This window comes from Bos indicus x Bos taurus, chromosome 27, assembly GCF_003369695.1.
Source record: "Bos indicus x Bos taurus breed Angus x Brahman F1 hybrid chromosome 27, Bos_hybrid_MaternalHap_v2.0, whole genome shotgun sequence".
Classification (NCBI taxonomy): Eukaryota; Metazoa; Chordata; class Mammalia; order Artiodactyla; family Bovidae; genus Bos; species Bos indicus x Bos taurus.
Window position 1 is genome coordinate 32,836,600 of NC_040102.1, and position 54,471 is coordinate 32,891,070.

The 54,471-nt window shown below is 42.7% G+C and overlaps 2 protein-coding genes and 1 non-coding gene across 3 annotated transcripts; 1 reads left to right on the forward strand and 2 right to left on the reverse strand.

Annotated features, from left to right (window-relative positions):
- Positions 1-12,983: 12,983 nt before the first annotated feature.
- On the reverse strand, positions 12,984-23,328 carry LSM1 (LSM1 homolog, mRNA degradation associated). The gene is made up of 4 exons (XM_027530162.1): positions 22,890-23,328; positions 18,083-18,151; positions 16,571-16,686; positions 12,984-13,513 (listed from the first exon to the last, which is right to left on the reverse strand). The coding sequence occupies exons 1-4, from the start codon at positions 22,933-22,935 to the stop codon at positions 13,343-13,345; spliced, it is 402 nt and encodes a 133-aa protein (XP_027385963.1). The 5' UTR covers positions 22,936-23,328; the 3' UTR covers positions 12,984-13,342.
- A 51-nt stretch (positions 23,329-23,379) lies between these two features.
- BAG4 (BCL2 associated athanogene 4) lies at positions 23,380-54,257 on the forward strand. The gene is made up of 5 exons (XM_027530161.1): positions 23,380-23,769; positions 39,961-40,068; positions 45,600-45,854; positions 46,265-46,519; positions 47,260-54,257. The coding sequence occupies exons 1-5, from the start codon at positions 23,500-23,502 to the stop codon at positions 47,743-47,745; spliced, it is 1,374 nt and encodes a 457-aa protein (XP_027385962.1). The 5' UTR covers positions 23,380-23,499; the 3' UTR covers positions 47,746-54,257.
- On the reverse strand, positions 33,984-34,088 carry LOC113885105. Its single transcript, XR_003509146.1, has one exon. It is a non-coding gene; the product is annotated as a U6 spliceosomal RNA (small nuclear RNA).
- Positions 54,258-54,471: the final 214 nt, after the last annotated feature.

Here is a 54,471-nt window from a genome sequence, read left to right on the forward strand (position 1 = left end):
ATATCATTTTAAATATGATATGTCTCTACCTTTGGGTGGTATCACAGAAATTAATTTGGAAATGAGCTCTATTTAATTGGCTTACACAGGAAATTAATGCTTATATAAATTCTTAGAAACTAACCCAAATTAATTTCAGGTTCACATATTCTGGGAATTATTCAGTATTAAATTAATATTTGTTATTAAAGTTAGCTTGAGTTTGTTGGCTTAATGAATACAGATATGTCTTTAGAGTCAGCAACATTAAATATAATGCTTTTATTGTACTTAGGTTTACCAGAAGTCAAATAAGATCTTATTATTTCTGTTACAAAAATTTATCAGAAAGAAAAATAACTTGGTATGATAAATTTTTATAAGTGAGTTAAATGTAAATAAGAGTTTTTAGTTTAAAATCTTTAGAAATAATTATACTTTAGGAATGGCCACTTAAAAATAGTTTCCCCAGATATTTGGTAACTTCACATTGTCCAGTTTTGCTAAATTAAATTAAATGATGGAGGTTTATTGAAGATCTGTGTTTAAGTTACTAAAACGTTAATTACTGAACATAGGCTTCCTTTTACAGATGAACTAAAGATATTTAGGACTATTAGTAACTATGCTTGGTGTCAAATTGAGACATTTTCTATAAGAAAGCACATGTTTTTAGATATTATAAATAGTATATATTAGTTTGCCAATCTACAGAATACTAATATAAAAGACAATTTATAATTGCTTACTTCTTATTTTCACTAGAAAGTAAGGATTTTTTAAGAGTTGAAAATGCTAATTAAAATATATAATTAAAACCACTAGAAGTTAAATAGGAAAACATTTTTGTATGCAAGGGAAAAAAAGCCTAAGGACTGGAAATGCGTGTAGTTAAGGAGTTCCTTGGACTGCAAGGAGATCCAACCAGTCCATTCTGAAGGAGATCAGCCCTGGGATTTCTTTGGAAGGAATGATGCTAAAGCTGAAACTCCAGTACTTTGGCCACCTCATGTGAGGAGTTGACTCATTGGAAAAGACTCTGATGCTGGGAGGGATTGGGGGCAGGAGGAGAAGGGGATGACAGAGGATGAGATGGCTGGATGGCATCACTGACTCGATGGACGTGAGTCTGAGTGAACTCCGGGAGTTGGTGATGGACAGGGAGGCCTGGTGTGCTGTGATTCATGGGGTCGCAAAGAGTCAGACACGACAGAGCGACTGAACTGAACTGAACTATATAGCACAGGGAACTAAGTATCTTTTAATAACCTATAATGGAAAAGAATCTGAAGAAGAGCATATATAGAGAGTTGAAAAAATATATGTGTTCAATTAAAAAGAAAGAATTTATATTTAAAAATCCAAGATTCAAAACAAAGATTTAAAAAATCATACATCCTGTCATTTACTAGTTAGAGGAGTAACTAACATTGGCATTAAATTTTATACCTCATTAAGTGATTCTGTTGCATTATCTGGCTTGCTGCTGCTGCTCAGTCACTTCAGTCGTGTCCAACTCTGTGCGACCCCATAGAGGGCAGCCTACCAGGCTCCCTGGTCCCTGGGATTCTCCAAGCAAGAACACTGGAGTGGGTTGCCATTTCCTTCTCCAATGCATGAAAGTGAAAAGTGAAAGTAAGTTGCTCAGTTGTGTCCGACTCTCTGCGACCCCATGGACTGCAGCCCACCAGGCTCCTCCGTCCATGGGATTTTCCAGACACGAATAGTGGAGTGGGGTGCCATTGCCTTGGCTTACTCCTAACCAAACCACAAGGGAATCAGTATGACTCAGTTGTATAGAAAAGAAGACTGAGGCTCAAAGAGGTTGATTTTCTCCATGTGACCGTGATCATACTTAATTCGGGCAGGTTCAAACACAAGTTTCATCCTGGCATGTGGGCTGCTCAAGCAGCAGGGACTCCGTTTACTACTCTGTGCCTAGACCCAGAAGAGCACCTACATAGAGTAGGCTCTCAATGAACATTAATGCAATGAAAAAAAAGCAAAGGTAAGGTGATGTATAGAGAAGGAAATGGCAACCCATTCCAGTGTTCTTGCGTGGAGAATCCCAGGGACGGGGGAGTCTGGTGGGTTGCCGTCTATGGGGTCGCATAGAGTTGGACACGACTGAAGCGACTTAGCAGCAGCAAGGTGATGTAAAGCCAGAATTTGGTTTTCTATCCCTTTAAGAGGACAAAGTTTTCTTAGAATATTGATCTGCTTTCCATAATAGACTGTAATGTTTCTTTACCTTTTAAGCAATCTGTTGTAAAGATCTGTATTTGCCTTTGAAATTTTTTATTGTCACTTTGGTTAAATAAGTGCAGTTTTACAGTGACCTGTGATCCTATTTGACCAAGTGCTTTTAAACCTTTTTTGATATTTTTGATGGACTTCCCCAAATTCTAAGTGAAATTCTTTGACCTCTGTCCAACTTTGAGGTTTCCCGGTTCTACTGATACAAGGATGAAGTCATAACTCCTACAGTCACTGTCCTACAGTAACCCCTAAGAGGGCTCCAGGGTGGAGTTGACAGTGAGGCAGCACAGGCCCTCAGATACTGAGATATTTTCAGGAGAAATTTCTGATGAGCCTGGACTCTTGCATCTTTCCTTATTTGGAAAGCACTATAATTGTTAAAGGAGATATGGGCTCCTTGTGACCGGCAGCAACCTTCTATCAAGATGTGTGGTTGTTTGCATGTACCCATTCACCTCATTCACCTACAGACCCACTGATGAGTCTTCAGAGCAGCTCCTCAGGGTGGAGGGGCCAGGTTCCTGGTGTATAGTCCTTGGAAAATCTCCAGATAAAGCTGAAAGTCACAGCTATCATGTTGCCTGTTCTAACTGGCAGTGGAAATGACCCACTCAAGGTCCCACAGCTGGTTGGCAGCAGGTCTGGGACAACTCTAGCCCGCTGACGTTTAGTCCATCCTTACAGGGTTCCTCATGCAGCCCCCTGACACTCTGTGTGTTCAGCTGTTCAATTTTTTTTTTTTTTTTTTAATGGTCTTTGTTCGTTTCTGTCATTCATTCTTGAAAGTTAAAGTGAAGTCGCTCAGTCGTGTCTGACTCTTTGGGACCCGATGGGCTGTAGCCGTCCATCCATGGGATTTTCCAGGCAAGAATACTGGAGTGGGTTGCCATTTCCTTCTCCAGAGGATCTTCCCGACCCAGGAATCGAACCCGGGTCTCTCACACTGCAGGCAGACTCTGTACCATCTGAGCCACCAGGGAAGCTATTCTTACACCTCTCATTAGCTGTTGTTCAGTCGCTAAGTCGTGTCTGACTCTTTTCGACCTCTTGGACTATAGCCCACCAGGCTCCTCTGTCCATGAGATTTCCTAGGCAAGAATACTGGAGTGGGTTGCCATTTCCTTCTCCAGGGTATTTTTTTTTTAATTTATTTAATTTTTGGCTGTTCTGGGTCTTCAGTCTTTATCTAGTTTCGGTGAGTGAGGGCTGCTCTCTAGCTGCAGTGTGCAGGCTTCTCATTCCGGTGGTTTCCCTTGTTGCAGAACACAGGCTCTAGGTACGTGGGCTTCAGTAGTTGGGCTCAAGGGCTTAGTTGCTCCATGGCATGTGGAACTTTCCTGGACCAGGGATCAAACCTGTGTCCTCTATATTGGCAGGCCAATTCTTAACCCCTGGACCACCAGGGAAGCCCTTAGCTGTTCAATTATTGATTCATCCATTTACACCAACAACCTTTACCAAAGCCCTGTGCAGAGTCAGTTCCCTTCTCAGGGGTTAGTTCTGAAGCAGGACTGAGTCCTGAAGCTCACAGTGGGGAGAGCCGGCCAGAGACACTAAGAGAGGGGGCCTGGGCTGGGCCCCCTTCCTTTCTCACACTTTCCTGAATAACCTAGGCTAACCAGGTTTTTCCATAGGGCCTGACATGAGCTGAAAGTTTAAAAAGACAGAGTGACAGGGTATTGGGGTGCTCAGCCCCAGTCTTTGCAGTTTGGGGGCCCTGAGCTCTGAACCAGGGACTCATGAGACAGCCCAGCTTCTCCTCTGTAGTCCCTATGACCCAGGCCCAGTGAGGGAGATCTCATCTCAGCCTGCTTGCTGGCCTCTCAGGATATCTTTTCCCTTTAAGGTTGACCTTGAGGTTGCTTTTCAGCCAAATTCATTTGGCAAGAATGTTGGGGGTTGAGAGAATCACATTAGCATTGGCCTTCAAAATTACTGTGGATGATAACTACAGCCATGAAATTAAAAGATGCTTACTCCTTGGAAAGAAATCTATGAGAAACCTAGACAGCTTATTAAAAAGCAGAGATATCACTTTGCAGACAAAGATCCATATAGTCAAAGCTATGGTTTTTCCAGTAGTCATGTATGGTGGTGGGAGTTGGACCATAAAAAAAGTTAAGCACCGAAGAATTGATGCTTTTGAACTGTGGTGTTGGAGAAGACTCTTGAGAGTCCCTTGGACTGCAAGGAGATCAAACCAGTCAGTGCTAACGGAAATCAGTCCTGAATATATATTCATTGGAAGGACTGATGCTGAAGCTGAAACTCCAGTATTTTGGCCACCTGATGCGAAGAGCGGACTCATTAGAAAAGACCCTGATGCTGGGAAAGATTGAAGGAGGGAGGAGAAGGAGATGACAGAGGATGAGATGGTTGGATGGCATCGCTGACTCAATGGACTTGAGTTTGAGCAAACTGGGAGGTAGTGGAGGACAGGGGAGCCAGGCATGCTGCAGTCCATGGGGTTACAAAGAGTCAGACAGGACTGAGCGACGGAACAACACGGAACAACATGGGCCTGCCCTCTTGGTGAGAGGGTTCTGTGTCACCACTGCCTGGAGGTGGAGGGAAGGCTTGAAAAACAGGGAAGCAGTGGGAGGCTGCTAACAGCTCTTGTGTCCGCTCGCTCCAGAAAGGATGAAAGCAACAGGGCCTGCCCAGAGCCCGGCCAGGTGCCTGCTGCCCATGCAGCGCAGGCAAGTCTCACACCCTCCTTCAAGTCCTGCTGATGCAGTGGGGCATCCCTGAGAAGCCCCTTTTGTGGGCTCCGCTCTGAGCAGTGGCTGCCGGCTGCCCAGAGCCCCTGGGCCCACCCTCCAGGGGCCCCCGGAGCCAGTCTGTGAGACCACCCAACCTCCTGGAACTGGCTTGTTCCCTACTGTCCGTCCCACTTAGAGGGGCCGTGTGGGTCCTGATGTGTGTGACTGCAAGTACATGTCTGCTCTCTCTCTGGTGGGCCTGGCCCCCCGCCCTCCCAGCGCAGAGGCTGCTTCCCCTTGTCTGTGGACGAGAAGCTGCTGGCCCCAGGGACGCCTTGACTTAGGAAACCCACCTGAGGGCCTTGTTTCCCGCCCACACGGAGTCACAGGCACCTGAGGGAGCCTCTTGTTTGTCTCCAGCCTGAGCTGGGTCTGAGAGAGGTCACGGGGAAAGGGAGCGGGCCAGCCGCTCCAGGCGGCCTCTGTTTCCTCGCTCACGTGCACCCTCGAGCACATGTGCCTCTGGGAGGGGGGTGGGGAGGGGTTATTATAGGACAGATGGGGCAGTTAATGCCCAAGGTCTCCTCGTGGCTGTCTCGGGGAGAATTATGGCCGCTGTGACGGGGAAGCAGTGGTGGGGGGAGACTGTAGGGTGGGGGCCCTAGCTGCTGCTGATGTCAGAGGCTGCCGTTGACTCTGGGGTGCGGTGGGGGGTGGGGGCGGTGTGCTGGTGACCTCCCCCAGGGCCAAGGCTCTCTTCCTCAGCCTTGCCTGGTTAACTCTCACGGTCCCTCCAAGTGGTAGAATGGGGAGAGAGGTCTGGGAATTCTCTGTGGTTCTGGAAGCCATTTCTGGCTTTGCTTGCGGATGAGGGCAGAGCCCCCCACCCCGCCACCCCACTGGAGGAGACCGGTGGGGGTCGGGGGGTGCCACAGGCCAGGAAGGAAGAGACAAGGCCCAGGCTGGATGGGGAGGCCCCGAGTGGGGAGGGTGGGCCCCGTGGGCTCGCTCACTCCCTCAAGAGTCCTCTACTGAGTGTCCAGTGGACTTCCCTGGTGGCTCAGATGATAAAGCATCTGCCTACAATGTGGGAGACCAGGTTTAATTCCCGGGTCGGGAAGATCTCCTGGAGAATGAAATGGCAGCCCACTCCAGTACTCTTGCCTGGGAAACCCCATGGATGGAGGAACCCGGTGGTAGGCCACAGTCCATGGGATCGCAAAGAGTCGGAGACGACTAAGTGACGTCACTTTATTTCTTTCTTTCACTGAGTGTCCACCATGAAGTTCTACAGTTTTAGGGGAAAGTGAACGGTGTGGCCCCATATGGGGAGCGGTAGGGCAGAGGAGGAGGGGTGCTCCTGGGGGGAGTCCCATTTGAACTGAGTGTGGAGAGTCAGGTCAGGAAGGAGTCAGCCAGGTGTGAGAGGGGCTGGGGTGGGGGGCAGGTATTCCAGGTAGAGCATCAGGGTCAGGGGGCAGGAAATCTGAGGGTGCTCAGCTGGGCCGTGTTTGTAGAGCACGGCGGGAAATGAAAGCTGAGACACAGGCGGGGTTCAGAGCAAGCTGGTGGGCCTGGGATGATTCCTCTGCAGGTTCCCAGGAGACAGAAGCCAAGCATTGAAGAGGGGGACCTTGGGCTAGTCTGGGCCCAGCCCTGAGGAGGTGAGTGCTGAGCATCACCTTGGGTATGTGGGAAAGCTATGTGCTGGAGGACAGACAGACAGACTTCCCAACCCCCTCCCACTACTTATTTTATGCCTGGGAGCCCTTGCTTCTTCAATCTGAATTTCCTTATCTGTATAATCAGGGTATATTTTCTTTTTCTTTGTATAATCCTCTCGTGGCAGTAATGAGGCTTAAATCAGGTAACGATACATCTTAGCCAGTGTCTAGGCACTCTGGACTCCCACCCCCGCCCCCAGCTTCTCTTCCAGCCCCGGGCCAGCGCCCTCCTGAGGTGCCCCCACGTTCGGGCCAGCTCCCAGCTCTGGACATCCCCTCACTCTACTCTTTAATTAGAATCCAATACCTTTGGGCCCCCTTGACAAACATTTATCACAGTGTCAATAAGGCTATTACCCATTCTCCCCACCCATGTTTTTTTAAAGACTTTCTTAAGCGAAAGAAAAACAGAGAAACTGAGAGGGAGAGACAGACTTCCCAGTGTTCCTCTACCCCACACCTGTGGGTCCTCCCTTCTATCCATGTCTGTAAACTCCATTAGGACCTGGAAATTTCATAAGGGCTTGGATCCTTTTCAAGTTTTGGACTCCCCAGCACTTAGCACAGTGCTAGGTAATTGTGTTGTGGCTTCGACTCAGTGGACTGTAGCCTGTCAGGCTCTCTGTCCATGGAATTCTCCAGGCAAGAATACAGGAGTGGGTTGCCATTCCCTTCACCAGGGGATCTTCCTGATCCAGGGATCGAACCCGTGTCTCCTGCATTGCAGACAGATTCTCTACTGTCTGATCCACTAGGAAAGTGATAGATAATTAAAAGTTCGGAGCCTGCCACTCTGGAGATTCTCAATAAGCACTGACTTTCTTCCAGCTCTTCCATACTGTTTATAGGATACAAGCTTATTTACAGTTGAAAGAAGGGCATGTTTTCCTCCAATGGGGCCAATTGTGAGAGGGCAGCAGAAAGTTAAGGCAAGTTTAACTCGTGGGGTTGAGGTCATTTTGGTTCACCTCCCTACAGAGAACACTTGATGTAATTCAGCACTTCCTTCCTCAGTCTGAGTTGCTTGCCATTGTGTAATTCTTACTTGTACAAAGGAGACTAAGCCTAAATTCGCCAAGGATGTGGAGTCCCTCCCATGAGTCTGGCTCAGTGCTGGGGACTCAGTAGATTATAATGGTTGATGTGGAAGTCCTGGGCCAGGGTTTGTTCTAAGCCAGTGGTCCCCAGCATTTCTGACACCAGGGACCCATTTCATGGAAGACAGTTTTCCCACAAACCAGGCCTGGGGGTGTGGTTTCGGGATGATCCAAGCATATTACATTTATCATGCTGCTGCTGATCTGATAGGCGGCTGAGCTCAGGTGGTAATGCAAGCGATGGGGAATGGCAGTGGCCTTAAATACAGATGAAGTTTCGCTGGCTTGGCCACCACTCCCCTCCTGCTGTGTGGTCTGGTTCCTCACAGGCCGAGGATGGGTCCTTGACCATGACCCCGGGGTTGGGGACCTCTGTCCTAAGCTCTTCACATATAGTCACTCAGTCCTTACGACCAGCCAAACTAGTTGGCACTATTGAGATCCTTGTTTGATTTATTTATTTACCATGTGCGTGCACGGCTTACGGGATGTTAGTTCCCTGACCAGGGGTCAAACCCTTGGCAGTGAAAGCACCAAGTTCTCACTGCTGGACTACCAGGGATGCCTGGGATCCCTGTTTAATAGACAGGAAACGGGAGGTCCTGAGAGGTGCCGCTGGAAAGTTCAAGAGTGTTCCGAAGTAAAGATACCGGGACGCACAATCTGCTCTCCACCTTTTTTTCAGAAGTGAAGATTTACAATGTTAGTTTCTGCTGTCCAGCAAAGTGAATCACTTATACATATGTTGCTGTTGCTCAGTTGCCCAGTCGTGCCAGACTCTGCGACCACATTCTTTTCCATTATGGTTTATTGCAGGGTAGTGGACATGGTTCCCTGGACTGTACAGCAGGACCTTGCTGTCTATCCATTCTTTATCTAATAGTTTGCGTCTGTCCATCTCCATCATCCCTCCCCTCCCTCCCCCTCTGGCTCGGGATCCGCTGTTCTGTGAGTCTGTTGTTTCTTTTGTAGATAAGTTCATTTGTGCCGTATTTTAGATTCCACGAATGAGTGACATTATGTGATATTTGTCTTTGTGACTCATTTCACTCTGATGATCGCTGGGTCCATCTGTGTAGTCATGAACTGCACTAATTCTTACGGCTGTGTGCTCTTTACAAAACTTGCAAATTCGTCTCTGAAAAGCGGGGCCCATATTTGCCGCTTACACCTGACAGATCTCAGGGTGATCAGCGGTGCACTCGGTTATCCCCTCACACTGGTTCTCTTGTTTTCGTCTTTCTGTCCCCCAGCAAGCCGGGGATGCTTGGCAGGGGCCGCAGTTAAAGCTGTCTTTGGCAATAGCCTAAACCAGAAGCGCCAACTGAAGGCAGGTGGGCTGAGTTTAACCTTCCAGATATTTGACCTACGCACCATTTTTAGAAAATTTTGAATTAGTTGCCAACACAAACTACAGGGACAGAAAAGAGACCAGTGGTTTGCCAGGGTCTGGGGAAGGCCGGGAAAAGGTAAATTCAAAGGGATAGGGGTGGTGGTTGCGTAACTACATGCAGTAGTTGAAACTCACGGAACTGTACGCTAAAGAGTGAAGTTTACTGTATGCAAACTTATTCGTCGGTAAAACTGGGTCTTCGAGATGAATTCCCAGGCAGTTGGGGTTTCTGACCTGGGATATGGGGAGCACTGGGCCCTCTCTTTTTGCTGTCCTAACTGCTGGTGGGCTGGTGCCCCGACATTACTCAATTCCTCGTATTTCCAGAGCACTTGAGGGCTTTTTGTAGCCCAGGGTCTAGCTAAGTGGCTAGAGTGGAGTTACAGAAATCTTTTTCTACTCTTTTTTTTTTTTTTTTTTAAACAAGGAGAATAGATAAAATCTAGGAAGCTGAGAAGTGGGGAAAAGAGAGGCAAAGCAGTGAAGTGAGAAGAAAAGGGCTTGATTTTATTCTCTGCTCCCACATAGGCCTGGCAGAGCCAGAGTTGACAGGGAGAGGAGCGCTAAGCAGGGTGGACTGATCCAGGCCTTTGGTACAGACAGAAATGTGCCACTTTCTTTGGTTGGTTTCCTAATTCTTTCAGGTTAGAAGATCTTGGGTCACTCAGATACAAAACTTGCTTGGTTGGGAACAGCAAGCACACTTAAAGTTGTCTCCTGCTTTCCTTATTTGGGGGACCCCAAAGGGGTAATATGGGCTTCCCTTGTGGCTCAGCTGCATAAGAATCCGCCTGCAATGTGGGAGACCTGGGTTGTATCCCTGGGTTGGGAAGATCCCCTAGAGAAGGGAAAGGCTACCCACTCCAGTATTCTGGCCTGAAGAATTCCACGGACTGTATAGTCCATGGGGTCACAGTCAGACACGACTGAGCGACTTTCACTTCATAAAGGGGTAGTATGTGAGGTGGGGGTGCAGCACTGCAGGTGGGAGGGAAACAGAAGAAAGAGCATCTGTTACTTCCAGCAACCCTGACAAGTCCTCCTCCACCCCGGCCCCATTTCCCTGGGATGCTCTACCAGGCATTTTCACATCAGTCATCTCCCAACTCTTCACTCCTGGAGGGCTGCAGTCTCCAGTGGAGGCAGTAAGAAATCATCTCCATATTCAGAGTAAGGATCTCTGCTAATTAATCCACTCCTGGTTGCTGGGTGAGTCCTGCTGTCTTCGTCCTTTGAGTTCTCTGACTGGTCTCTAAAGTATCTTAGTAACTAGCCTGAATCCACCGCATCCCCCATCCATCCATCATTTATCCATCCTTCCTTCAACTCCACAGATACGTACTGAGACTTGATATGTGCCTGACACCATTCTCCATGTGCGATCACAGGAGTGAATTTGACAAAAATCCTGCTTTAAGGATTTACACTGTTGGGGGAGTGAAATTTATGTTGGATTGCAGTAATTGCTCTGGTGAAAGACGAAGCTGCAAAGGATATAGTTGGGGATGGTGTTGCTATTTAAAATGGGTCTTCTGGGAAGGATTTTCTTGTAGCTGTCTGAGGCAAGTATGTCATAAACAAGACAACAGGAGATTCTGGCCCCACCCAGGCTTGCTCCACCTGCTCTACTGTCTCTCACTCAGCCTGTCACTCGCACTCCTGTGAGCAGAACTGAGGCCACTCTGCAGCCATCACACCCGGGTACCTCTGTGGTTCATGCTGACGTGGCGTCCATGCCGGATGGTATGAGGGTATCTGGCTCTGCTGAGTACCCAGGGCCTTCTGGGACTTTAGCTGAGTAGGCGAGAACAGATAATTGAGGTTTAAATTTAGCTGACAATGCAATGAAAGGTCAAGAGCCAAGGAAAGGGGAAAAGAACAGCGGGGAGAGTGAGAGAGGCTGCTGCACCCAGTTACGTCAGAATGAAGATGGATAATTTCAGTATCTGCGAAAAGCCTGGACTGGGCAGAACTGAGGGCGATCCCTGCACTGAGGGGCAGGGAGATGAAGGGGAGGGAGCAGGGAGCCTCATCTTGTTCCATCCTTCAGCTCTAGCCTGTGCGACAATGGTCTGAAGGGCAGTACCTTATCGTACCTGATGACTGAAACCCAGCCATGGCTTGAAAATTCCTGACCTACTATGGGAATTGTCTTCTTCTGAACAGAAGAATAAATCATAAATCTTATGATTGCATGTGGAATTGTCCGAGTGAGGTCAAAAAGATTACAATATTATAATCTTTTGTATAATTATACAATTATAATCAAAAGATTACAGTGAACTTGAATCTCTTGAAGGTGTTGGATATTCTGAAACAGTGGTGCTCAAAAACAACACATTCTGCTCTCAAAATTTTCTTGTAGTGAAAGTTAACCACATCTTCCACAGTTGGTGATGGGCTTTTCCCCTTCATGTGGGAACAAGAAATTAAGGCTATTCAGCGGTAAGGTTAGAGGTGAAACACACAAGATAAATCATAAAGTGCAACTTTTCTCATATTACCTCCTTTGAAACCAAGCCAGTGATGAATAGCTGAGGTCAAATGGTTTATCTGCAAAACACTGAATTCAAACCATTGCAAACCCCTGAGCTCATAAAATGTGAAGTATATTGAATACTATGCTGCTGCTAAGTCACTTCAGTCGTGTCCGACTGTGCGATCCCATAGACGGCAGCCCACCAGGCTCCCCTGTCCCTGGGATTCTCCACGCAAGAACACTGGAATGGGTTGCCATTTCCTTCTCCAATGCATGAAAGTGAAAAGTGAAAGTGAAGTCGCTCAGCCGTGTCTGACTCTTAGCGACCCCATGGACTGCAGCCTACTAGGCTCCTCCATCCACGGGATTTTCCAGGCAAGAGTACTGGAGTGGGGTGCCATTGCCTTCTCCAATTGAATACTATAAAGTAACTCAAAGATAGGAATTGGATTTAAGTATCTTCTCTGCAAAAGATGTCTGTGCTCAACAGACTCTAAGTATCTGGAATAATTTTACAGTTAAAACAGAGTCAAGGAGGAAGACTGACTTGCTTGAACCCAAGTGCCAGAGAGAACAGTCTGGGTTTTAACCCGTTTTGTCTCCCAATTCCAAGTTCACATTGTCCAATACCCAACACTGAACTCCTGGGAAGTACAGCCTCTTACGAGATCACATCACACCAGAAAGGTGGCATCACCGGGGGCTGGCAGCCAAGACATGTGGGCAGAGAAGAACCTAGATCTATGTCACTGAAACACCATTTTATCTGTGCTTCTTTTTGATGACAGCGTAAGACGCTCAAGACTCAGCCAAATGACCAGAAAAACCTCATGAAATTAACAGAGCATTTAGAGAAGTTGTCATGTGGATATCATGGGAACACAGCTGGTGATGCAGCTGCCACCACTCCTGCTTCTCAAACACCAGCTTCTGTTGTAACCAAGAGCTGCAAAACCTCACTGAAAGAGCCCTCCTCAAGCCTGAACATTTTTTATTAGGGGAAAAAAAAAAAGATGAGGGGACAAGGGAGGACCTGTAGGATATTCAGTATGAAAATACTCCTTCGTAAGTGACTTCCCTCATGGTCCAGTGGCTGAGACTCCACTCACAATGCAGGGGCCCCAGTTCCACACGTGCCACAACTAAGAGTTCACATGCCACAGCTAGAGGTCCCACGTGCAGCAACGAAGACCTGGCACAGCCAAATAAACGAACTAAAACTATAGTAGGTTGGAATTGTGACAGAAGGGAAATTCCACGTGTGTGTGTGTGTGGACTGCTTATACCTCTGAGAGGAGAAATTAAATGATGCCCAGTCACTGAAGGCAACACAAACTTGGGAAATAACACTGCAATTTTGAGATTCGAGTTTTATTTACAAGTAAATGAAGACTGTCCCCTGTAGCCGCTCATTTGGGGTGAGAAGAGCAATGTAAAGAAGTAGCTGTTGGCTCCACAGTGATGAGTGAGAGGAGTCCATGCCACTATTTCTTTAGACGATGATTTTGTAATTAAAATGAAAAACAAAAACAAAAACAAAAATAGAACACATGATTTCTTCATGTTGCATCTGTGAAAGAATTAAAAATAAAAATGACTTTTCAAAACTCTATTATAGAGTCTCTCATCACATGTGTGAGGTGACCAGGCTGTCACTTCGTTTAGTGACAGCCCTGCTCCCCAAGAGCGACAGTCTCTGTGCAGAAGACTTAATACTCCTCAAGAGTATCTGCCCGAGGGATGGACAGGCCTCGATCCTTCAGGGCCTGGACTTTCAGCTTCTCGGCTTCCAGCTTGGTCTGCTGTTCCACCCTCTGTTCTTCTAAGATTTCTTCAATAGACACTTGCTGGAGAGGTGTGTCACTCTCCTTTTCTAAGTCCTACAAAACAAGCAGGTTTGGAAAACTTTACCTTGTGACCAAGAATAGAAAACATTACAGATACAAAGGCAAATGGATTCCTATATCAGGCTTGAGTTATTTTACTTGTGCCAGGGCACAAACACCCTATGGACAGATAACACTTTACAAAGGAATGGCTGGCAACACTCCTATAGAACACACGGGTGTGGTTTAACAGGAATCAGTATCAGTGTGCATAACAAAGCTTTAGTCTGTGCAAAGTCCTACATGAGTTAAGAACTACTTTTCTTACAGCTATTTGCCCAACCCCAGGAAATCCAAGAGAGAAGTCACTGAGGTCAAGGTAGCTTAAAATAAATTTTGTATTTATACATAGTCAAAGTCAGCGTAATTTCTGGAGCTTTTTTTTTTTTTTTGCTAAAAAGTATAAAACACTGATTCAAAGTAGAACCCCTGACCCCCAGCCCCCAAGCCAAAGGCAATCAACTGGCCCTCTGTTAACACAGGACTACTTTCTCCCCCATGGCAACTAGTCTTCTGGAGAAAACCTCAGCAAACCAGCTGGGTTAGTAAACCATTTTGGCCCCAACATTCTTCACAAATATTGGCTACATTTCCCATTTAATATGGTAAAATATGCTAATATTTTCATTTTTGAACATCCTAAACATCTGATGACCAACTTGATAATGCAGAACTTTGCTATAAAATTATCTATCTACTGACTGTTTCTTCTCCTTAAGAAGTTTATCTAGGTATCACTTGGTGTTTCTGTAACATGGAAAGCCTCCACGGACAGGGTACTCACATTTCTCATCCTCCGACTTTTACTTAAAAATCTGGGAAGGCATCAACGCAAACGCCACCTCTCCAAACGTTCCAGCCTACTGCTAGATGCTAATTTGCAGAGGCGGCCAAGGCCTCGGAAGCCACAGCGGTGACACCACGGATGGAGGACTCTCCCAGAGAGGTTAGAGCGAAAGCCACATAAATTCCATAAGCAAGCCCTGCCCTCAAAAGTTAGCTGCATCCAGCAAAATATACATTATCAAGTGTGATCTTCCCTCACAGCCCATGGGCGGCAGAAGGGAAGACAATGTTCTTGGCTCAGTGTCCTACCTCCTGGACTTCCCAATGTTATGCGCTGAGCTATTTGTGTGGTTATGACAATGCTGTTTCCCAACAATCAGCTTATTACTTAAGGCCGTGTGTCTCATTATCCTTGAGGTAGAAGCCAGGGACTTCACAAACAACTGCGTGTCTACAGAATGCAAGTGGCTTCTAGTTTCGCGTTTTCCTAGAATTGGTACACGTCTTCAAACAGACCATCGATTCATAGAACTGTGGAAGCAGGCCCGAACCGTATTTCTTTAGTAATACCACTATAAAAAATTCTGCAGAATCTGAACCGTTAACATACCAAAAAAAGAGTACTCTTCTCCACGAAAGGGCTCCCAGGAAACAATGACACTTCAAGAATAAACACAAATTTTTCTCTTCACATACATCTACACAGGGCCGTGTCTGTGCCAATGTAACTGGCACAGAAAGTATATCTGTGCTGTTTTCTATTCTTCAATTAAAGCAGTGTGTGTGTGTGGTCTTGTGACTTAAATCTTTCCCCTGATAGCAAAGTAATACATTTCCTCTCTAAAAGTTAAATTCAGAAAAGTAAAAAAAGGAGGAAAAAATAATCACCCACCATCCTACCATCCAGAGATTGGCCAGTTCCTCTGAATATTCAGTCAGACGACAATCCCGACCCCTACATCCCAGGATACCATGGTGCTTTACATCAACCACAAAAATATTTTTAAAACTTGAAAGTTACTTCATATATTTCATAGCAATTCTTGGACAGCATTGATTAGTTCTTTCTGTTTCCAACATGAACAAACACGACCCTGGCAGAATTACCTCCTTACTTTCGCGAATGGTGTATAGTTAAAAACTGCTATGAAAACAAACAAACAAACAAACAAAAAACAGCTACAGACCAAGCCACTTCTCTCCAAAGACTTCTGTAAACCTGACTTAACATGTGGCTAGGGATTGTGAAATGCTACTGAAAACTTTAAAGATAAAATCAAGGTTTGATTTTCCTGGAAAACGCAATAATCAGAAGCACCAGGATCAAGTCAAAGATATTAAATAAAGCACTTTTAAAGTAACTGTTTAATGTAAACTGTGAAATCATTTTATCTTCTTTAAAAATGTCAGAGTAGTTCTAATATATATTTTGGAGAAGTAGTTTTCTAATGGTTCACATACATACACACTCACACCTACAGAAACACCACTTGAGAGGATTTAACTTTTTACTTGCCAGCTGGCTTTCCTGACAGATAATATGAACCTCCTCCTTGACTGGGAGCTAAGAAGCCAAGTGAGGTCGAGGCCATTCTCAGAAAATGAAGAAAGGCTTCTGCTGCCGGCACTCTTGCCCCCTGCTCCCTTTAAGACACAGATACCACACTGTACATGCCATATGCCTTTCCCCCAACCCAACTGTCTGTACGCCTTGGAAGACCGTTTGCAAACAGCTGTTTAAATGACTACAAAATATTCCAGTGTTGGGAAGCCATATTTCATTGGACTATTCTTCTCTCGCTAGGTATCGGGCTTCAATTTTCTGCTACTAAAGATACAAGAGTAATCTTCTAATGAACACATTTGTGTGGGACAGTGTTTTATATATATAATGGCTGCACCACTCAGCTCCTCGGACTTAGTTCCAGGGACTGAACCCTGGCCTCTGCGGTGAGAGTGTGGAGTCCTAACCATTGGACTGCTAAAAAACTCCCATGTAGGACAGTATTTTTTGATATCAGGTAAAAATCCATGATATTTTACTGCTAATGGGATCAAAATCTTTAATATGCCAGTAGGCACTGAAACAAAGCTGACTGTTCTCTGAAGCTCTCCTTTTACAATATCCCTTTCTTAAGCTAATTTGGTGGTTTCCCGTGAGAAGCTGGGTGAAGGTGGAAACATTTTTTCCTTCTTGAGAAGACAAAAAGAAACCTAACCGGTGTGATTGTCAAGAGCCATAGCAGCTTAACAGTTTTCACTTACTATTTCTCCTAGCAGGACCACATTTTCTCCTCTGACCACAAAAATCCCTCGAGGAATATCACCGTATTTTTTGCCCACATGAATACGCTCCACAGTCTGATGTAGCACTAAGTTAGCTATAAGTGTACAGGGAAGAAACAAAGACATTTAGTTCAAATTACTTTACAGGTAAAGGTCCATAACTCAATCAGTTATCTTGAGTAGAAACGATTAGCTGAACATGATTTTCAAACTTTCTAATTCTGGAAAATGCTAAAATTTCAAACAATCTCATCCTGTTTCATTCAGACACACCACTTGGAGATTTTTAAACAACTGCAAATAGAGTACTTGGGATTATGTTGCACTAATACAAGAAGAATGGTGGAAATAAATGAAGAAAATTAAATTCCTTATGAGTTAATTGCTGATAGCAACATGACTATAAGAAAATATGATAAGGTACTTGGAAAACTCTGAAGTCCAAACAACTGCAGAAGTTATCTTTTTTTTCTTTTAGAAGGAAACATTTTTTCTACTTTGTGCAGGTATGTGTGTGTGATGATTTATCAAAGATTTAACTTTGTTTCAGTACAGATGATTCATTTAATCCAATATAGGTATTCATGGATTATGATACAACAGTAATCTGTTTTTTTCCCCTTGTGTTAGATGACTGTAATTTGGTAATCTGAGAGTAACATTAGTATTCACTACTTTCCCCTCATGTAGTCTGATGAATTTGACTTAAGGTTTAGGACCACAATCTGTGCAGAATAATTACTTTTCTTCCTTTAGTTGGTACTGCTGTCATCTTTGAAGAAACAACAGTACTATCATCTGTGATTCTTATAAGTATTTCAATTATGTTGTTCTTCCTTAGGCCCAAAGCCACTGACCTAGCTGATGTCCAACAAATGTTGACATGAACTGAAGTTTCTCAAGACAGGAGCAAATATAAGGTCTCTTTAGAAAAACGCAAGAGACAGAATCAAGATTAAGACCTTGAGTCTGATGTATCCCAAAGTATAAAATCCTGAGCTTAATGTTGGGGGTCCCTAAAAAGCTTCAGGAAAGGCCTCTGACCCACTTTTCATTGGACAGGGAGGGATTACCTTCAGGGCAGGAACTGCTTTGAAGAGTAGTCGCACCCAAGCCAATGTACAAATGAGCAGCCTTTTCAGTAGACTGAGTGTATTTCTATCATCTGGCTCCCTCTAATGGGGAAAATAAAAAATAGTCCAAAACACTGTAACCACATGTTCTAATAGTGAAAACCAGTTTTAGAAATAAAATATAAGCTTGTAAACACAAGCTTTCAAACCACCTAATTGTAATTTAGAAAACAATGATGTAGTGACTTAAAACACTATTTCATCATGCCAGGTACATGAAAAAAGTTGCAGATAAACTTCAATACGAAACAACATAAAAATACAGTGGGCAGCTCTTATCATCCAGAGGATGGGATGATAAAAGCCACCATGGCTCTTATCATCATGGACTCATGATAAGTCCATGAGTAATACATACCAAATTGATCAATGCTTCTCAAAAAGCCTATAAGTGTCCTTCCATCTCGAAGCAGGACCAAGTGCTTTTCTGGGGAGAGGAAAAGAGATCTTTAAAAAATGAACTGTTAGCTTCAGCGAGTTTACAGGGAAACAAAAACAGAGTTAGTAGCAGATTAAGCTTTACCATTTCCTATTACAGAGCATTTAACGCAGAATTCATTGAGAAACTAGAGGGATGACCAAGGCAGCCGGGGATTAGTTTAGATGAGAAGATGCGTGGTGAAAAGAATCTAAGAGGGGCAGCAGAGTGGGGAAGGACTGGGCACGCAGTCAGGGGGCCCAACGGACCGGCTCCAGATGCCAGTGCTTGACAGTTAAACCCTGTCAGCATCATGTCAGTTTCTATACCTGCCAATTTGGACATTTGATCTAGATGGTCTTTATGATCTTAATTTTCCAAAATTATTTTCCCCTCATCTTAGAGAGTTTCTATTTCACACTTTGGAATCAGAGACGGTTTTAAATAAAAACAGTACCAAAGACGTGTAAAATGAGGATGCTGATAATAAAACCAGAGCAAAAATTCAACAGAATATATTGAGGGCTATGTGCTGTTCTGGGGCCTAGATATATAGTAGAGAATAAGACTCAGAGTCACCAACCTCATGAACTTATAAGCCTGGTGGAGAAAAACAAACACATTTAAAAAAATGACCTATGGTGATTAGTCTAGCAGAATAAAAACAAGACAGCAGGATAATATGAGAAAGGGAGGGAAAGAAGCTATAGAAGAGAGGGTGGTGAGGACTTCCAGGGTAGTCCAGGGGCTAAGACTCCACACTCCCAATGTAGGGGGCCCAGGAACAAGATCTCATATGCTACAACTAAGAGTGTGCATGCTGCGACTAAAGATACCATGTGCTGCAACTAAGACCCGGTATAGCCAAGTAAATAAACAAACATGGGGGGGTCGGGGAGAGAAGGTGGCTAGGGAAAACCCCTCTGAAGAGGTGACTCTGCGCGACACTGAAGAATGACAGTAAGCCAGTCACTAGAATAGCTAGCAGACTGAGCTACAAGGGAAGCCCAGAATAGCTAGCAAAAATCACTTATTTGTCTTTAATGCCATGCATAAAGTACTTTCTAAGTCTTCCCTGGTGGCTCAGAGGTTTAAGCGTCTGCCTGGAATGTGGGAGACCCAGGTTCGATCCCTGGGTCGGGAAGATCCCTTGGAGAAGGAAATGGCAATCCACTCCAGTAACCCACTCCAGAATCCCATGGAGGGAGGAGCCTGGTGGGCTACAGTCCATGGGGTCACAAAGAGTCGGACACGACTGAGCAACTTCACTTCACTTTCTACATGCAGAACGTGGACCATAAAGAAGGCTGAGCACCAAAGAACTGATGCAAGACTCTTAAGAGTCCCTTAGGCAGCAAGGAGATCAACCCAGTCAATCCTGAAGGAAATCAACCCTGAATATTGGAAGGACTGATGCTGAAGCTGAAGCTCTGATACTTTGGCCACTTGATGCAAAGAGCCGACTCAATGGAAAAGACCCTGATACTGGGAAAGACTGAGGGCAAGAGGAGAAGGGGGCAAGAGAGGATGAGATGGTTGGATGGCATCATCAACACAATGGACATGAGTTTGAGCAAACTCTGGGAGACAGTGAAAGACAGGGAAGCCTGGTGTGTTATAGTCCAGGGGGTTGTAAAGAGTCGGACACCACTGAGCGACCGAACAACAACAAGATGCAGAACAGTGCAACAAGACAGTGATTCTTTCCTGAAGGAATTTATAGGCTTTTTTGTTGCTATAATTAAGTACCACAAGAGGGCAAATCTTAATTACATGAGACTGAGAGAAACTGTATCTAGCTGGAGGTATCTGAGTTGGACTTTAAAGTCAAAGTGAAGTTGCTCAGTCGTGTCCGACTCTTGGCAACTCCATGGACTGTAGCCTACCAGGCTCCTCTGTCCATGGGATTTTCCAGGCAAGCGTACTGGAGTGGGTTGCCATTGCCTCCTCCAATGGACCTTAAAAGGTAGATAATTTTTGGCCATGGGAAGAGTGACAGGGACTGGGAAGAGGAGGGAAATCTGTAATTTAGGCAGAAGAAAAGGGAGCTGTGTATCCAGACGTGTGGCTAAAAGTTGAGGGTGTGAAGGGAATAGGAGATGAAGTCAGAAAAGTACTGGGAGCAGGCTGAGTTTGGATGTGACTTCATGGGGAACAAGACAACTCTGAAGATTCAACTGGTAGAAAAAGAATGGTTTTGAGGATATTACCAGAGTCTGAGACATGAAGAAGAGACCTGAAGCAGGGCAGAGATGGGAAGGGAGAGGATGAGAGGATCAAGACACTGCAGTTATAAGGGATGGAATTGGTCAACCAAGAGTGTTTGTATATGTGGATATGTGCGTGAGAGAGTGGGAAGCTAAGAGATGGGTTAAAGATGATGCAGGAATTTTGAGTCATCTTGTCAGGAAGGACCATGTACCAAAAGTCAGGAGTCAAAGAAGCAAGATCCCGTGGAAGGTGTTTTGCTGTTGTGATTCTCCAGTGGTATCAAGACACCTGTGCAGAAACGTCAGCTGGCAACTGGAGATTTAAGACTGAAAGGCCAAAGAAGTTTGGATCAGAGCAATTTCCGATATGCCCACAAAGAGGTGATACCATTATTAAAGTCCAGGAACTCTCCTAGAGATTTAAAGAAAGCGGCAGCCAAAGATGGAACGTAGGAGTCCATTTATTTTAGGGAACAATAACTGTTGCAGAGATAAGAAAATCAAGTACCAGTGTTGGAAAAATCAAGAAAATGAAGAATCCTATGATAATGGCATCACAGTGCACAAAAGGGGAAGGAATGCATTAGACAGATGTCTTTTAAGATTGCAGTTTCAGAAGCGTGTTGAGCAAAAAATCTGACTGCAGGGTGACAGAGGTGGTCTACACCAGGTAGCCAGGAAACAGCTAAAATGGGAGATATTTAAGAGGTTTAGGGGTACAGATGTGAAAAAAGGAATGGGAATTTGATGGTGAAATATAACTGAAAAAAAAATATGACAGACAAGAACATACATGAGGGGGAGCAAAAGATATGAGCGAAAAAGGGTATTAATGGATTCCAGAAGCAGCTGGAAGGAAAAATAAATAAGACACAGACTGAAAGGGAGGAATACTTCCAAATGAGATGAGAAGATGTGTGAAAATACAGAAAGACTGAGGAGAGAGGAGGAAAGTGTGTGTGTGTTGCAGTGAAGGCTGCATATGAAGTGATTTGAAACCATTCAGTAGAGGAGGAGCTTGGAATCTGCAAAAGGCGTTAGAGACTTGAGAAAAACAATTACTTTTGTTAGAACGGCAGGATGTGCTAGGGATCTCAAATAACTCAGATACATAACAAGAGAGGTGAGGGCACCATCCTCAGACAATTAGAATTAAAGATTTCATTACACGTTACAGACAGGCGTGTACAGTGGTTACTCACACATGAATTTGATCCAAGCTACACTACATCCCCTTCAGTAGCAAAATCACTAATTTGGATCTAAAAAATGATTTCAGAGGATAGGGAGAGGATTTCATCACAAATTCATTATTTACATGCACAGTAACTGCAGAAGATTGCTGAACTTGTTTGGAACTGCGTGGTAACTGTTTCGCAGCAATTACAAGTTAATGAGACAGATCACACAATTGTGCACAACTTTAAAAAGTGTTGTTTTAGGAGTAACTCACAGATGAGAGTTTGGAAAAACAAAAGACAACTGATACAACCGAGCTCTTCTTCAGGATAGTGACTAGGAATAAGGGAGGTCTTAACAGCAAGAGAAAACTAACAGAGAAAAAAAGAAAATTTGAAGTGACTCAGTCTTTCTGGAAAAGTCAAAACCTAGCCTGAAAAGCTGCTGCTGCTAAGTCACTTCAGTCGTGTCCGACTCTGTGCGACCCCCTAGACGGCAGCCCACCAGGCTCCACCGTCCCTGGGATTCTCCAGGCAAGAATACTGGAGTGGGTTGCCATTTCCTTCTCCAATGCATGAAAGTGAAAAGTGAAAGTGAAGTCGCTCAGTCGTGTCCGACTCTAGCGACCCCATGGACTACAGCCAGGCTCCTCCGTCCATGGGATTTTCCAGGCCAAAGTACTGGAGTGGGGTGCCATTGCCTTCTCCATACTGCTGCTGCTGCTAAGTCGCTTCAGTCGTGTCCGACTCTGTGCGACCCCACAGACGGCAGCCCACCAGGCTCCCCCGTCCCTGGGACTCTCCAGGCAAGAACACTGGAGTGGGTGGCCATTTCCTTCTGCAGTCTAAAAAGCTAAATACTCTCAAACGGTAAAAGACTGCAAACGGCCACAAAGTATAAACCCTACGTTTAGTGCTAATTAAGTCCAACTGCTGTTGTATTACTATTTTCGTTTCTGCAAGAACCCTTTCTCTGAGAATTCTCATTCATCCACCCAGTAACCACCTGGTACTTCGAAATACCACAGGTGGGAGACGATGGACCGGGGAAACGGTAACTTTCACATGTGAGCTTCAGCAGCCGCATCCCTGAAAAGCAGAAATGAATTCAACAGCTTGCCCGGGAGATCCGGTGGAAGCTGCGAGAGGCGGGATACAGGCAGAAGTCGACAAAGTGGCAAACGGCGTGTCCCGTGACTCCGGCATCCTGCTAGGATGCCAACGCCGGACGTCCAGAACTGGACTAAATACACACCGCCCCCGGCCCGGACTCATTCTATCAGCTTCCTCCTTAAGAGGCACCCTCCTGGGAGGAAGGGTTTCACCCTAGACTTCACTCTGAGGAGATGAACTACTCACTGTCGATGTCCTCGATGAGGCTGGCGGTGCCAGGCATATAGTTCATTTTGAGTCGAGATGGAGCTGCAGCGTATGGCGGCGGTGGGCCAGCGCGTCCCACACCTCCTTCCTCCCACCGCGGTCGCCGCTTCTGCGGGACCGGGACAGGAACCCGGACCCGGACCAACGCCGCCGCCGCGGCTTTCAGCAGCCGGGGCCTGCCGGAAACGCCGCCATGTACACCACCCACTTCCGGGGCCACGTGCCCGCCCTCAGGAAGAGGCGGGACCGTTCATGTGGTTACCCCCGCCCCCGGATACCCTTTCCATATCCCTGACGAGAAGGGGAAGAGGAGTCTAGACTGCACGGACAGTGCGGAGGTGTGTTCTCCCTTTTAAGGAACGCTCGTTCTCCTGCTTCCTAGACCCCAGAGACACAGACAGCCGCCCTCGGCCTCTCAGGACGCGGAAGCGGAGGGGGGGGGGGTGGGGGGGCGGGATCCAGCCAGGATTGGCTGTTGCAGGCCGACCCCCTTTCCCTGCGGTCCATTCGCGCTTCCCCGCCGGCGCCTGCGCGGTGGGCCGGCAGTGAGGGGCAGGGGGGCGGGAAGTGCCTGGGGGCGGCAGAGCCCATGTCGGCCTTGAGGCGCTCGGGCTACGGCCCCAGTGACGGCCCGTCTTATGGCCGCTACTACGGGCCTGGGGGTGGGGATGTTCCGGTGCACCCGCCTCCGCCCATCTATCCCCCACGCCCCGAGCCTCCCCAGCCTCCCATTTCCTGGCGGGGGCGCGGGGGCGGCCCGGCGGAGACCACCTGGCCCGGGGAAGGCGGAGGAGGCGATGGCTACTACGCGTCTGGAGGCGCCTGGTCAGAGCCAGGTCGTGCTGGCGGAGGCCACCAGGTGAGCTTTGCGCCACCGGTCCCCAGGGTGGGGTGGGGGAGTCCGATAAGGGAGTCTTTGGGGGTGAGGGCTATTGGGATTGATACAGCTGCCAAGAGTTCGTAATGAATTGGGTTTCGTGCGTTTTCCTAATACGGCTTTGGAGAGACAAGAGACTAGGATCGTGGGTGGGGGTATATGCTTGTGTTTTCTCTGCCCCTTCTCTTGCGCTTCAGCCGTAATAAATGTCTTCTTACCAGGAAAAAAACAAAAAGATCCTGCGCTGAACCTGCTAAGCTGAGTAGCAGGCTGCGAATCTCTCGTCTGGGGGATGAGGTTGGGCTGGAGTGACCTGGCTTTGCTTTTCCAATCCTCACAATTTATCCTGCGTGGTTCGTGGGGGCCGCCTCTCTCCAAGGACGGATGTGGCTGCAGCCCCCTCCCACTGGGAAGGAACGCGAAGGAAAGGGAGGGATCTGGGCATTTAGCCCTTTGCCCCTAAAGCATAGCCGGGTATTGAATCATCGATCATCATCAGTGTTGGAAAGCACCTATCCGTGGGTTGTGTGTAATCTTAACGGTGACTGCAACGTAGATGTCATTACAGCGTCCCTGTTTTACGATGGAAGAACTGCTGACCGTGAAAGGTTAACTCAGTTGCTCAATATATTAAGACCTCTGACATTTTATTCTGTGTCGTCGTGCCGGAAATATACTTCTGTTTTGTTAATGCAATATTCTTCGTAGAGGATTACGGTTCTATGGTGAGGGCACACCTCTCCTTGTCTTCAGGAATTATAACATTCTCATTGGTTGAAATGTAATAATGAAATTCCCAGACATTGCCGGTGGAAATGTAAAATGGTTCAGTGTTTTGGAAAACGGTTTGGCAGTTCCTAAAAACGTTAAGTGTACTGTTAGCAAGCCTGCTGCTAGATATATACCCAAGAGAACTGAAAACATGTCCACATAAGAACCTGTACACACATGTTCATAGCAACTTTATTTATGATAACCAAAAAAGGGAAATACCCCAAATGCTCATCAACTGAAGAATTGATAAAATATAGTATACTCATACCCCTGGAGGGAATGGCAACTCACTCCAGTATTCTTTCTTGGAGAATCCCTATGGACAGAGGAGCCTGGTGGGCTACAGCCCATAGGATCGCAGAGTCAGACAGGACTGAAGGACTAAGCACAGCGCAGCACAGTGTATTTATACAATGCAATTATTTAGCCATAGAAAGTCATGAGGTACTGAAACATTCTTCAAATGGATGAATGTTGAAAATGTGCTACATGGATGAAGACAAAAAGACCAAATATTGTATGATTCCATTTTTTGGAAAATTCCAGGATATAGAAATCTGTAGAAAAATTTGTTGTTTCCAGGAGCTGTGGACCTGGGGACACTGAGAAAGATAGATAAAGGGTATGGGGTTTCCTTTGGGGATGATGAAAATACTCTGAATTTAATGATGATAACTGCACAAGTCTGAGTATATTAAAACCATGAATTGTACACTTTAAAAGGGTGAGGTTTATGGTATATCTTGAAAAAATGGTATGAGAAAAAACATGTAGTGAGAGGTTAATTGTTAAGAAAGGTCCATAATTTTTCTGTCTAAATCTGGAATAAGGAGCTGTGGGATTTTGGTCCCATGACGGAGTAGCGTGATGAAATACTTGGCCTGTAAGTAGGCAAACTAGACTGAGGCTCACTTGAAGGGATAGAGGGGAGGCCCGCTGAGCTGAAGACTCTGCCTGGACTTGCTGTGATATCAAAACAAAAGTATGTTTTGTTTTTGGTTAGGGTTAGAGAGGACTTCCTAGGTGGCTCAGCAGTAAAGAATCGGCCAGTTTCGATCCCTGGGTCGGGAAAATCCCCTGGAGAAGGAAATGGCAACCCATTCCAGTGTTCTTGCTTATGAAATCCCATGGACAGAAGAGCCTAGCTGGCTACAGTCCGGGTCACAAAAGAGTTGGACATGACTTTGTGACTTTTTTTTTTTTTTTTAAGGTTAGAGAAGTCAAGATCTCAGTGTCATGCAGGAAGTTGTTAGGTATGGTGGAGTACAGGTGTGCACACAGGTGGGTGATGGTGCTGGAGGGGTGGAGGATAAAGCTGGAATGTGTAATGGGCATTTGTAAATCATTTCAAGAGTTTTTCAGGCAGATATTTTTGAAACTCAAAAAGTATCGGATGATAATTTCTTAGGCAGCAGTAGGAAACTAATAAAAAAGATAAAGGTGATGCCCTACATACTACAAATGTCTTTTCTAAATTTGTGGCTTGTCTTTTGACTTTTTTGTGGTTTTTGACATATTTTTTGCAGTTTTACATAGTCAAACATGTCAGACTTAAAAAAGGTATCAGTTCAGTTCAGTCGTTCAGACGTGTCTGACTCTTTGCAACCCCATGAATCACAGCACGCCAGGCCTCCCTGTCCATCACCACCTCCTGGAGTTCACTCAGACTCAACGTCCATCGAGTCAGTGAGGCCATCCAGCCCTCTCATCCTCTGTCGTCCCCTTCTCCTCCTGCCCCCAATCCCTCCCAGCATCAGAGTCTTTTCCAGTGAGTCAACTCTTCGCGTGAGGTGGCCAAAGTACTGGAGTTTCAGCTTTAGCATCATTCCTTCCAAAGAAATCCCAGGGCTGATCTCCTTCAGAATGGACTGGTTGGATCTCCTTGCAGTCCAAGGGACTCGCAAGAGTCTTCTCCAACACTACAGTTCAAAAGCATCAATTCTTCGGCGCTCAGCCTTCTTCACAGTCCAACTCTCACATCCATACATGACCACAGGAAAAACCATAGTCTTGACTAGACGAACCTTTGTTGGCAAAGTAATGTCTCTGCTTTTGAATATGCTATCTAGGTTGGTCATAACTTTACTTCCAAGGAGTAAGCGTCTTTTAACTTCATGGCTGCAATCACTATCTGCAGTGATTTTGGAGACCCAAAAAATAAAGTCTGACACTGTTTCCACTGTTTCCCCATTTATTTCCCATGAAGTGATGGGACCAGATGCCATGATCTTCGTTTTCTGAATGTTGAGCTTTAAGCCAACATTTTCACTCTCCTCTTTCACTTTCATCAAGAGGCTTTTGAGTTCCTCTTCACTTTCTGCCATAAGGGTGGTGTCATCTGCATATCTGAGATGCAGAAATATTGATATTTCTCCCGGCAATCTTGATTCCAGCTTGTGCTTCTTCCAGCCCAGCGTTTCTCATGATGTACTCTGCATATAAGTTAAATAAGCAGAGTGACAATATACAGCCTTGACGTACTCCTTTTCCTATTTGGAACCAGTCTGTTGTTCCATGTCCAGTTTTAACTGTTGCTTCCTGACCTGCATACACATTTCTCAAGAGGCAGGTCAGGTGGTCTGGTATTCCCATCTCTTTCAGAATTTTCCAGTTTATTGTGATCCACACAGTCAAATGCTTTGGCATAATCAATAAAGCAGAAATAGATGTTTTTCTGGAACTCTCTTGCTTTTTCCACGATCCACCAGATGTTGGCAATTTGATTTCTGGTTCCTGTGCCTTTTCTAAAACCAGCTTGAACATCAGGAAGTTCACAGTTCACATATTGCTGAAGCCTGGCTTGGAAAATTTTGAGCATTACTTTACTAGCGTGTGAGATGACTGCAATTGTGCGGTAGTTTGAGCATTCTTTGGCATTGCCTTTCTTTGGAATTGGAATGAAAACTGACCTTTTCCAGTCCTGTGGCCACTGCTGAGTTTTCCAAATTTGCTGGCATATTGAGTGCAGCACTTTGACAGCATCATCTTTGAGGTTTTGAAATAGCTCAACTGGAATTCCATCACCTCCACTAGCTTTGTTCGTAGTGATGCTTTCTAAGGCCCACTTGACTTCACATTCCAGGATGTCTGGCTCTAGGTGAGTGATTACACCATCATGATTATCTGGGTCGTGAAGATCTTTTTTGTACAGTTCTTCTGTGTATTCTTGCCACCTCTTCTTAATATCTTCTGCTTCTGTTAGGTCCATACCATTTCTGTCCTTTATCGAGCCCCTCTTTGCATGAAATGTTCCCTTGGTATCTCTAATTTTCTTGAAGAGATCTCTAGTCTTTCCCATTCTGTTGTTTTCCTCTATTTCTTTGCACTGGTCACTGAGGAAGGCTTTCTTATCTCTTCTTGCTATTCTTTGGAACTCTGCATTCAGATGCTTATATCTTTCCTTTTCTCCTTTGCTTTTCGCTTCTCTTCTTTTCACAGCTATTTGAGACAGCCATTTTGCTTTTTTGCATTTCTTTTCCATGGGGATGGTCTTGATCCCTGTCTCCTGTACAATGTCATGAACCTCAGTCCATAGTTCATCAGGCACTGTATCTGTCAGATCTAGTCCCTTAAATCTATTTCTCACTTCCACTGTATAATCATAAGGGTATAGGAACCCTTTAAAACCTTACTCTAAAGCTGTGGGCCATGGACCAGAAGCTTCAGCTTCGATAGGGGGCTGTTAGAAGTGCAGACTCTTTCCTCCTCCATACTTACTGCTGCTGCAGATTAATAAGATCCTCACGTGATTCATATGCATATCATGTTTGAGAAGCGTTGCGCAATGGAATTGAACATATCGAGATGAGGTTGCTCTGAACCACTACAAAGGCTTGACTCTATATTAATGTGTTTGAATACGGCAGGGAAAATGGAGAACCTCTTACTGTTGCCTTTCTTTTTTACCTTGTTAGCTACACTTGCAGTGCTGTCGTTTGCTTCCTAAGCTTGCAGCACATACATCACCTAGGAGCTTGTTGGAAATGCTGTATCTCAGGCCCTGCCCAAAGCTTTTAACAAAATATCACTTTGCCAATAGAGGTTTGTCTAGACAAAGCTGTGGTTTTTCAGGTAGTCACGTACAGAAGTGAGGGCTGAACCATAAAGAAGGCTGAGCACCGAAGAATTGATGCTTTCAAACTGAGGTGCTGGAAAAGACTCTTGAGAGTCCCTTGGACAGCAAGGAGATCAAACCAGTCAATCAATCCTAAAGGAAATCAACCCTGAATATTCATTGGAAGGACTGATGCTGAAGGTGATACTCCAGTGCTTTGGCCACCTGATGTGAAGAGCCAACTCATTGGAAAAGACCCTGATGCTGGGAAAATTTGAGGGCAAGAGAGAAGGGGGTGACAGAGGATGAGATGGTTGGATGGTATCATCAACACAATGGACATGAGTTTGAGCAAGCTCCAGGAGATAGTGAAGGACAGAGAAGCCTGGTGTGCTGCAGTCGTGGGGTTGTGAAGAGTTGGACATGGCTGAGTGACTGAACAACAACAACGGGGTGATTCACATGCTCCCCAAGAACAAGTCATCTGAGAGAGTGCTGAGATGGACGGGAGCGGGAAGCCGCAGCCTCTTACAGCCTCATCCTGGAAGTGCTACACCTTCACACATGCTGTATATTACTAGTCATAGAGACTGACCCCGGTACGGTGTGGGAGGCATCTTCACTCAGATGTGCATACAGAAGGCAGGGTCACTGGGGGTCATCTTGCAGGATGGTTACAACGGGAGGGTTTGGGGAGACAGCTCAGGTTAGGCTCCCAAATTAGGTCAGAAAAGAAAACGGCATGTGTTTGAACAATGTCTGAATGAATGTAGATAGGTTTTTTTCCTCAACATTTTATTATAAACATTTCAAACATAGAAAAGTTGAAATTGTATGTGAAGACCCACATACCCACTACCTAGATTTTATTAGCTTTTATTATATTTACCATGTCTACTTATTTTTTGGACGTGTTTCAGAATGAGTTACATAGATTCGAAAGGCATTTTCAAAGGTGGTATATCAACTGGAAGTGAGGATTGCAGGAGAAACAGAAGGATTCTGAATTTTTAGTATTTCCTAGGATTAACAAGGAGAAGGCAATGGCACCCCACTCCAGTACTCTCGCCTGGAAAATCCCATGGACGGAGGAGCCTGATAGGCTATAGTCCATGGGGTCGCTAAGAGCCGGACATGACTGAGCGACTCCACTTTCACTTTTCACTTTCATGCATTGGAGAAGGAAATGGCAACCCACTCCAGTGTTCTTGCCTGGAGAATCCCAGGGACGGGGGAACCTGGTGGGCTGCCATCTATGGGGTCGCACAGAGCTGGACACGACTGAAGTGACTTAGCAGCAGCAGGATTAACAAGGAAAAGGAACAGGTTTTTATGGGAAGATGTGGTTTAGTTTTGTACCAAAAACTAGGGATCATTTCTTTTTAAAAAACAATGTTGATTTGTTTGGCTGCATCAGGTCTTAGTTGGGGCATGTGAGATCTTTGTTGCGTTGTGTGGCATCATTCGTTGCGGTGTAGATGTGAGATCTTAATTCCACAGCTGGGGATGGAACCCCCTTCCCCTGCATTACAAGGTGGATTCTTAACCACTGGACCACCAGGGAAGTCCCACCTTTATTTCATTTCTGCTGGAAGCCAGTTTGTGATGGTGGTTACCAAGCTCTGGATGCAGTGTATGCGACTGATTAATGAGATGTCTGAGATTTTCTGTTTTTGTTTCCCGATGTCCAGTTTTACAGTCTGTGGCATTGAGGAGTTGTTGTCTGTGGGAACAATGCAATAGATGTAGGGCTTAGCAGGGAGTCAGGGGATGGAGACAGTGATTGGAGAGTCACCACATGGAAACGTGGGTGAATGACCTGATTGGGTTATGCTGCCAGGGGAGAGCTTTGAGATCTAGGAGGGTGACAGAGAGAACCCAGAAGACAATGAGTGAGAATACTTGGATAGGAGGAAGAGCAGGATGTCATGTGATATAGACCACTGCTACTTTGCAGGTTAGTGATATGAGAACTGAAGAGAAGCATTTGGATTGGCAGTTAAAGTATTGTTGATTTTAATGGTGAGACTTTAAAATAGTGTAAAAGTAATCACTGGGGGATTTGGGAAGACAACTAGTGTAAACTGTTAGTGAATGAGGAAGTGGCCACTTGACTGGGAACCAGGGTTGAAGGAAGCCTTTTTAGGACTCAGTGGCTTGAGAATGTTTGTCAGCAGAGGAGAGAGAAAGCTAGTAGATTGTGAAAAAAGATACTAACAGAAGGATGGAATGTGGCTTGGGAAGAGGTGGAGTAAGAACTGAGGAAGACCTGAGAAACCCCCTTAAGAGCTAGAGAAGGGGAAATGAAGCTGTTGGGAGGGGAGGGTATTGCAGGAGTTCCAGCTCTTGGTTGATGAAGCAGGAGGCTTTCTGAGGGTAAAAGAAGTGGGATGGGATAGCTGGGAACTCAATATGGTGAATGTTTGAAGCAGGTGCGAGGGAAAAGGAGGCTGTGTAGGAAGCACAGCAGAGACCCATGTGAGAATAAAGCTGAGATTTGTGATGATGGGCCAATACAGGAGCAGAAAGTGCTTTTTAGTGATATTTGGAATAGATTGCTATAAAAATAATTTATAATGTATTTTTCTAACATGTGTGTGTGTGCTCAGTCATATCCAACTCTTTGCAATCCCATGGACTGCAGCCCATCAGGCTTCTCTGTCCATGGGATTATCCCAGCAGGAATACTGGAGTGAGTTGCCATTTCCTTCTCCAGGGGATCTTCCCAACCCAAGGATTGAACCCATGATTTCTGTAGCTCCTGCATTGTCAAGTGGATTCTTTACCACTGAGCCGCCTGGGAAGCCACCTGGGAGTTTTCTAATAATTTTTGTCTAATTCTTGTGGGGGGAAAAAAAAAATTGTAAAGGGATCTTAGATAGAACCAGGACTACTCAGATTCCTCTGCTGTTTGATTTGTCTGGGCTGGAGATATTTTTGGAGGCGTGGTGGCAAATCACTTTGTAAAGTTAACCATATATCCACTTCTTATGGGACTAGATAGTTCTATGATAAATATGAAGGGAGTTGACTTCAGCCTTCACCTGAGATTTAGGTATTTCTTTTCAAAAGAGAAGAAAGTAAACTTGCATTATTTTAATAAAATTTCCTTTGTCACAAGAATTTTAATTCATAATAGTCTCACTTGTAAAAACCTTTTATCATATTTGTCTATATCATCTTTTAGCATCACCTTTGGCTAGTTTCAGACAGCACATAAAAGGTTTGGAAAGACTTGGGCACATGATAAAATTGGCAACTTGGTTTTAGAACAGCTTCAGCCAGCTTCCTGTGAAACCAAATGCTATTTCACAGAATTAGTGTCATGTTAGGAAGGCGTTGAGCTGCAGACTTTCATTGTTATTGGGAATATTTTTAGATTTGTTCCATTTTGTCCAAAAGGGGGAAAAAAAGCAAAGGCAATCTTTTAAATTAAGACTTAATACAAATAATAATTTTTACTGCTTCACTGAGTTCACTCTTTGTCACCATTTTTAAGGGATAGCTCTGTGAATTTTGACAAATGCATATGATTATGTAAGCACTATCACAATCAAGGTATAAAAATTTAATCCACCTTTTAAAAAAAAAGGACTCTGAGGGTAAAATGGAAAAGTATTTTTTCATCTCTAAACCGCATTAAAATTACAGAAAAAGAACTGTGTTATTTTATTTTATTTTTTTTTGAACTGTGTTATTTTAAAAAATATTTTTATGAGCTCATTTGTATAACATATAGTTATGTCTATACGTATACATTCAATATTTCAAGTGTGTTTCAGTCAGTTGCAGTCATTCTTTTTATTGCTTAAATGATCTTATATTAAGCCAATGGGAGACCCTACCCCTCTTCTTGGGTTCAGAGTTCTTTTGACATGACCCATTGATATTTGACTGTTTCTTTGATTTCTGGTACAAGATTTGCCAGGCTTGTTATATAGCCTGTCCCAGATGTTATACTCAGCCATTCCATTAAGACATCTTGATTTTGTTTTGTTTTGTTTTAATTAGAGAATTTTATTTAGAAGCTATATGTGTCAGGATCCAGGTAGGAAAATAGAACCTATACTAGTTCGTTAGAATTTGATTTAGGAAAGTAGTTAAATGGGTGTTGGAGATCTGAAGAGGTAAAAAGAGAATATGGAAGTAACTCAGAAGATATGGCAGGGAACAACCTCAGTTCCTGGGGCTGGGGAATAAAGAGGGAGAGATTGTGGAATTAATAGAACCTGGAAACTTGGAAGAATGACCTGTGTCACTGGAACCAAGGAGGCACTGGCATTGGTACTTCCGTGGGAGTTCTTAGGAAACCAGAGGAGTCTGGAGACGGCTGCTGGCCGACACTGCCTGCAGGTTGCCGGGCTTTGCTGGCCTGGCAGTCGCAGAAACTGGAGGCAAGCAAGCACACAGGAAGGATCAAGTCCATTCTCCCCTCCTCTAAGCTGGTGCCCCCTATTGGCAGAATCAAACAGTAAACAAGTGATAAAGAGGAGTGTTTACAGACCTGATCCTGCATCTCAGAGCCAGCTACAGAATGCTGGGTTTGGAGTTGAGGGCCAGATGTTCAGTCAGTCGTATCCACCTCATTGTGACCCCACTGACTGTTGCACGCCAGGCTTCCCTGTCCTTCAGTGTCTTCCGGAGTTTGCTCAGATTCATGTTCATTGAGTTGGTGATGCTGTCCAACCATCTAATCCTCTGCCGCCCCCTTCTCCTTTTGTTTCGGTCTTTCCCAGCATCAGGGTCTCTTCCAATGAGTCGGCTCCTTGTGTTCAGTGGCCAAAGTATTGGAGCTTCAGCTTCAATATCAATCCTTCCAATGAAAATTCAGGGTTGATTTCCTTTAAGATTGACTGGTTTGATCTCCTTGCTGAAGGCTAATAGTTTTTAAGATCACTAGTACAGAAGTTACATTTGGTGTGAGGTGTACTGATTGCTATTGTGTTGTTATTGCTTCTAGACCTTTTAAATGAACAGAGTTATACAAAATGAGCATTTAAGATTTTTTTATTGACGTATAGTTGATTTTCAATGTTGTGACTAAGTATTTTAAAACAAAAATAAATGAGTTCATATTTGTGTTAATTTAAATTTAATGTCATTATTTTTCTTCTTAGATTGTATTTATTACTTTTAAAATTTTTTTCAGCTTTATTGAGGTACAGTTAACAAATGAAATTGTAATATATTGAAAGCATACAACATGATAATTTGCTATATGTGTATGTTGTGAAAGGATTCTCACCATCAAGAATTAACACATTCATTGCACCTCACATATTTATCTTTTTTTTTTTAATGAGAATACTTAAGTTCTATTCTCTTAGCTAATTAGCTAGTTTTAATCACTTACGATACAGTGTTATCAAAAAATATGGAAAGTTTCACAAATTTGCGTGTCATCCTTGTGCAGGGGGCATAATAATCTCTGTTATCATTCCAATTTTAGTATATGTGCTGCTGAAGTGAGCACTGTATTTATTACTTTTATATGAAATCTTGGTTTCTTAACAATATTAAGGTAATTACAAATACTCATATTAATTCAGTCTTGCAATAACATATAAAATAACTTTAAAATAATGCCAGGTTCCAACTCGGGCATGACAGCGTGAGGAGCTCTTGTGGGCCCAGTCCTCCATGAAACTGGTGAAAAATATTTTTAAAACAACCATATTAAAGTCTCTGGAAATCGTCTCAGGGAATTTAATTTAGCAAACGAAGAAACATTTATGATAGAAAATGTACTCAAACTCAGTAAGAGTAGTGAGATTCTGTGGGATCCTCCACCTCTCCCACCCCGGCTCAGTGATACAGAAACTCCATTCCAGACTGGATGGCAAATAAAACAAAGCTGCTGGCTCCCCAGGTCCCAGCCATCCTGGGAGAACAGCACGTCAGCATTGCTCATCTCGCCCCCAGCTACTGTTGCAGAGGCCACAGACCGGGCTAGCGCGGTTAGTAGCTGTGTTTCTACCCCAACCCTGACCCTCCCTGTGGAATGGGGGCTTTACCTTGAGCAGGACACCGGGGCTCTGATCACCCTTTCCCTGGCTTGGAGGCGAGCTGGGAAGGCCTGAGGTTCCTGTCTTCCCTCTTCCAGGTGCTCAGCTCTTAAAGCATGGGTGACTCACAGAAGCACACCCTTGTCCCCAACCCAACTGCAGAATGTGGCTCAGACATTTTTCTCTGGAGGCGGAAGCTGTAAAACCAGTAGGTCCTGATGTTTTCCCAAAGGAACTGACTTTATTTGCATCAGAATATGGCTAACCTGAAGCCTGGGGATGTTCTCAGAAATTTAGAGGTAGTTGTGAAAGGCAGTTGGGAGGAGATTGGTAGATTCATTGCAAATAAAGACTAAAACTGTAGGCTAGCCAGTTAGCTGGAGAGAACTGGGGGAAAAGATAGCTGGGAGGAGCCGATTGGAGTCAGAACACATTTCAGACACAGACTTTGGGAGGTGTCCCTTCCAAGGACCCCAAATGTGATTGGATTGGTTTGTGGAACAATTCACATCCCAGGGTCTTGTTGAAATAGTAGAGAAATTAGCTGGAAATTTGTGGAGTTTAACAGCTCCACAAATATTTATATATATTCAGTAAAGAAATTAAAAAGCTGCATTAGAAAATACTCACTGGCTGCAAAAGCAGTAAAGGAAGAATAGAGGCACAAAACCAAATATGAGATATAGAAAACAAAAAGTAAAATGGCAGATGTAAATCCAACTATATCAATAATAGCATCAACTGTGAATAGGTTAAACAGTCCAGTCAAAGACAGGGATTGTCAGACTGGATTAAAAAAAAAAGATTCAACTCTGTGCTCTGTGAGAGAATAGAAAAAAATATATATGTATTGATCTCTACCCCAGGTTTTTGGCATAGGTCTCTTGGAAACCCTTGTAATTTCCTAAGTCATAAGTGGAAGAAGCCAGTCACAATTTATACCACAAATCACATATTGTATGATATATGCTACCACTTCTATGAAGTGCCCAGAGTAGCCTATCTATAGAGATAGAGTAGTGGTGGTGCAGGGCTGTGGAATGGCAGACAGGAGGGTGTAGCTGATGGAAACAGTTTCCTTTTGAGGTTTGAAATGTTCTGCAATTGATTGTGGTGATGATCACATATATTGCTTTCGTATATTGGATATACTAAAAACCATTGACTTGCACAGTTTAAATGAGCAGATTGTATGGTAGTAAATGATGTCTCAATGAAGCAAGTAATAATACCTGTATTTTGACCAAGAGTTAACTCATGGGTGGAGTTTAGGTTTCTTTACAGTTTACCTGGTCCTTGGAATATATTCCACTGAGAATGTACAAAGTAATACGATTTAAAAGTCATTAGGAATAATTCTTTTTTATGTATGGTTATGTTTCCAACTGGATGTTTAGTTATCTCATCAGTTGATTTTTCCTGTAGTAAAAAACAACTCCGAGTTGTAGCTTAACAGCAGTGAATGTTTCCTGCTCACGTTCTGTGTGGTCGCTGCAGGGGCTCATCTTCAGGTCCTGGGCTGGGTTCAAATGACAGCTCCTATGTGGAATATGCTGGTCTCAAGGTGGAGGGCAGGGGTGCAAAAGAGTTATTAGAATTTGTGTTGACTTCTAAGTCCTTTATTTAACACCTGCATGCTGTCACTTACCCGTATTTCTCTGTTTTGCATACAAGGTTAAATTACATTTTTAAAATATGTGAATTTATACCTGTTCCTCCAGTTTACATCCACCATGCACAATTCATCTTCATCTTTTTCTAGTCAATATATTATCCTTTTCCATGTGAAAATACTGGTTCTCAGTAATACTGTTTTATTTATTGATTTCCTTTATTCTATAATACACACAAAATAGTTGAAAACTTAAAACACTAATATTACTGATAGCATGTTATTAATTTAATATTTCTTTGCATTTCTTTACCTTTAGAAGGTATACCGTTAAGGATATCCTTCAGAAGATTGTTGAAGAGTTACTTGAATTAATTTTTTTGTATATGTGTGGTTATCAATTTGTCAGAGTTTTTTTTTTTTTTTTTTTTTAAGATACAGTTTGAATTCAAACTAAAATTTTCACATAAGTTTAAGGACTATACGGTCTTTTGTTTAGCCGTGCTGGGCGGCTTGCAGGATCTTTGTTCCCCAGCCAGGGATGGAACTCGTGCACCCTGCAGTGGAAGTGAGGAATTCCCGGGCTGTGGGGGTTTTAAGTCATTATTCTTTCTGCTGTTGTTGATTATTTGCTTACGGTTTATCTACCTCCTCTGTGGCATGTAAACTCCGTGGGGCCTCCCCTGTTTGTCCACACACTGCAGTGCTTGGTTAATCGTGGGTCCTTGAACACATTTGTTGAAATAAATGAGTGAAACGTGTGTGTGCGCTGACGCTCAATCGTGTCCAGTTCTTTGCGACCCCATGGACTGTAGCCCACCAGGCTTCTCTGTCCATAGGAGTTTTCAGAAAAGAATACTGGAGTGGGTTGCCGCGCCGTCCTCCAGGAGATCTTTCCAAACCGAGGGATTGAACCCACGTCTCCTGCGTCTCATGCATTGCAAGCGGATGTTTTATCACGGAGCCGCCTGGGAAACCTCTTATTCCATTATTCTTGTATCCCTCATCTCCCATTATGAAAATACTAATTTCCAATCACACCAGTGTAATCATTCATTAGCAGTACCAACAATGTTGATAATTATTAATATGGTTACTGAAAAATTCATTTGGGGGAGTCTACAGACTATTTACCTCAGTTGTAATGTTGGTCAGATTACTGTGCTTTATACTCACTCGTAAGAATTTCCTTCTGTGAAGTTGTCTTATCAATTCAATATTTAGTGTTTATTTTATTTTGCTTCTTTTCAGGGATTTAAAAATACGTCATTATCTTTCATAATTATGTAAAATGTTCATAATTATTCTAAAGTCAAGTGTACAAAACAGGATGTATTTAGGGGAAGTCTACCTTGTGCCCCATAGCTTTGATTTTTAACTTTTTGTTATGAAACTTGTGACACATTCATTTTGTAAAAGTAGAGAAACTAGTGTAATAAAATCCTCAGATACCATCACTCATCTTCAGCAACTATCAGGTTATTGTTAGTCAAGTTATTGTTCATTAGACACCCAATCACTTGTCACACTGTTAATTATAGTAGTTTAAAAATAGGTTTTAATATTTGTTTAGGATAGTCTTGAGGGCAAGTTGGTATTTTAAGAGAGGCAATCTGCTCTACTAGGAGAAAGATAATTCGTGAAAGTTCTGTAGATGGTAAGAAGTTATGTGGTCCAGAGCTATCAGGAAGGATTTGGCCTTTTAATAGGGCCAAAGACAGTTCATTCACACATTCTGAGAAGACAGGGACAGATTGCTAACTTCAGAAAGTAGGAAGACAGTTTCTGTCTGAATGCTGCTTTGTGTGTGTGCGTGAAGGATGAGATAAAGTTACCAGTTGATGAGTGAGGGGTGTCACCATAAGAGGATGCTGGAGGTCTGAGGGGACAAGAAGGTGAAGTATTAGTAGTTGCTGTGCAGAGTGGGATGAACATACTGAGGAAGGGTGGTATGGTTGTTAGGCAGTGCTGAGTATCTGCTTGTGTGAAACCAGAGAGCTTGTGTTTCTCTCCACTGATACTTAGGTGAAGTGCAGATGGGAAGTCAGTGGGTAGTTGGTTTTTGCAGGGTGAGTACATCTGAGGGAGAGTGGTAAGGGATGAAGGTGTTGGAAAGCTGAGTAAGGAAGGAGAGAGGAGAGGGAGGGTAGAGAGGCAGTAAAAATGTGAGGGGGCTTTGGAGAATCAGTAGGAAAGGACAGAAACCAAGGACGTTCTGGGGATTTAGGTGTCGGTTCAGCATTGCTGGGGTGAGTCAGCTTCAACTCTTGTCTTTTCACTTCTTTTTAATTAAGATTCAAATTCTTTGTTAGAGAGAAACAACTGAGTCAAATGCCACTTAATTGGGGGAAGGAAGGTAGTTAATAATCAGAGGAATTTGCTTGATTGAGAAATCTGGTTGTTAGGGTGTGAAGTTTGCTCGTTTCTGTATTGCTCTAGTTGCTATATTATGTAAAGGAGATGCTACTTGCCCAGCTTGTATAATGTCATGTGGAATAACTGCATGCTTTGAAAACAAAGTGTTATGAAACTGGTAAGCAGTGCAGTTAAGCTCAGATGGTGATAATTAAATTCTCAGTGACTACAACTGCCAGTGAATTTCTTTGTGAGACCATATTTGAAGATTTGAAGATCCTATTTAAGCTTAAAATTAAACTATAAAGCTCAAAGTAAAATAGCTCAATTTATGGGATAAAAGTACATATATTAAAATAGCCTGAGAAGTTTTGAGTTGATCTTGTTTCTTATCAGACTATATTGGCTTATGCAAATGATTAGAGTGAAAGCTGTAGAAATTAATGTCATAGCTAGATTTTCTTCTTTGAGTGGTAATTATTTTACCTAATTTTCTGATACTGCTTGAGACCCTATGGACGGGCCCTGCCATCCATGGGATTCTCCAGGTAAGAGTATTGGAGTGGGTTGCCATTTCCTTCTCCAGGGGGTCTTCCCAACCCAGGGATCGAACCCGGGTCTCTCGCATTGGGCTGCCAGAAGAAAGCTTAGCCATAGCAGAAAGTAGAATGTAAAAAAACCTAGGGGTGTGGCAGGCAAAGAAGTTGAGTATTGAAGACGTTTGCATTTGAAGTCAAATTTAATAGTAAAAGACTTCCCTGGTGGCTCAGAAGGTAAAAGCATCTGCCTGCAATGCGAGAGACCCAGGTTCATCCCTGGGTTGGGAAGACTCCCTGGAGAAGGAAATGGCAACTCACTCCAATACTCTTGCCCAGAGAATCCCATGGACAGCAGAGCCTGGTCCATGGGGTCTCAAAGAGTTGAACACGACTGAGCAACTTCACTTTTCACTTAATAGTAAAATATCAACTACAAGTTGCAAAGCTGTTGAGATAAGTAAATACTACTCTTAACAATGGCAAAGAACTAATTGCGCTGCACTCATTAAATTAGTAGTGATGGGTTAGGGATTGGAGAGGGGTAAAGGAATTGAATGTCTCCGGTTTTGCTAATTGTCTGGACATAGTAGATATTATCATTTGTTATTGAATATACTTGGCATAATACACAAGAATAGTTAATAACTGCTTTGTTCTCGGACGCACAGTTTACCGTGTATCTGCATCAGTTTTAATAACGAGTGATTTTAGAGTGGGGTCCCATTGCTTTTTGTCTCTTGACTTTTTCCATGCTTACACCTGCCTCTATATCAGCTTTTCAGAATGACGTAAGGATGTTAGTAAAAGTGAATTTACTTTCCTTTTTTCCCTTAGGAGCAGCCACCATATCCTAGTTACAATTCTAACTATTGGAATTCTGCTGCCCGACCTCGGGCTCCTTACCCAAGTACATACCCTGTAAGACCGGAAATGCAAAGCCAGGTATGATCTGAAATTGATAAACTTTCTGAATTTTCTCTTGATGATCTGATTTATTTTCAGAACCTGTGGAGATTTTATAGTAAAGATGTGTGGGGTTTTGTTATGTAATGGAGTCTATCTTAATCATTTTAACATTTTTAACGCAGAGGTAGGGAAATATCTAGGCAGATACTATGTAAGGCAGAAGTGGCTTGACTCATGATAGATTATTTCTCAGGACCTGGAAACAACAAATGCAAAATGTACCTATTTCTAAAAATTTGTTACTTTATGGAGCTATAATTGACATATAATGTTATTATTACTTTTAGGTGTATAATGTAAAGATTCAGTATTTGTTTACTTTCTAAAATGATCACCACATAAGTCTAGTTAACATCTGTTACCATACATAGTTACAAAGTTTTGTTTTCTGTGATCAAAGAAGTTTTTAATGTATTGTTTTTGGCTGCAGCCGGGTCTTCCTTGCTACGCAGGCTTTCCCTAATTGTGGAGAGCAGGGTCTGCTCTCTAGTTGTGTGTGGCACGTGGGCTTCTCATTGCAGTGGTTTCTGTTGCAATGAACAAGCTCTAGGCTGCCAGGGCTTCAGTAGTTGTAGTTTCTGGGCTCAGTAGTTGTGGTGCAGGGGCTTAGTTGCTCTGTGGCATGTGGGATCTTCCCGGATCAGGGATCGAACCCATGTCCCCTGCAGGGGCAGGCAGATTCTTTACCACTGAGCCACCAGGAAAGCCTCTGTGATGAAAACTTTTGAGAAAAACTCTCTCAGTCAGTTTTTAAATGTAAAATGCAGTATCTAACTATAGTTGCTAGAGTACATGTTGCGTTCTGTGGTTTATTTATTTTATAACTGGAAGTTTGTACCCTTTGACCACCAACCCACTGCTCTACCTCTGGAACCACCAGTCTGTTGTCTGTATCTGTGAGTTGGCTTTTTTTGTTTGTTCGTTTGTTTTTTAGATTTTACACATAAATGAGATCACATAGTATTTGTCTGTGCATCACATTTAACTTAACGCCTTCGAGGTCCATCCGTGTTGTCCCAGTGGCAAGATTTCCTTGGTTTTTTGCTTAAATAATACTCCATTGTGTGTGTATATATCTGTCTCCCTTTTTTTCATTCATTCATCCACTGCTGGACATTTAGGCTGTTTCTGTGTCTTGGCTATTTAAATAATGCTGCAGTGAACATGGGGGTACTGATAACTTTTTAAGTTGGTGTTTTTGTTCCCTTTGAACGTATTCCCAGAAATGGAATTGCTGGATCATACGGTAGTTCTGATTTTAGTTTTTGACGCATCTCCATACTGTTTTCCATAGTGGCTGTCCCAGTTTACCTTCCCATCAGCAGTACACAAGAGTTCCTTTTCTCAGCATCCTCACCCAGTACTTATTGTCTTTTTGAGCATAGCCATTCTAGAATGGGTGAGGTGGCGTGTCACTGTGGCTTTGATTTGCATTTTCCTGGTGATTAGGGATATTGAGCACCTTTTCATGTACCTGCTGGCCATCTTGTATGTCTTCTTTGGGAAAATGTCTATTCAGATCCTCTGCCCATTTAAAAAAAGTTTTTGTGTATGATGGCCCATGGCTTGCAGGATCTTGGTTCCCCAATCAGGGATTGAAGCTGAAGTTATATTTATGTATCATATGTGTTTTTATGCTTTTACTACTTGTATATGCATTTTTATAGTACAATTTAACATTTTTAAAACATTTTATTTTAAAATATTATCAAGTTTTTAAACTTGATGTAAGTGGTTTCATCCTAGCATTCTCTTGCAGCTTGCTTTTTTTAACTCAGCATTGTTTTTCCCTTTTCTATTGTATGACATACGAGACAAGCATATCCCTACTGTGTGGAATTGGTGGGTTTGGGTATGTACATCTTTATTTAATACAACCAGATTACTTTTCACAGTGATTAGAGAGCCAAGAACTTCTTTATTTTCTTTGCTGCCAACCTGCTCTTCAGAAGATTTAAAAACTCTGAAACATCTCTGAACTGTGATCATTTGATTATGCTTAGTCATGGTCTGTAAGGATTGCAAGGCTAATACATGTTCTTCTGACTCTGATTGTTGTAATCATGCATGTTGTAGCTCTGATCTATTGACCCAGAGGGTACTTAGGAAAAGTATGGTAAACACACAGGTTTTCTAGTAATGATTGTGGTGGGGGTTTTTGGTTCGTTTGCCTGACTGGGGATCAAACTCTGTGCTGAGGCTCAGAGTCTTAACCACTGGGCCAGCGAGGAAGTCCCTGTGGTAGTTTTTTTCTGTTGTTGTTTGTTTAAAACCCTCTCATTGGTCACAAATGCAACTTGTTTTTCTAAAGCTGCTTTCCCCACATATCTAAAGGAGGAAAGACAGATGTTTCACATTGATTTTCTAATAAAGAAGATAATTCTCCTGACCTCTGGAAGATTTCACCACAGAACGCTGAGTGCCTGGGAATAGAAATGCTCAGAGAAAGACAACTGAAGTCTTCTTCATTCTAAATGTTCTAAGTTGAGAAATCATGATGCAAAAGGACTTTGGTCAGAACCTGTAATAACCTGTTCATTTAATTTAAAGGAGAACTGGATTGTCAAATATAGCTTATTAAGTACCGTGGTTTGGAGCTCTTGTGAGACAAGAATTGGACCAGTTCTATAAGTAGAGATGATGCTTGAGGAAATGACCAGTGGATGATGATAAACTGGGCAGTTCCAAAAGCAAGTGTCAGGAGAAACTCAAGGTGATGTTGACTGCTGATAATTATGAAGGCTTGGAGTCCTTTTGTGGTGAAGCTTTCCATGTTTTTCGAGATAACCAAAACAGGAGGAATCGTGGTGTTGCTAATGGAAAAGTAATTTTTCCCACTTGGATTGGGTCTGTTTGCTGTTGATAGTCATATATTACCAAATGGAAAGGGAATCCATTAACAGTGTATCACTTTCTGGGTGAGAGACCTGGCTACTTTTCTCCCCTTTGGATTCTACATCTATAAGCAGTCCATCAATTGTAAAACCAACTTTTGGAAGAAGTATTTCCTCCCGGATAATCTTCAGCTTGCAGTGAGACACCATATGGTGTGACAGTATTTTGACTTTCAAATGCTGAGTCATATTTACATTTACCTCTAGAACAAAAGCAGCACTTGGAATATGTTTTGAGTTTTAAGAGCTCCAGTCTCTTGATTTTTCTGGAATCCAGAATGAGATGTCTTACAGAAATTCAATGACTGTCAGAGATTTTGTTTAATTCTCCTTATAGTGGATCAGTTTCAGATTTTATCTGTTGCCATATCAGCTGACAGGTTTCAAATCCCAGCTTGCTGTCTTTAGATACAAGTTTCCCTTTATGAAAAAATTGGACTAGATGGAAGTAGCTATGGTCTGTGCAGCCCACCAGTTTCTAGACATACTTGGGATTTTGTGACATTTTTAATAGCATAATTTTTTTTCTATAAAAATAATACAACTTTATTACTAAATACTTGGGAAATAAAAGAGAGACAAGCCACTCTGTCATCATAATATGTCCATATTCTGGTAAATTTGTTTTCAGCCTTCTCCCAGTTATATTTATCCAGTTTTAAACTTATTTTACATATACTTTTTAATATTACTTTTTGGTTATCTTATGTACTTGTTACAGGGTGAAATAACAAGAACTCTTTTTTTTTTTTTTTAATAACGGAAATTTTCAAACATAATCCAAAGTAATGGGATAGCACAGTGATCTCCCATGTACCCCTTACTCAGCTTCAGCAAGTATCATCAATACATGGCCCTCATGTTTCACCCATGTCCTTAATGTGCTTTGAAGAAAATTCCGAATATCACATTATTTCTCTTGTAAATACTTAAGTATATATCTTTAATATACAGGGTCGTTTTTAAAACATTACCACAATGCCATTATTAAAGCTTAAAGAAATAAACACTAAAAATAATTCTTTAATGTCAATAGATGTCTGGTCAATTTTACAATGAATTTTAAGACGGAATAAAATTCCTTCAATGAATAGCCTATAACTGACCTAATCATTCCATCAGTGCAGGACGTGTAGGTTGCTTTCAATACTGCGTGATGGTGAATCATACTCTGATGAACAAATCCATGCTTATAACTTTTTCTCTAATTGAATCATTTCCTTAGGAAATGATTCCCTTAGGAAAAGTCCCTTAGGAAGGACTTCTAGAAGTTGAATAACGGTACAAAGTCACATTCTTTTTTTTTTAATCGTCTTCAGCTGTGTATGTTGTATAAGGGATTTTATTTTTTTTGGTGAGGGGAGTGTGCCCTGCAGCATGGGGGGTCTTAGTTCCCCCGCCAGGGATTGAGTCCATGCCCCCTGAGATGGGAATGCGAGGCTTAACCACAGGACTGCCAGGGAAGTCCCTGTCCCTCTTTTTGATGTGGTAGACTTGGAATCAGATTTAAATTTCATTTTCTTTAATCATTAACAACTGTAGAAGGTATCAGGATTCTACTCTTTTAATTGAGGTATAGTTGACATTTAGTATTCATTTCAGATGTAGAACATAATGATTTGATATTTGTGTACATTATCAAATGATCACCACAATAAGTCTATTTTATTATCACAAGCTTCTTCTTCTTCTACCTAAAATGGGAAAGACTGTCTAGTTTTAGAAGGATGAGTCCAGGAAAAGTTGATTTCATTTTTACCATCTTACAAGGTAGAGTAGAAATTAACGGAAAACCTGAAGGTAATCATTTAAAGTTTAGCTTTAGTCTTATTTGGATTACTAAACTGAGGATTCTAGGTATCAATAATAGTCTGGATAGCTGATATAAAACTGCAGGAAGCAGTATGTGAGGAATTTGTCTCTGTCCGCTGTAATTTGGGAAGCAGTGTGAGACAGTACAAAAAACAAGGCTTGGAATCAGATCAGGTTCATTTCCTGGCCTTGCCATAATTATACTAACAACAATGGTATTATAAAAATTATCAGTTATTGAGCATACCATGTACCAGACACTGTACTGAGCACTTTATATATGTCATCTCATTTAATTTTTACAATAACCCTGCAGAATAAGTTAATGATTTCCATTTTCCTGCTTGAAAAAGTAGAGAGAGTCAACACAAAGCCTGTGGCAGGGCTCAGTCTATCTCTGTGGTCTTTTTTTCTTTCTGTTGTATCAGGGTCCTTTTCTTCTTTCTTTAGCCATTCTCCCAGGTTTCCCAGAGCCCCTTTTCCAGTGTGTGGGGACAAGCTCCCTCCCGTTAGGTGTAACTGTCAGGTGTTCTTATGAAAATGGTTGAAAAGCACCGTTCTAAGGCCATTACTTCATCTTTCATCACAATATACCTTCCCACTGTTATAACAGGGACTGTAAAGTGATAATCAGTTTAATATATGTATACAATAATAATATAAGACCACCTCTCAAGGGTTGCTTAGGTAGTTGATATTTTCATTAGTTACTCATCTCCTTTCTTCCCAAAGTTCTCAGGGTGAGGGCATTTCAGCTCTTGTACTCATTCATCTCTTTTCTTCCAACTTTGCTTTTTCCAGAGTTTGAATTCTTACACAAATGGGGGATATGGCCCACCATACCCCACTGGCCCGGGGACAAATACTGCCTCGTACCCTGGGGCCTATTACACACCTGGGTATGCTCAGACCAATTACTCCACAGAGGTTCCAAGCACTTACCGTTCACCTGGCAACAGCCCAACCCCAGTCTCCCGTTGGATGTACCCCCAGCAGGACTGCCAGACTGAAGCACCCCCTCTTAGGGGGCAGGTTCCGGGATATCCTGCTTCACAGGTAAGCGCCCTTCTGTTGTCTTTTTAGTTTTTAACTGTTAATGAATGGTACCAAGTTTATTTCTCTGTTCACTTCAAGAGGTTAGGTTTATATTTTTAAATATTTTAGGAATCTCTGTTCACTTCCCAGGGAATTCTGTGCTGTGCTTCAGCTGTTAAAATTTAGGCTCTATTCCTTCTGAGCTTGACGGTCACCAAACCTGCCCCTGATATCTTTGGAACCAAGCTTTTGTAGGTTTGGAGAAGGTATGCAACTGTTTAGAAATACCCCAGTTTAATCCTGTAGCAGCTAAAGTATACACTGTTAAGCAGAGAGGAGGCAGCTCAGGATCTGTTTACGCTAGAATATTTTCATTACTTCTTTAAGTTTTTTTTAGCAATGACCAGCATATTTCCTTCCTCTCAACCCAGAACCCTGGAATGAGCGTACCGCATTACCCTTATGGGGATGGTAATCGTAGTGTTCCACAACCAGGACCCCCTGTACGACCCCAGGAGGACTCATGGGCGCCTCCAGGTGCTTATGGAATGGGAACCCGGTACCCCTGGCCTTCAGCTGCGCCCTCAGGACCACCGGGGAGTCTCTACATGAACGAGAGCACTTCATCGTGGCCTAGCAGTGGCTCTCCTCAGTCACCTCCTTCACCGCCACCCCCGCAGCCTAAGGTAGGAGACCTGCTGAACTTTGTTCTTTTAATGTTTGGGTAATCAAGAGAGCACGATATGGGATTTCTCTGCATTGGCCTGTGTTAAATGGGGGGACTAGTTTCAAAAAGCTGGTGGCCATCACCTACAACTTTATGTGGCCCAGTTCCCCCGCCTCCTTTTTTTTCTGTTTTAAAATAGACTATATTTTAGAGCAGTTTTAGGTTCATTTCCTTTTTTTTAAAAGACAGGAAAGTGCTCATTTTCTTATTAGTTGTAATACTATCTGAAAGTTAAAACCAGAGGTTAGATTTTGTTACCTCCATCTCCAGACAGAAGACAAAACCAATGAGAAATAGCATGGTTTTATTAAACTGTACACTTGAACATCATTTGCTTGTGGCCAGGTTCCTTTTTAAGATTTGTCTTCAGGTTTTCTCTCTTAAGGGGAAAAAGACTATCTAATTCCCATTTATTAAGTCACTGGTCAGATTGTGAGGTGATAAAGATAGATTATGAGGTGTTCATGATGATGACCTACCTCAGGGTAGATTCCAGCCTGTATACTCAGGAATTCTCTGCCTTTTATCTTTTCAGAGCTGTATTTTCCTCAAATGATTTAAGAGGGCTGTCCAGTTTTATTGGTGGGGAATCTTTTCATGTACCTTCCTGGTCAGGTGGAAGATGGGGGCTAACAAATCTGATGCTGATGGATTCCCATTAAAACAGCTTTTCTCCCCTCTCTGCTCTCCCACTCCAAGGACTCCTCCTACACCTACAGCCAACCAGATCAAGGCATGAGCCAGCACAACTTTCCTTGCAATGTCCATCAGTATGAGTCCTCGGGATCAGTGAACGATGACAGTTCGGAGCTTTTGGATCCCCAGGTCCAGTATAGTGCTGAGCCTCATCTGTATGGTAACGCCTCCCACGAACATCCCAGCACTCAAGACCAGGGTAATCATCTTGCTGAAGAGTGTTTATCTTCAGATGAAGGGACTCCCCCAAGCATTAAAAAAATCATACATGTGCTGGAGAAGGTCCAGTATCTTGAGCAAGAAGTAGAAGAGTTCGTAGGAAAAAAGACAGACAAAGCCTACTGGCTTCTGGAAGAGATGCTAACCAAGGAACTTCTGGAACTGGATTCAGTTGAAACTGGGGGCCAGGACTCCGTCCGGCAGGCCAGGAAAGAGGCGGTTTGTAAAATCCAGGCCATACTGGAAAAATTGGAAAAAAAGGGATTATGAAGGGATTTAGAACAAAGGGGAAGCCTGTTACTAACTCGACCAAAGAACTCTTGATTTTGGTTAATTACCCTCTTTTTGAAATGCCTGTTGACGACAAGAAGCAATACATTCCAACTTTCCTTTGATAGAAAGCTTGAAAAACTGGTAAAGGACTTGGAAAAACAGTTGGGTTATGAGTTGTTTTCAGACCAGTGAATGTAATAGAGAGCTCTCGGGTTATCGTTATTGCCAAGTAGACTCGCCCAGTGAGAAATATATGGGTGTCGTCGGCAAGCTGCTTCTTATCAGCAGGAGGGGAATTCACCTTACGTAACAGGCTCCTCAGAAACCTACAGGATAGACTGGATGTTCTTTGGACAGGCTCTGTTTTTTAAAACATCTGGATAACTTGTCACATTTTTGTACGTCGTAACTGCTTTCACCGTACACTTTGTGTGTAAATTACAGCTTGGACTTGAGCCCCCTTGGACCTCTGTTTTGTTTTGTTATTTGCAGGTCACAAATACAGTATGATTCTCTACTTCTTGGTATATTTTGTAGTAATATGTTTAATATAATTACTCAACAGACTGTACTGACAGCCAGATAGTACGGCAGTTCTGGATAAATTTGTAACCTTTCACCACTTGAATATATTGCACAGTGTAATGAGTTTCTGAGGTAGATTGTCTCCTTTTTTGTATAGGTTATCAGGTTAGAATTTTACCACTTGTATTTTTCTTATTACTATCAGAAGGTTAATTTGGAAATGGCATGCCTATAGGAATGAAAATGTGGGCATATTCTTTTTTGCTTTCTTCATTGTATTTGGATGAAGCTCCCTTTAAAATTTCCTTCCCCCTCCTTCATTATCTTTTTACTACAGCTGCTTCCATACAGGGCACATCTGTCATGAACACAAATGAACACAAATGAAAAACGCCATGCTGAGTAGAAACACTCACTGCAAAAGTAATAAGCACAACCATTTGGGAATGCTATTCTCCATCTAAAATAGTAGCTTCACCGTCAGGGTCGCTATGAGCAGACTTCAGCTCAGCTTATCTGCTCAGTGTACAGTAGGATATGCAGAGGGTAAAAGAGGATTCACGCTCTGGGACTGAATCAGCCACAGCCAGAGTGGGAAATTATATTCTTTTAAAGGCAGATGTGATGGTTTGCTTTGTTTCCCTAGAATAAATTGTGTAGACATATTGCCTGTTTTATAAAAAAGATGTTTACCACCACTAATAACAGCCACTTTGGAGCCAGGGTTAAGAAAGGGATACTGAAAAGGTCTTAGCTGGATTTGCTTGGGTGCTGGTGGTTGAGTCCCTCAGTCATGTCCGACTCCTTTGCAACCCCACGCACTGTAGCCTGCCAGGCTTCTCTGTCCATGGGATTCTCCAGGCAAAAATACTGGAGTGGTTGCCGTTTCCTTCTCCAGGGAATCTTCTCGACCCAGGGATCAAATCCATGTCTCCTGCATTGGCAGGAGGATTCTTTACTCCTGAGCCACCAGGAAAGCCCTTTGCTTGGGTAGCTAGCTCTAAGCTATTGTGTAGAAGAGACTTAGGTAGATAACTTACTTTTTATATCTGAAGTGAGTTCCAGTATATAATATGTTATTGGAAAAACTACTGTTTCTTAATAAGATACCTAAGTGATAATGTGTTTTCTTCCCCTCTTGACTGCCAGGCCTATTAATAAGAAAACAAATCTTTCAGCCATTTTCTCTCCTTATTAAAAAAAAAAAAATACAAACGTATGATGAGAACAATTAGAGTAAAAATAGTGATTGGTCTTAGGTTGATATGAGTGATTTTATGAGATAATATGGTGCCAATTTTATTCAAGGATTTTTATTTTTGGCCTAATATAGGAATGTTAAAAAAAGGCTTTTTTATGAAAATTTAAAAGTTGAAACAAATGTTAGAAGAGGGAGAACTTTAAAGCTCATAAACCAGTGAGACAATGACTGATACAGGCAAGAACACTATTTTTTAACTGAATGCCCATGATACCAGTTTCCCTGAAGTCTTGATTTATTTATATACACATACATATGTGTGTGTGTTTTTAACAGTTATTTAAAAAAATTTTTTAGATAATTTTAGACCTCCTGAAGAGTTGTAAAAACAGCAGTTTCTGTATACTCTTCACTAATGATCCCTTTACATTAACATCTTACATAACTGTACAACATTTGTCAAGTTAAGAAATTAGCCTTGATACAATACTATTAACTAAAGTAGAATTTTGGAAAGTAGAGATTGTCTTGGTCTTTTCACTAATGCCGTTTCTCTGTTTCAGGATCCAATCCAGGATCCTGCCTCGAATTTAGTTGTCATGTCATCATAGTGTCCTCTGATCTCTGACAGTGTATCCATGACCCCTGACGCGGTAATGTATTTCTGGTGTTACTAACCTTAGCCACTACCTAAGGTGGTGTCTAGAAATCGCTACTGTAAACTTCCTGTGTTTTCCTTTGTAGTGACTGAATGTTTGCTGGAGATAACGTGAGCTATGCAAATGTCCCGTTTCTGCTTAAACTTCAGCCCACTCATTTTTTAATCCATTGGCAGATCTTTCTTGTGTCAGTTACTACTGTGAGGTTCCAGTGTGACTTTGTTTCTCGAAGTCCTTCTGTATTTATTAATTGGATTCCTTCTTAAGGGAGGGCTATTGCTTCTGGATTTATAGTTTTAATTATAATAAGATATTCAGGATAAGTGGAGAAGGAAATGGCAACCCACTCCAGTGTTCATGCCTGGAGAATCCCAGGGACGGAGAAGCCTGGTAGGCTGCAGTCCATGGGGTCGCACAGAGTCGGACACGACTGAAGCGACTTGGCAGCAGCATTCAGGATAAGTACAGACTTAGAACTTAAAGATGTAAACCATGTTAAAATGATTCTAAATGCCAGTGTCAAGGAAAGGAAAACTAAATTGGCAGCCTCTTCCAGAAAATATAGTGAACGTAAGGAAAATTGGTGTTCATTTATTTGTGTGTGGATTTGATTCAGTTCTTGACTTAGTATTCACTCCAGACTGAATTCAAAATGTTTTTGATATTTCAAATCTGGACTTTTAAAAAGTGTCTAATATTACTTTGGGGATAATTTTTGTGAAAATCTTGAATAAAGTTACCCAGATCTGGCATGTTAAACACAACTATCTCTTTTTTATAATAACCACTATTGTTCCAAATACAAACGCCAGTATAAACATTTACACAAGTAAGTCCCGATGAAGTATCAGTGGCATGGGCTAGTCTCTACATTCTTGGTGGGGAATTCTTCCAAATGCTTTGAAAAATAGGGCTTTTAAAACTGATTTTTAGCTGGTTAAAAATCTTCCTACTGTTAGAGGTAGGAAGATTTTTAAGTTGAAGAATATAGATTAAATTGGCATTAAAGTTTTTTGGGGACGGATACTTGATGACTGGAGTTTTTCATCTTTTTTTTCTTTTTAAAAAAGTTATGAGTTTAAAGACTCAAATAATTCTATAGAAGCTAGCAATTTAAAGTTTATGAAAAGGAGCTCTCTGTCACACTCTCATTTTTCCTTCTACAAAAGTAACCACTTTCAACTGAGTTTTTTTAAGAAAATTCTCTTGATTTTTTTTAACCTTTTAAAAAAATTTGGCTGCACTGTGCAGCTTGTGGGATGTTAGTTACCTGACCAGGGAATGATGATTCTGTGGCCCCCAGCGGTGGAAAGCGTGGTCCTAACCACTGGACCACCAGGGAAATCCCAGTATTTTTAATAACACAGTTGTATTTCTCCCTCTTCATTTGTCAATTTTAGGCTGTTTCTACTTGTTTTCTATTGTAGAAGATGATGGTCTGGTCTCTCTGCTTCTGCCATATACACATTGCAGCCCTCCTCCCTCCAGTTTCTCCATCCACTTACCTGGTAGTTCTGTTGTTCGTTACTATACTATGTAATGCTGACCAGAGTTTATTCGTGTAGTAAACTGGTTACTTTGCCTGAACAACTCCTGGAATTGTGAATGAATGAATTTCCCTGGAATGAATCCTTTGTCTTACTTGGTTTGTCGATGATTTATGACTAATTTGACCTCAAACCCTCCATCATTTGTCTCATCTTCTCTTAAGATGCTCAGATATACGTGGTCAGTTTCAGGCTCCTGGACAAGCTGTGCTCTGGGGCCCTCTGACGGGAGAACGGCTGTGTTCCTGGTGCATACTTATTCTGGTGTCTTCTGTTCATCCTGGGGATTCTCTCCGCCTCTTCTGTTGGATTCTTTTTTTCCTGCAGTCTGTGTCTTTCTCTTTCTTAGTGTTTTCCCTCATTTTGGTCGAGCCTGTTCTCCAGTAGTTTTCTGAAAAAAAGGTGTATAGGAAATAAGTTTTTAAATATCTTCCATATTTGAAAAGGTGTTTTCATGATCCTTTGTTTAAAACTTGGTTTTTCTTCTTGGTAGCTTGTAGGCTATTTTTGTCCCCTCTGTTCTGAGTATTTCCTAACAGTATAACATTGGTGTGGGTCTGTTTTTGTCCATTTTCCTGGGCATAATTCATTCTGGAGACACCTGCCCTTAAGTCCTATAATATTTTCTTGGGTTTTTTGTTTCTCTTCCCCCTCCGCTACCCTCATTTCTATTACCTCTTTTTAGAATTCTTGCTGTTTCTGTTACGGATTTCTTAGCCTGGTTCTTTGACTTTTCACTTCAGTTTTCTGCCTTTTTGCTGTCTTTGTGGGAGATTTACTCCCCTTTATCTTCCAACTCACCACTGAATTTTACATTTCCACCTACCATATTTTTAGTTTCTAGAATTTTTTGTTCTCTATGTGATTCCGCTCTTATTTGTGGGGATCTTACAACTCTAAGAACATTAATGGTAATTTCTTGATATTTGTTTCATCTTGAATAATGAATTTCCTACAAATTGTTGTTCCCTTTCTTTTTAGATTGCCATCTTTTTCATGTTAGAGTTTTTTTTGAGATGTCTGTTAGTTCTTAGTTGTGTTTTTATACTGGACACCATTGTTGTTCACTACTGGAGACTCAAAATTGCCTCTAGAAAATGCTTCATGACTATTCTGTTTAATTATTTTTTCATACTCTTTCTTGGAAAGAATATCTGTTTTAAATGGAAATTGAGAAGGGAAGACTATCTGGATAATTTTTACTTCTCTGTGTGGCTCTTCTCATCACAAGTGGTGGACGGTTAGCACACAGTACAAAATGTGAGCAGAGGAGACGCCAGCTACTGAGAAGGGAGGATTTAGGGGTTTCTGAGATCAGAGCACATTTGCTCTAGCCAACTCTTTTATTTCACAATATACACCTTACCCTGGTAGAATGCCAAGAGTAGTGTTGCCAGATAAAATATAGGACTCTCAGTTACATTTGAATTTCAGATAAACAACAACTCATCTTCTAGTATCAGTGTGTTCCTCATATTGCATGGGACATAATGATACTAAAAATAATTGTTTTTCTGAAATCCAGATTAACTAGGGATATAGTCTCATCCCTCAGTATGGGTGGGGGATTGGTTCCAGTACAAAAACCATGGATGCTCAAGTCTCTTATATAAAAATGGTGTAGTAATTGCATAAAACCTAGGTTTATCCTCCCATATACTTCAAATCACCTCTAGATTAGTTATAATACTTAATACAATGTAAATGCTATGTAAATAGTTGTAAATACAATGTAAATGCTATGTAAATAGTTGCTGAATGTGTAGCAAATTCAAGTGTTTGCTTTTTGGAACTTGACTGAACTTTTTTTCTTCTTTCCAAATATTGTCAACCCATGGTTGGCTGAATCCGTGAATGTGGAACTCATGGATAGGAGTGCCAGTTGTATTGTATTCTTTCTTTCTTTATTTTTTGGCCGTGCTGAGCAGCTTGTGGGAATCTTAGTTCCCACCAGGGATTGAAGCCCAGCCCTCAGCAATGCAAGAGTGGAGTCCTAACCACTGGACTGCCAGGGGATGTCCTGTATGGTATCTTTTTAATTAAAGTTTTTGTTCTGAGGTAATTTGTTAGTTCACAGACGAACTAACTCTGCAATAATGCAGAGCTTTCCTGTGCCCCTTACACAGTTTCTTCCAATGGCAACATCTCACAGAACTTCACCGCCACGTCACCACCAGGATGTGGACATTGATACGGAACAAGATGCAGAACAGTCCCGTCGCCACCGCCGTTCCTCCTGTTGACCTTTCACAGCCACCCCTGCTTCTCCTTTCCCTCCACACTAAATCCGTGGCAATCACAAATCTGTTCTCCATTTCTGAATTTTGTCATTTTGAGAACGTTACAGAAATAGAATTGTATGGTATGTGATCATTAGAGGTTGGGTTTTTTGCCCACTCAGCAAAATTCTCTTGACATTCATCCAAGTTGTTTCCTGTATCTGTAGTTCTTTTTTATTGCTAATTAGTAGTTTGTGATATGGATGTACCTTTGTTCAACCTTCACCTGTGGAAGGATATCTGGGTGGTTTCAGTTTAGGGCTATTATGAATAAAGCTGCTATGTACATTCATGCACAGGTTTTTGTGTGGACATGGTTTTCATTTCTTTGGGATAAATGCCCAGGAGTGCCATTCTGGGTCATACGATATGTGCATGTTTAATTTTTTAGGGGACTACCAGACTTTCCTAAAAGTGAGGTTGTACCATTTGCATTCCCACCAGCAGTGTGGGAGTTTCTCTGTATGCTTGCCAGCATTTGGTGGTGTCAGTTTTTTATTTTGACCATTCTG

Bases quoted from the DNA above. Each gene is read 5' to 3' on its own strand.
- LSM1 (XM_027530162.1), bottom strand. From the start codon at position 22,935: ATGAACTATATGCCTGGCACCGCCAGCCTCATCGAGGACATCGACA. The intron at 16,687-18,082 runs GTATGTATTACT...GTACACTTATAG, and splicing joins GAGAAGCATTGATCAATTTG to CTAACTTAGTGCTACATCAG. The intron at 13,514-16,570 runs GTAAGTGAAAAC...CTTGTTTTGTAG, and splicing joins TGGTCCTGCTAGGAGAAATA to GACTTAGAAAAGGAGAGTGA.
- BAG4 (XM_027530161.1), top strand. From the start codon at position 23,500: ATGTCGGCCTTGAGGCGCTCGGGCTACGGCCCCAGTGACGGCCCGTCT. The intron at 23,770-39,960 runs GTGAGCTTTGCG...TTTTTCCCTTAG, and splicing joins GTGCTGGCGGAGGCCACCAG to GAGCAGCCACCATATCCTAG. The intron at 40,069-45,599 runs GTATGATCTGAA...TGCTTTTTCCAG, and splicing joins GACCGGAAATGCAAAGCCAG to AGTTTGAATTCTTACACAAA.